The sequence below is a fragment of the Chlorocebus sabaeus genome, chromosome 19 (genome assembly GCF_047675955.1).
Source record: "Chlorocebus sabaeus isolate Y175 chromosome 19, mChlSab1.0.hap1, whole genome shotgun sequence".
Taxonomy (NCBI): domain Eukaryota; kingdom Metazoa; phylum Chordata; class Mammalia; order Primates; family Cercopithecidae; genus Chlorocebus; species Chlorocebus sabaeus.
In genome coordinates, this window is record NC_132922.1 from 32,440,998 (window position 1) to 32,512,051 (window position 71,054).

The 71,054-nt window shown below is 48.3% G+C and overlaps 1 protein-coding gene, 1 long non-coding RNA gene and 1 pseudogene across 2 annotated transcripts; all 3 read left to right on the forward strand.

Annotated features, from left to right (window-relative positions):
- Positions 1-16,023: 16,023 nt before the first annotated feature.
- LOC119627091 (uncharacterized) lies at positions 16,024-20,431 on the forward strand. The gene is made up of 3 exons (XR_012089583.1): positions 16,024-16,048; positions 16,351-16,392; positions 19,647-20,431. It is a non-coding gene; the product is annotated as an uncharacterized lncRNA (long non-coding RNA).
- A 6,267-nt stretch (positions 20,432-26,698) lies between these two features.
- Positions 26,699-34,189, forward strand: LOC140709189 (argininosuccinate lyase-like; annotated as a pseudogene).
- Positions 34,190-51,246: 17,057 nt separating this feature from the next.
- On the forward strand, positions 51,247-59,167 carry LOC119618241 (immunoglobulin lambda-like polypeptide 1). The gene is made up of 3 exons (XM_073007135.1): positions 51,247-51,532; positions 57,199-57,317; positions 58,712-59,167. The coding sequence occupies exons 1-3, from the start codon at positions 51,327-51,329 to the stop codon at positions 59,029-59,031; spliced, it is 645 nt and encodes a 214-aa protein (XP_072863236.1). The 5' UTR covers positions 51,247-51,326; the 3' UTR covers positions 59,032-59,167.
- Positions 59,168-71,054: the final 11,887 nt, after the last annotated feature.

Here is a 71,054-nt window from a genome sequence, read left to right on the forward strand (position 1 = left end):
TCCTCATTTCAGTAGATAATATGTATTTGAACCTGAAAGCTTATCCTCATGGCAGAAAGTGTTCAGAGTCATGTCTCTCAGCTTCACTGGTGTAGGTAGAGCAGGCTGTGTGAGATTGGCCTGTTTGAATGAAGCCTGATTTTTAGGGAATCTCCTCAGGGAGAGTCACACAGGAGCTGCTGGAGCGCCTGATCACAGGGGTCCAAAAGGGTGTGTAGAAGTGGTTCCAGAAGAAGACTTACAAAGAGGAAATCATGACTATTTTTAATTGCAGCACTTTAACATTGAAGTTTTAAATGATCTCTATGAAAAAGAATGTGTGATTAATAGAATAGAGTAATTTGGGTAAAATTGAGTCCATTTCACCATAACATTGGCTTTTAATCAAGTAATAAATCCTTTAAAACAGATGCTAAATGTAGTACCAGCATAATTGGATCCTAGTGTACTGAAGTGGTCTTGAATACGTTAAGAAAATGCTGTTTGTTTTGAAGAGTTTGAAAACATTTGAGCGGGAGAAAGGCACTCTTCCACTGACCCTCAGTATGCATTTTAGATCCATTTGGGGTTGTCTGTTTTGTGTTGCTGCCTGATGCCTCTAGTACGAGGCCGACGCCCTCATGTCTCGTGTCTTTCCTGCTCCCCTTCTCTGCCATCCCTCTCCCACTCAGGGGAATAGCCCAGCATCAAGTCAGTTCATGCTTGTCAACCACCTCCATACACCACATCCAGCAAAGCTCCCTGAGTGACTCAGTCACCAACCACCAGTGCACTGATCTTTCCTCTGTGTCCTTCCAGTTTGTCCTGAGGATGGCCTGTTTTTAAGAGGCTCACCACAACGCAAAGATGAAGAAGAAGAGAAAGAAGATGCTAATGATAATAATGATGTCCAGGTAAGACTCCCCTTTTTTGTCTTTTACAGCAATGTTGCTTTCCTGATTGCTTGACTTCTCAGTTAATTTTGATATGAAAATCTGGCAATGCACATTCTGTACACTGTACACTATTCTCTTTGTGGGGCTGGAATTCAGTAGGCGTGTCTTCCCAACTGATACATGGTCTGCTAGGGTGCTTTTCAATGACAGCATCCAGTATGCCTGGAATGCTGAGGCATTTTCCACAATACCACTTTTCCTCCTTGGATTAAGCATTGTGCATTTGAATATAAAATTAAAGGTAAATTCTGTGAATTAAGGTATTGTTTTTCTATAAGTATCCTCTGTGCTAGGCTTTGGGGACTTTGACCTATGGTTCAATCACTGTACCACCTTCTGGTTTTTTATCGTTGTCCAGAGAATAACAGATCTGTGTGAAGCGCACAGCAGAATCTGATTCTCACGATGTTTTCTTTTATATAATTGCAGGGTACAGCTTGGAATGAAAACGGTATGTACCATGAAATAACTCACTTCCTGAGGGAAAAACTTGCTAGCTTCGGTGTATGGAAACCTGATTCCGGGTTCCTGCTGGGAAAGAGGCTTGGGGTTCTCCTGAAAGTGATTTTTCCAGTATAGAACTCTGGCCCGAGAAGCTGTAGGGAGGTTTGTCAACCCAGAAGAAAGATGAGGGGATCATGTATGAAGCAGCGTGAGGTGGGAGAAAAGCCCATCATTCAGTTTCAGCTAAAGTAGGAGGAGCGGGTGAGTCACTCTCTCTAATGACTTATCCTGGTGTTTTTCTTTCTAAAGACTTGACGCTGGAGAATATAAGTGACGAGGAGACTCATCCAGGTAGGGAACTACGTGCCAGGAAAAACCCAATGGGAAAAGGTTCCCAGGAGCCTCCAGGTTATCCTTGCTGCTTGTGAGGAGGGGCTGAAGGAGGGGGTATGAAATCAGAAAGAAAATGGAAATATGTGTGAGGTCTGGCTTGTTGTTTCCAGAGTTTCTTGGCATCATGGTAAGAACTGTCTCCATGGGCTTTGGGGTTGCCGCGTTCATGAGAGATTCTCTTTGCAGTCCACCTGCTCTTTTCTGCCTGTGGAACATCAGAACCTTTGGTTTGGATTAGTCAGCACTCCTAGGGATTGTGCACAAGGGGTGTTGGCCTGAGCACTGGGTGTCATCTGTGATGAAGGGACTCTGGGGGACACAGCTGTCTCACAGGCATTTCCTGGAACCTAGAGAAACAGTTCTTCTGCTGTGTGCCAAGGGGAAATCAAGAGTCACCCTCTGAACTTTCAGGGCTTGTTAGTGCATGTTCATGTTTTCTATCCTCACTGTGTGCTCCTGGTTTAAAGGGATCTCCTGGGGTGGATGGCGGAGTGAATATTCACGCTGGGCTCACTGGTAAAACTCCAGTCTCCTTTGAAGGGAGGAGGAATGTTTGACCTTGAGCATATTTCCAGCCTCCAGTTCCAACCCAGTCACAGATTCTGAGATGAGGTTTCTCTCTCCCCAGTTCTCTAATTTTTGGAGAAGCCAATAGTTCCTTCCCACAAAAGATAGTATCACACTATTTCCTATCTTCAAAACTTTGGCTTTGGTTTTGTTCTCTAAGTTGATATTCATCACTTAAGTTCTAGACTTTTTCTTTTTTTATTTTTTTTTCCTGAGACAAAGTCTCGCTGTCTCGCCCAGGCTGGAGTGCAGTGGTGTGATCTCAGCTCACTGCAAGCTCTGCCTCCCGGGTTCGCGCCATTCTTCTGCCTCAGCCTCCCGAGTAGCTGGGACTACAGGCGCCCACCACCACGCTTGGCTAATTTTTTTTGTATTTTTGATAGAGACAGGGTTTCACCATGTTGGCCAGGCTGGTCGTGAACTCTTGACATCAGGTCATCCGCCCACCTCCGCCTCCCAAAGTGCTGGAATTACAGGTGTGAGCCAGAGTGCTCAGCCAAAAAAATAATTTTTACGTAAGGTAGTTAACCAAAAATCACCCCCGTACTCATGAACATTTTTTCCTGAATTCATTCATTTCTACTGGTATACATTTCCTCATTTCAGTAGATAATATGTATTTGAACCTGAAAGCTTATCCTCATGGCAGAAAGTGTTCAGAGTCATGTCTCTCAGCTTCACTGGTGTAGGTAGAGCAGGCTGTGTGAGATTGGCCTGTTTGAATGAAGCCTGATTTTTAGGGAATCTCCTCAGGGAGAGTCACACAGGAGCTGCTGGAGCGCCTGATCACAGGGGTCCAAAAGGGTGTGTAGAAGTGGTTCCAGAAGAAGACTTACAAAGAGGAAATCATGACTATTTTTAATTGCAGCACTTTAACATTGAAGTTTTAAATGATCTCTATGAAAAAGAATGTGTGATTAATAGAATAGAGTAATTTGGGTAAAATTGAGTCCATTTCACCATAACATTGGCTTTTAATCAAGTAATAAATCCTTTAAAACAGTGCTAAATGTAGTACCAGCATAATTGGATCCTAGTGTACTGAAGTGGTCTTGAATACGTTAAGAAAATGCTGTTTGTTTTGAAGAGTTTTGAAAACATTTGAGCGGGAGAAAGGCACTCTTCCACTGACCCTCAGTATGCATTTTAGATCCATTTGGGGTTGTCTGTTTTGTGTTGCTGCCTGATGCCTCTAGTACGAGGCCGACGCCCTCATGTCTCGTGTCTTTCCTGCTCCCCTTCTCTGCCATCCCTCTCCCACTCAGGGGAATAGCCCAGCATCAAGTCAGTTCATGCTTGTCAACCACCTCCATACACCACATCCAGCAAAGCTCCCTGAGTGACTCAGTCACCAACCACCAGTGCACTGATCTTTCCTCTGTGTCCTTCCAGTTTGTCCTGAGGATGGCCTGTTTTTAAGAGGCTCACCACAACGCAAAGATGAAGAAGAAGAGAAAGAAGATGCTAATGATAATAATGATGTCCAGGTAAGACTCCCCTTTTTTGTCTTTTACAGCAATGTTGCTTTCCTGATTGCTTGACTTCTCAGTTAATTTTGATATGAAAATCTGGCAATGCACATTCTGTACACTGTACACTATTCTCTTTGTGGGGCTGGAATTCAGTAGGCGTGTCTTCCCAACTGATACATGGTCTGCTAGGGTGCTTTTCAATGACAGCATCCAGTATGCCTAGAATGCTGAGGCATTTTCCACAATACCACTTTTCCTCCTTGGATTAAGCATTGTGCATTTGAATATAAAATTAAAGGTAAATTCTGTGAATTAAGGTATTATTTTTCTATAGCTATCCTCTGTGCTAGGCTTTGGGGACTTTGACCTATGGTTCAATCACTGTACCACCTACTGGTTTTTTATCGTTGTCCAGAGAATAACAGATCTGTGTGAAGCGCACAGCAGAATCTGATTCTCACGATGTTTTCTTTTATATAATTTCAGGGAACAGCTTTGAATGAAAACGGTATGTACCATGAAATAACTCACTTCCTGAGGGAAAAACTTGCTAGCTTCGGTGTATGGAAACCTGATTCTGGGTTCCTGCTGGGAAAGAGGCTTGGGGTTCTCCTGAAAGTGATTTTTCCAGTATAGAACTCTGGCCCGAGAAGCTGTAGGGAGGTTTGTCAACCCAGAAGAAAGATGAGGGGATCATGTATGAAGCAGCGTGAGGTGGGAGAAAAGCCCATCATTCAGTTTCAGCTAAAGTAGGAGGAGCGGGTGAGTCACTCTCTCTAATGACTTATCCTGGTGTTTTTCTTTCTAAAGACTTGACGCTGGAGAATATAAGTGACGAGGAGACTCATCCAGGTAGGGAACTACGTGCCAGGAAAAACCCAATGGGAAAAGGTTCCCAGGAGCCTCCAGGTTATCCTTGCTGCTTGTGAGGAGGGGCTGAAGGAGGGGGTATGAAATCAGAAAGAAAATGGAAATATGTGTGAGGTCTGGCTTGTTGTTTCCAGAGTTTCTTGGCATCATGGTAAGAACTGTCTCCATGGGCTTTGGGGTTGCCGCGTTCATGAGAGATTCTCTTTGCAGTCCACCTGCTCTTTTCTGCCTGTGGAACATCAGAACCTTTGGTTTGGATTAGTCAGCACTCCTAGGGATTGTGCACAAGGGGTGTTGGCCTGAGCACTGGGTGTCATCTGTGATGAAGGGACTCTGGGGGACACAGCTCTCTCACAGGCATTTCCTGGAACCTAGAGAAACAGTTCTTCTGCTGTGTGCCAAGGGGAAATCAAGAGTCACCCTCTGAACTTTCAGGGCTTGTTAGTGCATGTTCATGTTTTCTATCCTCACTGTGTGCTCCTGGTTTAAAGGGATCTCCTGGGGTGGATGGCGGAGTGAATATTCACGCTGGGCTCACTGGTAAAACTCCAGTCTCCTTTGAAGGGAGGAGGAATGTTTGACCTTGAGCATATTTCCAGCCTCCAGTTCCAACCCAGTCACAGATTCTGAGATGAGGTTTCTCTCTCCCCAGTTCTCTAATTTTTGGAGAAGCCAATAGTTCCTTCCCACAAAAGATAGTATCACACTATTTCCTATCTTCAAAACTTTGGCTTTGGTTTTGTTCTCTAAGTTGATATTCATCACTTAAGTTCTAGACTTTTTCTTTTTTTATTTTTTTTCCTGAGACAAAGTCTCGCTGTCTCGCCCAGGCTGGAGTGCAGTGGTGTGATCTCAGCTCACTGCAAGCTCTGCCTCCCGGGTTCGCGCCATTCTTCTGCCTCAGCCTCCCGAGTAGCTGGGACTACAGGCGCCCACCACCACGCTTGGCTAATTTTTTTTGTATTTTTGATAGAGACAGGGTTTCACCATGTTGGCCAGGCTGGTCGTGAACTCTTGACATCAGGTCATCCGCCCACCTCCGCCTCCCAAAGTGCTGGAATTACAGGTGTGAGCCAGAGTGCTCAGCCAAAAAAATAATTTTTACGTAAGGTAGTTAACCAAAAATCACCCCCGTACTCATGAACATTTTTTCCTGAATTCATTCATTTCTACTGGTATACATTTCCTCATTTCAGTAGATAATATGTATTTGAACCTGAAAGCTTATCCTCATGGCAGAAAGTGTTCAGAGTCATGTCTCTCAGCTTCACTGGTGTAGGTAGAGCAGGCTGTGTGAGATTGGCCTGTTTGAATGAAGCCTGATTTTTAGGGAATCTCCTCAGGGAGAGTCACACAGGAGCTGCTGGAGCGCCTGATCACAGGGGTCCAAAAGGGTGTGTAGAAGTGGTTCCAGAAGAAGACTTACAAAGAGGAAATCATGACTATTTTTAATTGCAGCACTTTAACATTGAAGTTTTAAATGATCTCTATGAAAAAGAATGTGTGATTAATAGAATAGAGTAATTTGGGTAAAATTGAGTCCATTTCACCATAACATTGGCTTTTAATCAAGTAATAAATCCTTTAAAACAGATGCTAAATGTAGTACCAGCATAATTGGATCCTAGTGTACTGAAGTGGTCTTGAATACGTTAAGAAAATGCTGTTTGTTTTGAAGAGTTTGAAAACATTTGAGCGGGAGAAAGGCACTCTTCCACTGACCCTCAGTATGCATTTTAGATCCATTTGGGGTTGTCTGTTTTGTGTTGCTGCCTGATGCCTCTAGTACGAGGCCGACGCCCTCATGTCTCGTGTCTTTCCTGCTCCCCTTCTCTGCCATCCCTCTCCCACTCAGGGGAATAGCCCAGCATCAAGTCAGTTCATGCTTGTCAACCACCTCCATACACCACATCCAGCAAAGCTCCCTGAGTGACTCAGTCACCAACCACCAGTGCACTGATCTTTCCTCTGTGTCCTTCCAGTTTGTCCTGAGGATGGCCTGTTTTTAAGAGGCTCACCACAACGCAAAGATGAAGAAGAAGAGAAAGAAGATGCTAATGATAATAATGATGTCCAGGTAAGACTCCCCTTTTTTGTCTTTTACAGCAATGTTGCTTTCCTGATTGCTTGACTTCTCAGTTAATTTTGATATGAAAATCTGGCAATGCACATTCTGTACACTGTACACTATTCTCTTTGTGGGGCTGGAATTCAGTAGGCGTGTCTTCCCAACTGATACATGGTCTGCTAGGGTGCTTTTCAATGACAGCATCCAGTATGCCTGGAATGCTGAGGCATTTTCCACAATACCACTTTTCCTCCTTGGATTAAGCATTGTGCATTTGAATATAAAATTAAAGGTAAATTCTGTGAATTAAGGTATTATTTTTCTATAGCTATCCTCTGTGCTAGGCTTTGGGGACTTTGACCTATGGTTCAATCACTGTACCACCTACTGGTTTTTTATCGTTGTCCAGAGAATAACAGATCTGTGTGAAGCGCACAGCAGAATCTGATTCTCACGATGTTTTCTTTTATATAATTTCAGGGAACAGCTTTGAATGAAAACGGTATGTACCATGAAATAACTCACTTCCTGAGGGAAAAACTTGCTAGCTTCGGTGTATGGAAACCTGATTCTGGGTTCCTGCTGGGAAAGAGGCTTGGGGTTCTCCTGAAAGTGATTTTTCCAGTATAGAACTCTGGCCCGAGAAGCTGTAGGGAGGTTTGTCAACCCAGAAGAAAGATGAGGGGATCATGTATGAAGCAGCGTGAGGTGGGAGAAAAGCCCATCATTCAGTTTCAGCTAAAGTAGGAGGAGCGGGTGAGTCACTCTCTCTAATGACTTATCCTGGTGTTTTTCTTTCTAAAGACTTGACGCTGGAGAATATAAGTGACGAGGAGACTCATCCAGGTAGGGAACTACGTGCCAGGAAAAACCCAATGGGAAAAGGTTCCCAGGAGCCTCCAGGTTATCCTTGCTGCTTGTGAGGAGGGGCTGAAGGAGGGGGTATGAAATCAGAAAGAAAATGGAAATATGTGTGAGGTCTGGCTTGTTGTTTCCAGAGTTTCTTGGCATCATGGTAAGAACTGTCTCCATGGGCTTTGGGGTTGCCGCGTTCATGAGAGATTCTCTTTGCAGTCCACCTGCTCTTTTCTGCCTGTGGAACATCAGAACCTTTGGTTTGGATTAGTCAGCACTCCTAGGGATTGTGCACAAGGGGTGTTGGCCTGAGCACTGGGTGTCATCTGTGATGAAGGGACTCTGGGGGACACAGCTCTCTCACAGGCATTTCCTGGAACCTAGAGAAACAGTTCTTCTGCTGTGTGCCAAGGGGAAATCAAGAGTCACCCTCTGAACTTTCAGGGCTTGTTAGTGCATGTTCATGTTTTCTATCCTCACTGTGTGCTCCTGGTTTAAAGGGATCTCCTGGGGTGGATGGCGGAGTGAATATTCACGCTGGGCTCACTGGTAAAACTCCAGTCTCCTTTGAAGGGAGGAGGAATGTTTGACCTTGAGCATATTTCCAGCCTCCAGTTCCAACCCAGTCACAGATTCTGAGATGAGGTTTCTCTCTCCCCAGTTCTCTAATTTTTGGAGAAGCCAATAGTTCCTTCCCACAAAAGATAGTATCACACTATTTCCTATCTTCAAAACTTTGGCTTTGGTTTTGTTCTCTAAGTTGATATTCATCACTTAAGTTCTAGACTTTTTCTTTTTTTATTTTTTTTCCTGAGACAAAGTCTCGCTGTCTCGCCCAGGCTGGAGTGCAGTGGTGTGATCTCAGCTCACTGCAAGCTCTGCCTCCCGGGTTCGCGCCATTCTTCTGCCTCAGCCTCCCGAGTAGCTGGGACTACAGGCGCCCACCACCACGCTTGGCTAATTTTTTTTGTATTTTTGATAGAGACAGGGTTTCACCATGTTGGCCAGGCTGGTCGTGAACTCTTGACATCAGGTCATCCGCCCACCTCCGCCTCCCAAAGTGCTGGAATTACAGGTGTGAGCCAGAGTGCTCAGCCAAAAAAATAATTTTTACGTAAGGTAGTTAACCAAAAATCACCCCCGTACTCATGAACATTTTTTCCTGAATTCATTCATTTCTACTGGTATACATTTCCTCATTTCAGTAGATAATATGTATTTGAACCTGAAAGCTTATCCTCATGGCAGAAAGTGTTCAGAGTCATGTCTCTCAGCTTCACTGGTGTAGGTAGAGCAGGCTGTGTGAGATTGGCCTGTTTGAATGAAGCCTGATTTTTAGGGAATCTCCTCAGGGAGAGTCACACAGGAGCTGCTGGAGCGCCTGATCACAGGGGTCCAAAAGGGTGTGTAGAAGTGGTTCCAGAAGAAGACTTACAAAGAGGAAATCATGACTATTTTTAATTGCAGCACTTTAACATTGAAGTTTTAAATGATCTCTATGAAAAAGAATGTGTGATTAATAGAATAGAGTAATTTGGGTAAAATTGAGTCCATTTCACCATAACATTGGCTTTTAATCAAGTAATAAATCCTTTAAAACAGATGCTAAATGTAGTACCAGCATAATTGGATCCTAGTGTACTGAAGTGGTCTTGAATACGTTAAGAAAATGCTGTTTGTTTTGAAGAGTTTGAAAACATTTGAGCGGGAGAAAGGCACTCTTCCACTGACCCTCAGTATGCATTTTAGATCCATTTGGGGTTGTCTGTTTTGTGTTGCTGCCTGATGCCTCTAGTACGAGGCCGACGCCCTCATGTCTCGTGTCTTTCCTGCTCCCCTTCTCTGCCATCCCTCTCCCACTCAGGGGAATAGCCCAGCATCAAGTCAGTTCATGCTTGTCAACCACCTCCATACACCACATCCAGCAAAGCTCCCTGAGTGACTCAGTCACCAACCACCAGTGCACTGATCTTTCCTCTGTGTCCTTCCAGTTTGTCCTGAGGATGGCCTGTTTTTAAGAGGCTCACCACAATGCCAAGATGAAGAAGAAGAGAAAGAAGATGCTAATGATAATAATGATGTCCAGGTAAGACTCCCCTTTTTTGTCTTTTACAGCAATGTTGCTTTCCTGATTGCTTGACTTCTCAGTTAATTTTGATATGAAAATCTGGCAATGCACATTCTGTACACTGTACACTATTCTCTTTGTGGGGCTGGAATTCAGTAGGCGTGTCTTCCCAACTGATACATGGTCTGCTAGGGTGCTTTTCAATGACAGCATCCAGTATGCCTGGAATGCTGAGGCATTTTCCACAATACCACTTTTCCTCCTTGGATTAAGCATTGTGCATTTGAATATAAAATTAAAGGTAAATTCTGTGAATTAAGGTATTGTTTTTCTATAAGTATCCTCTGTGCTAGGCTTTGGGGACTTTGACCTATGGTTCAATCACTGTACCACCTTCTGGTTTTTTATCGTTGTCCAGAGAATAACAGATCTGTGTGAAGCGCACAGCAGAATCTGATTCTCACGATGTTTTCTTTTATATAATTGCAGGGTACAGCTTGGAATGAAAACGGTATGTACCATGAAATAACTCACTTCCTGAGGGAAAAACTTGCTAGCTTCGGTGTATGGAAACCTGATTCCGGGTTCCTGCTGGGAAAGAGGCTTGGGGTTCTCCTGAAAGTGATTTTTCCAGTATAGAACTCTGGCCCGAGAAGCTGTAGGGAGGTTTGTCAACCCAGAAGAAAGATGAGGGGATCATGTATGAAGCAGCGTGAGGTGGGAGAAAAGCCCATCATTCAGTTTCAGCTAAAGTAGGAGGAGCGGGTGAGTCACTCTCTCTAATGACTTATCCTGGTGTTTTTCTTTCTAAAGACTTGACGCTGGAGAATATAAGTGACGAGGAGACTCATCCAGGTAGGGAACTACGTGCCAGGAAAAACCCAATGGGAAAAGGTTCCCAGGAGCCTCCAGGTTATCCTTGCTGCTTGTGAGGAGGGGCTGAAGGAGGGGGTATGAAATCAGAAAGAAAATGGAAATATGTGTGAGGTCTGGCTTGTTGTTTCCAGAGTTTCTTGGCATCATGGTAAGAACTGTCTCCATGGGCTTTGGGGTTGCCGCGTTCATGAGAGATTCTCTTTGCAGTCCACCTGCTCTTTTCTGCCTGTGGAACATCAGAACCTTTGGTTTGGATTAGTCAGCACTCCTAGGGATTGTGCACAAGGGGTGTTGGCCTGAGCACTGGGTGTCATCTGTGATGAAGGGACTCTGGGGGACACAGCTGTCTCACAGGCATTTCCTGGAACCTAGAGAAACAGTTCTTCTGCTGTGTGCCAAGGGGAAATCAAGAGTCACCCTCTGAACTTTCAGGGCTTGTTAGTGCATGTTCATGTTTTCTATCCTCACTGTGTGCTCCTGGTTTAAAGGGATCTCCTGGGGTGGATGGCGGAGTGAATATTCACGCTGGGCTCACTGGTAAAACTCCAGTCTCCTTTGAAGGGAGGAGGAATGTTTGACCTTGAGCATATTTCCAGCCTCCAGTTCCAACCCAGTCACAGATTCTGAGATGAGGTTTCTCTCTCCCCAGTTCTCTAATTTTTGGAGAAGCCAATAGTTCCTTCCCACAAAAGATAGTATCACACTATTTCCTATCTTCAAAACTTTGGCTTTGGTTTTGTTCTCTAAGTTGATATTCATCACTTAAGTTCTAGACTTTTTCTTTTTTTATTTTTTTTTCCTGAGACAAAGTCTCGCTGTCTCGCCCAGGCTGGAGTGCAGTGGTGTGATCTCAGCTCACTGCAAGCTCTGCCTCCCGGGTTCGCGCCATTCTTCTGCCTCAGCCTCCCGAGTAGCTGGGACTACAGGCGCCCACCACCACGCTTGGCTAATTTTTTTTGTATTTTTGATAGAGACAGGGTTTCACCATGTTGGCCAGGCTGGTCGTGAACTCTTGACATCAGGTCATCCGCCCACCTCCGCCTCCCAAAGTGCTGGAATTACAGGTGTGAGCCAGAGTGCTCAGCCAAAAAAATAATTTTTACGTAAGGTAGTTAACCAAAAATCACCCCCGTACTCATGAACATTTTTTCCTGAATTCATTCATTTCTACTGGTATACATTTCCTCATTTCAGTAGATAATATGTATTTGAACCTGAAAGCTTATCCTCATGGCAGAAAGTGTTCAGAGTCATGTCTCTCAGCTTCACTGGTGTAGGTAGAGCAGGCTGTGTGAGATTGGCCTGTTTGAATGAAGCCTGATTTTTAGGGAATCTCCTCAGGGAGAGTCACACAGGAGCTGCTGGAGCGCCTGATCACAGGGGTCCAAAAGGGTGTGTAGAAGTGGTTCCAGAAGAAGACTTACAAAGAGGAAATCATGACTATTTTTAATTGCAGCACTTTAACATTGAAGTTTTAAATGATCTCTATGAAAAAGAATGTGTGATTAATAGAATAGAGTAATTTGGGTAAAATTGAGTCCATTTCACCATAACATTGGCTTTTAATCAAGTAATAAATCCTTTAAAACAGATGCTAAATGTAGTACCAGCATAATTGGATCCTAGTGTACTGAAGTGGTCTTGAATACGTTAAGAAAATGCTGTTTGTTTTGAAGAGTTTGAAAACATTTGAGCGGGAGAAAGGCACTCTTCCACTGACCCTCAGTATGCATTTTAGATCCATTTGGGGTTGTCTGTTTTGTGTTGCTGCCTGATGCCTCTAGTACGAGGCCGACGCCCTCATGTCTCGTGTCTTTCCTGCTCCCCTTCTCTGCCATCCCTCTCCCACTCAGGGGAATAGCCCAGCATCAAGTCAGTTCATGCTTGTCAACCACCTCCATACACCACATCCAGCAAAGCTCCCTGAGTGACTCAGTCACCAACCACCAGTGCACTGATCTTTCCTCTGTGTCCTTCCAGTTTGTCCTGAGGATGGCCTGTTTTTAAGAGGCTCACCACAACGCAAAGATGAAGAAGAAGAGAAAGAAGATGCTAATGATAATAATGATGTCCAGGTAAGACTCCCCTTTTTTGTCTTTTACAGCAATGTTGCTTTCCTGATTGCTTGACTTCTCAGTTAATTTTGATATGAAAATCTGGCAATGCACATTCTGTACACTGTACACTATTCTCTTTGTGGGGCTGGAATTCAGTAGGCGTGTCTTCCCAACTGATACATGGTCTGCTAGGGTGCTTTTCAATGACAGCATCCAGTATGCCTAGAATGCTGAGGCATTTTCCACAATACCACTTTTCCTCCTTGGATTAAGCATTGTGCATTTGAATATAAAATTAAAGGTAAATTCTGTGAATTAAGGTATTATTTTTCTATAGCTATCCTCTGTGCTAGGCTTTGGGGACTTTGACCTATGGTTCAATCACTGTACCACCTACTGGTTTTTTATCGTTGTCCAGAGAATAACAGATCTGTGTGAAGCGCACAGCAGAATCTGATTCTCACGATGTTTTCTTTTATATAATTTCAGGGAACAGCTTTGAATGAAAACGGTATGTACCATGAAATAACTCACTTCCTGAGGGAAAAACTTGCTAGCTTCGGTGTATGGAAACCTGATTCTGGGTTCCTGCTGGGAAAGAGGCTTGGGGTTCTCCTGAAAGTGATTTTTCCAGTATAGAACTCTGGCCCGAGAAGCTGTAGGGAGGTTTGTCAACCCAGAAGAAAGATGAGGGGATCATGTATGAAGCAGCGTGAGGTGGGAGAAAAGCCCATCATTCAGTTTCAGCTAAAGTAGGAGGAGCGGGTGAGTCACTCTCTCTAATGACTTATCCTGGTGTTTTTCTTTCTAAAGACTTGACGCTGGAGAATATAAGTGACGAGGAGACTCATCCAGGTAGGGAACTACGTGCCAGGAAAAACCCAATGGGAAAAGGTTCCCAGGAGCCTCCAGGTTATCCTTGCTGCTTGTGAGGAGGGGCTGAAGGAGGGGGTATGAAATCAGAAAGAAAATGGAAATATGTGTGAGGTCTGGCTTGTTGTTTCCAGAGTTTCTTGGCATCATGGTAAGAACTGTCTCCATGGGCTTTGGGGTTGCCGCGTTCATGAGAGATTCTCTTTGCAGTCCACCTGCTCTTTTCTGCCTGTGGAACATCAGAACCTTTGGTTTGGATTAGTCAGCACTCCTAGGGATTGTGCACAAGGGGTGTTGGCCTGAGCACTGGGTGTCATCTGTGATGAAGGGACTCTGGGGGACACAGCTCTCTCACAGGCATTTCCTGGAACCTAGAGAAACAGTTCTTCTGCTGTGTGCCAAGGGGAAATCAAGAGTCACCCTCTGAACTTTCAGGGCTTGTTAGTGCATGTTCATGTTTTCTATCCTCACTGTGTGCTCCTGGTTTAAAGGGATCTCCTGGGGTGGATGGCGGAGTGAATATTCACGCTGGGCTCACTGGTAAAACTCCAGTCTCCTTTGAAGGGAGGAGGAATGTTTGACCTTGAGCATATTTCCAGCCTCCAGTTCCAACCCAGTCACAGATTCTGAGATGAGGTTTCTCTCTCCCCAGTTCTCTAATTTTTGGAGAAGCCAATAGTTCCTTCCCACAAAAGATAGTATCACACTATTTCCTATCTTCAAAACTTTGGCTTTGGTTTTGTTCTCTAAGTTGATATTCATCACTTAAGTTCTAGACTTTTTCTTTTTTTATTTTTTTTCCTGAGACAAAGTCTCGCTGTCTCGCCCAGGCTGGAGTGCAGTGGTGTGATCTCAGCTCACTGCAAGCTCTGCCTCCCGGGTTCGCGCCATTCTTCTGCCTCAGCCTCCCGAGTAGCTGGGACTACAGGCGCCCACCACCACGCTTGGCTAATTTTTTTTGTATTTTTGATAGAGACAGGGTTTCACCATGTTGGCCAGGCTGGTCGTGAACTCTTGACATCAGGTCATCCGCCCACCTCCGCCTCCCAAAGTGCTGGAATTACAGGTGTGAGCCAGAGTGCTCAGCCAAAAAAATAATTTTTACGTAAGGTAGTTAACCAAAAATCACCCCCGTACTCATGAACATTTTTTCCTGAATTCATTCATTTCTACTGGTATACATTTCCTCATTTCAGTAGATAATATGTATTTGAACCTGAAAGCTTATCCTCATGGCAGAAAGTGTTCAGAGTCATGTCTCTCAGCTTCACTGGTGTAGGTAGAGCAGGCTGTGTGAGATTGGCCTGTTTGAATGAAGCCTGATTTTTAGGGAATCTCCTCAGGGAGAGTCACACAGGAGCTGCTGGAGCGCCTGATCACAGGGGTCCAAAAGGGTGTGTAGAAGTGGTTCCAGAAGAAGACTTACAAAGAGGAAATCATGACTATTTTTAATTGCAGCACTTTAACATTGAAGTTTTAAATGATCTCTATGAAAAAGAATGTGTGATTAATAGAATAGAGTAATTTGGGTAAAATTGAGTCCATTTCACCATAACATTGGCTTTTAATCAAGTAATAAATCCTTTAAAACAGATGCTAAATGTAGTACCAGCATAATTGGATCCTAGTGTACTGAAGTGGTCTTGAATACGTTAAGAAAATGCTGTTTGTTTTGAAGAGTTTGAAAACATTTGAGCGGGAGAAAGGCACTCTTCCACTGACCCTCAGTATGCATTTTAGATCCATTTGGGGTTGTCTGTTTTGTGTTGCTGCCTGATGCCTCTAGTACGAGGCCGACGCCCTCATGTCTCGTGTCTTTCCTGCTCCCCTTCTCTGCCATCCCTCTCCCACTCAGGGGAATAGCCCAGCATCAAGTCAGTTCATGCTTGTCAACCACCTCCATACACCACATCCAGCAAAGCTCCCTGAGTGACTCAGTCACCAACCACCAGTGCACTGATCTTTCCTCTGTGTCCTTCCAGTTTGTCCTGAGGATGGCCTGTTTTTAAGAGGCTCACCACAACGCAAAGATGAAGAAGAAGAGAAAGAAGATGCTAATGATAATAATGATGTCCAGGTAAGACTCCCCTTTTTTGTCTTTTACAGCAATGTTGCTTTCCTGATTGCTTGACTTCTCAGTTAATTTTGATATGAAAATCTGGCAATGCACATTCTGTACACTGTACACTATTCTCTTTGTGGGGCTGGAATTCAGTAGGCGTGTCTTCCCAACTGATACATGGTCTGCTAGGGTGCTTTTCAATGACAGCATCCAGTATGCCTGGAATGCTGAGGCATTTTCCACAATACCACTTTTCCTCCTTGGATTAAGCATTGTGCATTTGAATATAAAATTAAAGGTAAATTCTGTGAATTAAGGTATTGTTTTTCTATAAGTATCCTCTGTGCTAGGCTTTGGGGACTTTGACCTATGGTTCAATCACTGTACCACCTTCTGGTTTTTTATCGTTGTCCAGAGAATAACAGATCTGTGTGAAGCGCACAGCAGAATCTGATTCTCACGATGTTTTCTTTTATATAATTGCAGGGTACAGCTTGGAATGAAAACGGTATGTACCATGAAATAACTCACTTCCTGAGGGAAAAACTTGCTAGCTTCGGTGTATGGAAACCTGATTCCGGGTTCCTGCTGGGAAAGAGGCTTGGGGTTCTCCTGAAAGTGATTTTTCCAGTATAGAACTCTGGCCCGAGAAGCTGTAGGGAGGTTTGTCAACCCAGAAGAAAGATGAGGGGATCATGTATGAAGCAGCGTGAGGTGGGAGAAAAGCCCATCATTCAGTTTCAGCTAAAGTAGGAGGAGCGGGTGAGTCACTCTCTCTAATGACTTATCCTGGTGTTTTTCTTTCTAAAGACTTGACGCTGGAGAATATAAGTGACGAGGAGACTCATCCAGGTAGGGAACTACGTGCCAGGAAAAACCCAATGGGAAAAGGTTCCCAGGAGCCTCCAGGTTATCCTTGCTGCTTGTGAGGAGGGGCTGAAGGAGGGGGTATGAAATCAGAAAGAAAATGGAAATATGTGTGAGGTCTGGCTTGTTGTTTCCAGAGTTTCTTGGCATCATGGTAAGAACTGTCTCCATGGGCTTTGGGGTTGCCGCGTTCATGAGAGATTCTCTTTGCAGTCCACCTGCTCTTTTCTGCCTGTGGAACATCAGAACCTTTGGTTTGGATTAGTCAGCACTCCTAGGGATTGTGCACAAGGGGTGTTGGCCTGAGCACTGGGTGTCATCTGTGATGAAGGGACTCTGGGGGACACAGCTGTCTCACAGGCATTTCCTGGAACCTAGAGAAACAGTTCTTCTGCTGTGTGCCAAGGGGAAATCAAGAGTCACCCTCTGAACTTTCAGGGCTTGTTAGTGCATGTTCATGTTTCTATCCTCACTGTGTGCTCCTGGTTTAAAGGGATCTCCTGGGGTGGATGGCGGAGTGAATATTCACGCTGGGCTCACTGGTAAAACTCCAGTCTCCTTTGAAGGGAGGAGGAATGTTTGACCTTGAGCATATTTCCAGCCTCCAGTTCCAACCCAGTCACAGATTCTGAGATGAGGTTTCTCTCTCCCCAGTTCTCTAATTTTTGGAGAAGCCAATAGTTCCTTCCCACAAAAGATAGTATCACACTATTTCCTATCTTCAAAACTTTGGCTTTGGTTTTGTTCTCTAAGTTGATATTCATCACTTAAGTTCTAGACTTTTTCTTTTTTTATTTTTTTTTCCTGAGACAAAGTCTCGCTGTCTCGCCCAGGCTGGAGTGCAGTGGTGTGATCTCAGCTCACTGCAAGCTCTGCCTCCCGGGTTCGCGCCATTCTTCTGCCCCAGCCTCTTCAGTAGCTGGGACTACAGGCGCCCACCACCACCCTTGGCTAATTTTTTTGTATTTTTGATAGAGACAGGGTTTCACCATGTTGGTCAGGCTGGTCACGCACTCCTGACCTCAGGCAATTTGCACACCTCAGCCTCCCAAAGTGCTCAGATTATAAGCATGAGCCACTGTACCTGGCCAGAGTTACTTTTAATATAATTGTGTCTATCTCAAGTAATGGTGCTTTGAGTATTTTTGTCAATGGTTTTGGAATAGCACCAGCACGCACTTCTGTGGAGTAGACTGTTAGAAGGGGGCATATCTATCTTTCATTATCATAAATAATGTCAAACTTTTTCCAAAATGATGACACCAATTCATGCTACTCTAACAGTATATATGAGTAGCCATTTCTCCAAATCTTCATGGACTCTTAGTTTATCTCTTTCTAAAAATTCCATCGCTGGTTAGTCTTTCATTTGTATAAAATATTACTGAAAATCTTTACCAAAAAGAAATGTTGTTTGACTCTAATGATGCAGCGCACTAGGTTTGTTTACACCGCCTCACCACAGACACGTAAGTAACGCACTGCGCCGACATTCCAACAGTTACGACTTTACTAGACAAAGGGAAATTTTCAGCTTTGTTATAATCTTATGGGACAACTGTCATACATGTTGTCTGTCATTGACCAAAATGTCATTCTGCCACATATGACTGTAGTTAATAAGCAGGTGCTTAAGTTATAAGAATGAAAATAATAACATAAATTGAGTATATGGGCATTTCTGTATGTTGCCTCCTTCAAGTGTCACAATCAGTTTGAGACAGAATTAGTTTTGTTATAGTCCGGGCCGTGGAAGGTCTCCAGTGAGGGGATCGTGGAAGATGTGAAAAGCATCCTGGAGGGGGAGGTGGTCATGCAGCATAGCGGTCCTGTTTCCCTCACATGGAGACCACGTGGTGCCCTACAAGAGCAATCTGGTGGTGTGGTGGTGGGGAGGGGAGAGGGCCAGGGCCACAGACCTGTGCAGGGATTCAGAACCAGAGGGCTCCTCAGAACAGGCACAGGAGATGGTCTGTAAGGACCTGTCCCACTCCAGTGAGGGCATGAGGGGCAGAGAGGGAGGAAAGCAGCCCCACATAGGAGGACGCCCAGGGTGGGGAAGCAGGTCTCGGGAGAGCTAGGTTTCAGTCCAAGCGAGAAAGGGAAGAATGTTCCAGGGAGTGGTTGAGGCCCTGGGGCCTCCAGAGGGTTTGGAAAAAAGGTTTCAGCAGATGGGGTCAAAAAGGAGTATTCAGGGCCATGAAGGGGAGGTGACCTGAGCTTCTTGCAGCCCCTGATGCAAACAGGGATGAAGGACATAGTGAGATGAGTCCTGAGTCTGAGGCAGAGAGCGGTGAGGAGGCTGTGAGTTTGGAAAAGGGAGGGAAGGGCCTGGCTAGGAGAAGGCAGGGTTCTGGGCCCTCTACAGTCCTGCCAGGGTAGGTCAGAGCCCAGAGAAGCCCAGGGCTCCCTCCTGACACCTGCATAAAGAGGTGTACCCCTGGTCAGGGGGGTGCTATGTAGACTGCTGTGGGTGAAGGAGCAGCTTCTCCTGGGCATAGGACCCCAGGCACCTGCAGGATGCAGGGATCCAGGCTCCCTCAGATGCCTGCTGATGAGTTTCCTCTGAGGGGCTGTAAAGTGGCTTCCTGGGTACCCACAATATATGAGGCACTTGTTTTCAGTATGATGCACCTGGCACTGCCAAAATCATACCCACTTATGATAGGCACAATTACTATCCCCATTTTAGAACTAGGAAAACTGAGGCACTGAGCAGTTAATCAACTTGCCCCAGGCAAGATAAGCAGTCAGTGTAGAGCTGGGGTCTCAACACAGGTGGCTCCCTCCACACTGTGGGCTTATAGCCACTGGCTGTCCCACTGCCCTTGTCCAGCCTTGGCTGTCTGGGGTGGCAGTTTGTGCCTTTGGGCTATAGTTGAACTACCAGTTGCCTCTTCCAGGCTGGCTCCCATACCTCTCCCAGCAGCAGCTTCTTACATCCCAGAAGCTGATAATGGTGTGGTAAATGGGCCTTGGAGAATGGAGGCAAGGGTGTGGTGCTCAGGACTTCTAGGTCCCAACATAGGCTGTGTTGTAACAGAGGCCCTCCCCTTGTAACAGAGGCACCTCTGTCCCTGGCTGTTGAGTTCCCGCATCTCTGATTTCTCCTCAGCCTGGACTGCAGAGGCGGGAGCCCAGGAGATGCTGGTGTGGAGGCTGTTTAGTGGGATGATGTCATAGTGCACAAAGCTGGGAGCCTGCTCTCACTGAAAAGGGATTGTCTCTCCTTCATCCAGGGTGAAGCCCTCCCAGGAGCTGACCAGGGAGCTGACCCAAAGGGCAGGCCACCGCGTGCTGCAGGAACATCTGAGGGAGGCTCAAGCTCTGCCGTCAGGCGTTTTCCCAGGCTTGGCGTAAAGAAGTGATGGAGACTTTTGTGTGATTCCTAGGCTCCCCTCCTGGACAGCACCAGGAATGTGCCTTTGAGGTGGCTGGGCTTCAGGCCAGCCTGAGGGCGTGCTTGGGTGACTGGAGAATGCAGCTATTTGCTGGGAAGATCTTAAGGAGAAAACCAGAACCTTTCCCTCTCCCGAGCTCTCATCCTTGGGGGAGCCCTGTCATCCTCAGTCAAAAGACATAGTCATCCACAGTCAAAAGAACCTGCATCGGGTTTCACCTTTTGCCTTCTTTCCTGCCACCCAGAGTGGTGAGGGGGCAGACCTGGCTGAGCAGAGCCACACCCAGCCACACCCCATGGGTCAATCACTGGAGCTTCTGAAACCTGCTGCAGCTGGGTTCCTTCCTTCCCCCAGCCCAAGTTCCTGCCCCCAGCTTTGTCCCTGGAGGCCTCAATCCTGCTCTCTACATTCTGAGGGGAACTCTTGGCCCCGGCAGACAGTAAAACTCCAAGGCCACCTCCCACCCACCCCCAGCACTGGGTTTGGCCTTTACCACCCAGGACCTGGTGCTTCTAGGCCTGGCATTTCCCCTTTGGCAAGAGAGTGAGAAGAGATAAAACTGTGCTCCAGGAACAAAAAGTGCCATTCCGACTTGAAATAAAGAGTCTGAGCGCATTGATTCAGGTGCAGAGGTGGCTGATCAGATCTGACCCAATGAGGGGCTCAGGGCTTCCACTCAATGACATCGATGGCGATCTGGGTCGCCTGTCATAAGGTCTTGCCCTCGTAAGCCTTGTTGTAAGAGTCCTCCTCAGGGACACGGAAGGTGTGCACGTGGGCCTGCCTGCAGGACCTTGCAGTCCTCGGGGGCCTCTGGCAGCATGGTGAGGGCCTTGGTGGCCTTCAGGCACACCCTGCCCATGGGTGAGTACAGCAGCTCCAGGAGCAGGCTAATGGCTTGTGCATCCAGGGCCACGTACTTCCCAGCAGGCCACCAACACAGGGCATTGCTAACAGCCTGAGTGGGCCTCTTTTCACCCCCTCACAACCTAGCCCTCAAGGACTAGCCCTCAAGGTGGACAGGTGCCACCCTGTCCCCACCTTGTGGTCTTGCCACAGCAAGACGCTGAGGCAAGAGCTGGGCTTTCCCATCTCAGCGCTCTTTTGGGCCAGGTGATTTTCAACTTGGAGCCAAAGCTCTCCTACTGCGACCTTTGGGTCTGGAGCAGCAAACAGAGCAAAGCCTTGTCCTCAGGAGCTCCCCTTGGGGATGACAGAAAGTGATGGCAAGGGGATGACAGAAAGTGATGGCAAGGATGGCGGTCACAGTGGACACAGGAGGATGCGGGGAGGCTGGGGAGGCTGCAGTTTCAGAGAGAAAGCTCTCTCCTGGAAAGCCACTCTCCGGGTCCCATGGGAAAGGACCTCTGTGCAAACCTAAGACGACGGGGCAGGGGTGGCGCCTGGGAACATGCATTTCCACAGACCACCCGGGGTCTGGTTGAGGGGCCACACTTGGAGAAATACTCACCCAGGCCTCTAATGAGACTCTCAGAAGAAAGAGAAGCCAGGACTTAGGGAAGGCAAGAGGGCCCCCCCAGCAAGGGGACATGGCCATGGCCAAGGCAGGAACTCTGGGGGTCAGTGACCGGCCCGTCCTCACAATGAGGGGCCCAGTGTGGGAACACTCCCCCCAACCACAGCAAGCTCTGAGTCTTTGTGCTCCCCCAGTTTTGAGGCCAGGATGTAGACTGTGATCCTGTGTGGCCTGGGGTGAGAGACAAGACACTGCGCCTCCGTGTCCTCACCTGTGAATGCAGACATTGCCTCCCTGGAGGGTTTTCTAAATGTGAGGTTTGGAGACAATGCCTGGCACACAGGAGGCTCTCAGTGACCGCTGGGTGTCAGAATCATCATCAGTGCTTCTCCTGTTCTCACCTTCCTCATGGGGAGGAGGTGCCAGACCCTCTCCTGCATCCTCCTGCAGGCAGGGGCCAGCGGGTCCAGGATGAGCTCCCGGAGCTGCTCCTTCCTCTGCAGCTTCCACACCAGTGAGCAGATCAGACCCTTGCTGATGATACTGTGGGCCCCTGCAAGACAGGAAAGGGCACTGAGGGAGGACGGGCCACACCCCCTCCCATGCTGGTTGGCCTCAGGGCTCAGGAAGGATTTTGCAGAGCAACTGGGTGAGTTTGAAAAGAGAACTTTCAAGTTCCCTGTCACCCCTTGAAGCTGCCTGGCCAGGGGCCTGAGAAGCCAGCAGGAGGCTGTGGGTGAAGCCATGTCAGGGACTGAGAGGGCAGGTGCAGAGGACCCAGGAAGGGCCAGCTTTTGGTCGCTGGCATCTCAGGGAGCATCTGCCATAGGAGGGCACAGTGGCCTGAGAGGCAGCAGCCACCCCTGGGAGATCTGGCAGCTCACTCCGTGGGGTCCAGGCACACCAGGAGACCCTCCACTCTTCCCTACCACTGCCCCAGAGTAGGGGAGCCAAGAAAGCTCCCCCTTCCCATCCAAAATATTTCAAAGGGGTTGGGGACTCATGCCTGGTCAGACCAGCCCTTGAGAAGAGCTTGGGTTCGACTCTGAGATGGAAGACCTAGAGTGCAGGCCAGTGTCTCACACACCAAAAAGAGCTGTGCCCCAACTAAGGGCGACGGGAAGCCATAGGCTCTGGCCAAGGGGTCTTGAAGGGACCTGGGGCTCTGTGGGAAGGGGGTCTCCACATGGCACAGCTGGGGTGCAGGTACTGGGAGAAGTACAATGAGGCAAGCCTCGCCCATAGACAGGCCCCACCTGGCTCCTCCCAGCTGGAGCTGGAAGCCAGAGGGGTGAGGAGTTACACTGTCCCAGCCTGAGCAAAGGACAATTCCGAGCTCGGGGGCACAGGAGTGTGCTCAGCAGGACTGGGTGGACAGGCCCTTTGTTGGGAAGGTGAAGAGTACGGCCTTCCAGGAGCAGGTGCCTGAGGCTTCCAGACAGGCTTCTTTGGGAGGTGGCCAGAGGAGATGCCTGTTTTCCAGGGCAGGAATTGGAGAGAACGTCCAGGCTGGAGAGGTTGAGCCAGGCTGTCACAAGGCTTTGAAACTTCCCATATGAAAGCCTGGCTGTTGGAGAGCGTGGGTTTGGAACTTGAGGCTAGGGGATTCTGTTCAGTCTGGTGCCAGCCACAGCCTTTGGATGGGCAGAGCAATGATCGGGTGAGGGTGTAAAAGAAAAGTACCGAGGAAAGAGAAGAGGAAAACCAGCTTTAACAACAGTCTAGGCTGGGTGCGGTGGCTCACACCTGTAATTCCAGCACTTTGGGAGGCCGAGGTGGGTGGATCACCTGAATTCAGGAGTTTGAGACCAGCCTGGTCAACAGATGGTGAAATCCTGTCTCTACTAAAAATACAAAAATTAGCCGTGCGTGGTGATGGATGCCTGTAATCCCAGCTACTTGAAAGGCTGAGGCAGGAGAATCACCTCAGGCGAAGCGGGAGGCAGAGGTTGCAGTGAGCTGAGATAACACCACTGCACTCCAGCCTGGGCTACAGAGTGAGACTCCGTCTCTTAAAAAAAATAAATACAATCTGTACTGTGGAGGCCTTGGGTGGGTGTCCCGAGCTCTAAGCATGGACTGTTCCCTCTGTTGGGAGCTTCCTCCCTTCATCCCTCCTGGTTGACTCAACTCGGCATAAAGGTCATTTCTTCTAAGAGCCTGTCCCTGACTCTCCAATCCAGGATATGTTTATTGTCTGAGAGCGCCCAATTCCTGCCACCACTTGTCATTTCCATTCACAACATTTGTTTCATTGTTTCTTTTTTTCAGATTCGGGGTCTCGCTCTGTTGCCCAGGCTGGAGTGCAGTGGTGCAATCACAGCTCGTTGCCACCTCGACCTCCTGGGCATAAGCGATCCTCCCCACTCAGCCTCCCAAATAGCTGGGACCACAGACATGCACTGCCATGCCAGTCTAAGTTTTAAGTGTTTTTTCTTTTCCGAGTTGGAATCTTGCTCTGTCACCCAGCTTGGAGAGCAGTGGTGCGATGTCGGCTCACTGCAACCTCTATCTCCTGTGTTCCAGCAATTCTCCTGCCTCACCCTCCTGAGTCACCACCATGCCCAGCACTGCAGAGGTTCTGTGAGTGCTGACCTAGACTCTCTCGATAGTTTCTTAAGAATTCAGAACCGGGGCCAGGCACAGTGGCTCATGCCTGTAATCCCAGCACTTTGGGAGGCCAAGGCGGGTGGATCACTTGTTGAGGTCAAAAGTTCAAGACTAGCCTGACCAACATGGTGAAACCTTATCTCTAATAAAAATGGAAATTTAGGGCCGGGCATGGTGGCTCACGCCTGTAATCCAAGCACTTTTAGGAGGGTGAGGTGGGCAGATCATTTGGTCAGGATATTGAGACCATCCTGGGTAACACAGTGAAACTCCATCTCTATTAAAAATACAAAAAATTAGCCTGGCGTGGTGGCGGGTGCCTGTAGTCCCAGCTGCTCAGGAGGCTGAGGCAGGAGAATGGTGTGAACCCGGGACACGGAGCTTGCAGTGAGCCAAGATCACACTACTGCACTCCAGCCTGGGCAACAGAGCGAGACTCTGTCTCAAAAAAAAAAAAAAAAAAAAAAAAAAAAATTAGGTGGATGTGGTGATGGGCACCTGTAATCCAAGCTACTTGGGAGGCTGATGCAGGCGAACTGCTTGAACCTGGGAAGGGGAGGTAGCAGTGAGTCAAGATTGTGCCACTGCAGTCCAGCCTGGGCGACAAGAGTGAAACTCTGTCTCAAAGAAAAAAGAATTCAGAGCTAGTTACCTTTTCAAAGAGGATGAGCAAGGGTGCATATCCACGAGCCACTTCCCCCTACTTGACAAGTTTGCAGAAGTGGCATTCTGTAAGCACAAGAAATTTAAGGGTGCAAACAGAACAGCACAGTCCACTGTGGGTGGCTGTTCTCTGTGTGTCAACGGGAGTCCCAGGAGCTGTGACAAACGAGTGTGAGCTGGCTGGGGAGCCACTAGCTCAACACAGTGTTGCCACAATGCTTTAATATGTTTAAAAAAAAAAAAATGGGCCAGGCAAGGGGCTGGGAGCGGTGGCTCACGCCTGTAAGCTCAGCACTTTGGGAGGCTGAGGCAAACAGATCACCTGAGGTCAGGAATTCAGGAACAGACTGGCCAACATGGTGAAACCCCATCTCTACTAAAAATACAAAAATTAGTTGCGCATGGTGGTGGGAGTTTGTAATCCCAGCTACTCTGGAGGCTGAGGCAGGAGAATCGCTTAAACTCAGGAGGTGGAGGTTGCAGTGAACCAAGATTGCGCCATTGCACTCCAGCCTAGGCGACAAGAGCAAAACTCTGTCTCTAAAAGAAAGAGATAAAAAGAAATGGGCCAGGTGGACTGGGCGCAGTGGCTCACACCTGTAATCTCAACACTTTGGGAGGCTGACCGTGGGCCGATCACAAGGTCGGAAGTTTGAGACCAGCCTGGCCAACATGGTGAAACCCCATCTCTACTAAAAATACAAAAATTGGCTGGGTTTGGTGGCAGATGCCTGTAATCCCAGCTACTTTGGAGGCTGAGGCAGAATTGCTTGAACCCAGGAGGCAGAGGTTGCAATGAGCTGAAATTGTGCCACTGCACTTCAGCCTGAGTGACAGAGCGAGACTCTATAAAAATAAAATAAAATAAAATGAAGAAGAAGGAGGAGGAAAAAGAAAAAAAGAAGAAACAGCCAGTTGTGGTGGCTCACACCTGTAATCCCAGCAATTTGGGAGGCAGAGGAGGAGGAGCAGGAGGAGCAGGGGGAGGAGGAGGAGGAGAGGAAGAAGGAGGGGAAGAAGAAGGGGAAGGAGGAGGAGGAAGAGGGTGAGGAGGAGGGTAAGGAGGAGGGGGAGGAAAAAGAAATGGAGGAGGAGGAGAAAGAAACAGCAGGCTGGGGGCAGTGGCTCATGCCTGTGAGGAGGTGGAGGAGGAAAAAAGAAACGGAGGAGGAGGAGAAAGAAACAACCCAGGAGGCAGAGGTTGTACTGAGCTGAGATCATGCCACTGCACTCCAGCCTGGGAGACAGAGCGAAACTGTGTCTCAAAAAAAAAATAATAATAATAATAATAATAATATTAATAATAACAGCCAGGGTGCCACAGTGGCTCACGCCTGTAATCCCAGCAATTTGGGAGGCTGAGGCGGGAACATTGCTCGAAACCCAGGAGTCTGAGACCAGTCTGGGCAACATAGTGAGACCCTGTTTCTACAAAAAAATTAAAAATTAGCAGGAATGGTGGCACAAGCCCACCTACAAGCCCAGCTACTCAGAAGGCTGAGGCAAGAGGATGACTTGAGCCCAGGAGGTCGAGGCTGCAGTAAGCTGTGGTTGAACCACTGCACTCATGCCTGGGCAGTGGAGTAAGACTTTGTCTGAAAAATATAATAACAAAGTTTGAAATACAATAAGAATTACTGAAATGTGACACAAAGACACCAAGTGAGCACGTGCTGTTGGAAAAAATGGTGCCAATCCACTAGGTCAACACAGGGTTACCACAATCCTGTAATATATTGAAAAAAATGGGCCAGGCAAGGGGCCAGGTGGGGTGGCTTACGCCTGTAATCTCAGCACTTTGGGTGGCCAAGGCAGGTGGATCACCTGAGGTCAGGAGTTCAAGACCAGCCTGGCCAACATGGTGAAACCCTGTCTCTATAAAAGATACAAAAATCAGTTGGGTGTGGTGGCACGTGCCTGTAATTCCAGCTACTTGGGAGGCTGAGGCAGGAGAATCGGCTTGATCCCGGGAGGCGGACGTTGCAGTGAGCCAAGATCACGCCACCGCACTCCAGCCTGGGTGGCAGAGTGAGACTCAGTCTCAAAAAAAGAACAAAATGTGGATGATATATACCATCTCTCTGCCCTCGGCTCCTGGGAGTAAGGGGTCACCCAGTGACCTCCTAGAAGGCCAGGGACAATGGGGGGTGTCAGGGTGCTCTTCAGAGCCAAGGGAGCAGTAGGAATTGGGATCTTAGTCTACCTCCAAGCTGTGAGGGAGAGAGTTGCAGGGCACTTAGGCTTGGTGGAGACCGTCAGTGCCTCTTTGCCTGCCCCTGCAGCAGAAGTTCAGGACACCGGAGCCAAGAGCAGAGGCCCTGGTGGAACAGCGGTGAAGAGCATGGGTTCTGACTTCAGACTGCTGGGCTGCAGCCCTGGCTCTCCCACCCCAGGTAAGGGAAGGCTGCATGCCTCCCTGTGCCTCAGTTTCCCCTTCTGCATAGTGGAGTTGTATTGATGCCTACTCCAGAGGGTTGTGTCATCAATTAGGATGGCACCTGGCACCTTGGTCAGTGGCAGGAAAAGTTCCAGAAGCTCGGCTCTGGTCCTAGGGGTGCCTGAGGCCCTGCCACCATCTCCTTGGGGTGATGCCATGTGGTGGGAAAGACCCCAACTTCAAGCCCAGACTCAGTCACTCATGCCTGTAATACCAACACTTGCAGAGGCCGGGGTGGGAGGATCACCTGAGGTCAGGAATTCAAGACCAGCCTGGCCCACATGGTGAAACCCTGTCTACCAATGATCCAAAAATTACCCAGGTGTGGTGGTGCATGTGTGTAATCCCAGCTGCTCCGGAGGCTGAGACAGAAGAATCTCTTGAACCCAGGAGGCGGAGGTTGCAGAGAGCCGAGGTCACGCCACTGCACTCCAGCCTGGCTCTGTCTTGGTGTTCAGCCACGTTCCCATGCTCACTCCCAGGGTGACTCTGGGAAGGTCTGAGTCTCCTTGTCTTCCCAGTTAGAATGATCCGATGCCCCTGCTGCCATCAGACGTGGTAAGTTTCCCGAGGACTCTGCAAGAGGTACTGTTCTGGAGGGTGGAGGCGAGACTAATTGTTCCTGCTCTCCTGGCCAGAGTGGGCACAGCGGATCCTGTCATGGAGAAGTTCCACGCATCCATCACCTACGACCGGCACCTGTGGGAGGTGGATGTTCAAGGCAGCAGAGGCTACAGCAGGGGCCTGGAGAAGGCAGGGCTCCTCACCAAGGCCGAGATGGACCAGATACCCCATGGCCTAGACAAGGTACTTGCCATGGCCCATGCCCCACCGGAGTCCCCCTCCCTGTGGCCCCAGGCTCCCACCAAATCCCTGAGCAATTAGCACAGTGTTGCCTGTCTGTGGTTTCACATTGAACTAATCATATACTCAAGTGCTGTTTAACTGTGTGCCTTGATGGCCGCCTCGCTCCTTTAATGACGCTGTGGCCCACATGGCTCATGAGTAAAGGTGTGCTGGGCCCGAGATGCCCCCTCCCAAGGTGCGCTTCCAGGACTCAGCTCCTGGACAGGGACAGTCAGTCATCAGGGATAGGGTGGGACCGGGGCAGGGGCTCTCGGCCACTGATGCCTGCTCACCTGACCCCTGGCATTGCTGCTACCTGCTCTAGGTGGCTGAGGAGTGGGACCAGGGCACCTTCAAACTCAGCCCCAATGATGCTGACATCTACACAGCCAACAAGCACCGCCTGAAGGTACGACCACTGCAGCCCTGTAGGGAGACCCCCTGAAACTATTGCTATGGAATAAAAGATGAAATGCTCCTGATTATTGTAAATAGAAAATTGCATACAGGATTGTGTAAAGACAATGCCAGGTTGGACCGCCAGAATGAGCCAACAGCATGTGATGTGCTTCCCCCTGCAGAGAGCCTATGAATGGATGTGCAGTCAGAGAGATTTCACATCACCAAGATTCCTATCCCAGAAAAGCAGATGTTCATAGCTCTGGGAATGGAATGCGACCCTTGTTGAGAGCCTATAAATGGACGCATGGGGTGCACCTGTCCATATGGATAAGATCGGACTATAAATGCCCTCATCTTGCCACGGCTCTTCTAGGCCTCTTTAGGGTTAAGGCATACTCCCTTCTGAGAATTTCTGGTCTAATGGGTTGTCTAGCTTCACGTCCTGTTTCTATGGATTGTTTGTAACCAATTTTTGCTGCAACTGTTACTGCTGATTAATATCTTGCTAATCATAGGTTATGGAAAGACTGTGTTTCTGTTTTAAGGCTCTGTTAGAAATTACTGATGCACACACTACATTGTAAATCTTATCTATATACTGTACTTCTACATACAGATGTTATGTTAAAGAATTACTTCATCCCCATGTCACCATCTCACCTCCTAATCAAATGACCCTAAATCCCTCACTAACCTACTTCTGCCCTCACTAAACTTAATAATAAATGCTGGTATATCCAGTGCATTGGCGGCACTATGGGACCAGAAGTGGTGACCCCCCTGGACCCAGCTTTCACTATCTTGTGTGTGTCTATTATTTCTCGACCTGTCGATCCACCTGGGAACAAAGAGAGAGCCCCGTTGCATTGCAGGCTGCTGGCCAGATCCCGCAATACAGCCCCACCACTTTCCTGGCCTCCCCTCACCACCTTGCCTGGGGCCATGTTGAGCATTAGCGCCATCATTCTGTTTGCTTCGCCATTGGCAGACAGCAGGTGAGACCCCAGGACATGGGCCAGGCGCAGTGGCTCATGCCTATAATCCTAGCACTTTGGGAGGCTGAGGTGGGAGGATCGCTTGAGGCCAGGAGTTTGAGACCTGACTGGGCAATAATAACGTGGTCCCGTAAGTACAAAAAAAAAAAAAAAGAACAAAAGGCCTCAACAAAGATGGCGAGAGATTTGGGCAGGACCTGGGGCCCTGGGGTAGGGAGGGAGGTTGGCAGGGTTGATGGGGAACCCTACCTTGCCTGGGCTGACCCCTTGGGATATAGACCGTGACCCTTGGCCTCCCTTCACCTCCAGGAGCTCATTGGTGAAACCGCAGGGAAGCCGCACACGGGACGGAGCTGGAACAACCAGGTACCTCTAGCCCTCCGCCCCCCGTGCTCTGTGCTGTCCCAACCTTGGGGAGCCCAGGGGGCAGTCAGCTCAGCAGTGGTCCTGGCTCCCCAGGGAAGCAACACGTCGGCCTCCCTGAGCACCACCTCCTCCTTGCACAGGTGGTCACGGACCTCAGGTTGTAGATGTGCAGACCTGCTTCACACTCTCAGGCCTCCTCTGGAAGCTCATCAGGACTGTGGTGGATCAGGCAGAGGTGTGAGTCCCCGAGGGATGCCCAGGGGGCAGAGAGAGGTGTGATGGCAACCTGAAGAGCAGACCTAGGTGGCAGGGGTGAACAGGGTAGGGGTGCCAGGCCCTGGGGGACAGGGGCATCCCAGAATTCCAGGGTCGAGGCAGAGCAGCTAAGAGTGGGGCATTTCCTGCAGACCCCAATACTCCCATGGCAGTCTAGCTCAGCCGACAGGGAAAGCTCACCCTTCACGGGGCTGGGTGCGGGGGTTCATGCCTGTAATCCCAGTACTTTAGGAGGCAGAAGTGGGTGGGTCACGTGAGGTCAGGAGTTTGAGACCAGCCTGACCAACATGGTGAAACTCTATCTCTACTAAAATATAAAAATTAGGCAGGTGTGGCAGTGGGCGCCTGTAATCCCAGCTACTCGGGAGGCTGAGGCAGGACCAACTGCTTGAACCCAGGAGGCGGAGGTTGCAGTGAGCCGAGATCGCGCCACTGAACTCCAGCCTGGGCGACAGAGCGAGACTCTCGTCTCAAAAATAAACAGAAAGAAAACTCACCCTTTGTGGATTTAAGGGCAGGAAGCTAAGGCACTAGCTTGGCTGTGCCTGAAGCAGCCAGTCACCCCCCCACCCTGCCTGTGCCCCACGTCTCCCAGCCCATGCTCCACTCCCCCACCCAGCCCATCTGGCAAAAGACAGAGCCAAAGGCTGCCTCCTGCTGGCCTCATCCCAGGCTTTCACCTGGTGTCTTTGGGACTGGATTTGTTGCTTGCAGACCTGGAGGAGGAGCTGCTGAGGAGTCTCCCTGGGTTATCAGAGACCCCTCCTCTTCCTCAACTCCCCATGACCCCTGTTTCACAGACCTGGGGGAAACAAGGGCACACGAATTTCACCCTGGAGGTGGAGTGGGGCTGCTAGGAGGAACAGGGAGTGTCTGCTACTGAGTTCAGGGTTTCTTTAATTTTTTTTTTTTTTTTTTTTTTTTTTTTTGAGACAGGGTCTTGCTCTGTCACCTAGCCTGGAGTCCAGTGGCATGATCTCGGCTAACTGCAAACTCTGCTTTCCAGGTTCAAGCAATTCCATCCAGTGCCTCAGCCTCCCAAGTAGCTGGGATTACAGGTATGTGCCACAACATGCAGCTAATTTTTGTATTTTTTTCAGTAGAGATGGGTTTTGCCATGTTGGCCAGGCTGGTCTCCAACTCCTGAGCTCAGGTGATCCACCTGCCTCGGCCTGCCAAAGTGCTAGGATTACAGGCATAAGCCACTGCACCCGGCCTAGTTTTAAAATTTTTAACTTTTTAAATTGTCTTTAGAGATGAGGTCTTTCTCTGTCACCTAGGCTGGAGTGTAGTGGCTCGATAACAGCTCACTGCAGGCTCAAACTCCTGGACTCAAGTGATCCTCCCACCTCAGCTTTCTGAGTAGCTAGAACCACAGGTGTGCACCACACCCAACAAATTTTTTAAATTTTTTGTAGAAACAGGGTCTCACTATGTGACCCAGGCTGGTCTCAAACTCCCGGCCTCAAGCGATCCTTCCCTCTTGGCCTCCCAAAGTGCTGGGATTATAGACTTGAGCCACCGTACCTGACCTTGAGTACAGAATTTCTCTATGGGGTGATGAAAATGTTCTAAAATTGGTTTTGGTGATGGCTGTACACAAAAATGTAAACTTTAAATGGGTGAATTAATTGTGAATGATATCTCAGTAAAGCTAGTTTATTTAAAACAACAACAGACCAGGCACAGTGGCTCATGCCTGTAAACCCAGCACTTTGGGAGACCAAGGCGGGTGGGTGACCTGAAGTCAGGAGTTTGAGACCAGTCTGGCCAACATTGTGAAACCCCGTCTCTACTGCAAATACAGAAAGTTAGCTGGATGTGGTGGCAGGTGCCTGTAATCCCAGCTACTTGGGAGGCTGAGGCAGGAGAATCGTTTGAACCCAGGAGGTGGTTACAGTGAGCCAAGATCACACCATTGCACTCCAGCCTTGGCAACAGGAGTGAAACTCCATCTCAAAAACAACAACAACAAAAAACAGGCCAGGTGTGGTGGCTCAAATTTGTAATCCCAGCTCTTTGAGGGGCCAAGGCAGGAGGATTGCTTGAACCCAGGAGTTTCAGACCACCCTGGGCAACATAGCAAGACCCCATTTTTACAAAAAATTAAAAATTAGCTGGACATGGTGGCATGTTCCTGTGGTCCCAGCTACTCAGGAGGCTTAGGCAGGAGGATCTCTTGAGCCCAGGAGATTGAGGCAGCAGTGAGCTATGATCGAGAATGAGACCTTGTCTCTAAAAACAAAAAACAGTAAGAGAACAGGACCATCACTCACAGCACCTCTGCCTCTGCCCTCTCTACTTGAATGAGGAGCAGGGCGTCTCAGCTGCTAGGAGCAGCCCTTAAATGAGCCCCAGCTATTTCTGGGGTCCTCAGAAGAAACCTCCCATGGCCAAGTCATACCCAACGCGGGCCTCCTCCCCTGTTCCGGCCCCGCTCGGAGATGCTGAGTGACAGAGGCTCAGGCTTCGGGTGTTCCGGGCAAAGCCTCACCCCTGAGGCCCCACAGCTCAGACCCAGTCCTTGGTTCACACGGCCCCACATCCGGCCTCTTTCCCTTAAGACCGATTTCTCCTGGGAGATCACTGGATCCCTCATTCAGGTGGACTGCTGCAGGACGACACTTTTTCCAGGGGCGACCCAGGCCTGCAGGGTCCCAGTGTCACAGGTAGACCTTGCCTGAGCCTCCACCTGACTCCCTGCTCCTCCTCTCCCACAGGGAACGTGACATCATCTTCCCCGGGTACATACACTTGCAGAGGGCCCAGCGCATCCACTGGAGACACTGGATTCTGAGGTGAGCCGGGTGAGGTGCAAGAGCCCTGCCACAGGGGAGGACCCCGACTGCCTTGACCCTCCTGCTCCTGGCTTCCCACAGCCACGCCGTGGTGCTGACCTGAGACTCTGAGCGGCTGCTGGAGGTGCGGAAGCGGATCGATGTCCTGTCCCTGGGGAGATGGGTTAGGCTGCAGTGTCCCGAGGGCCTGGTGGGAGTGGCTGCTGCATAGCTTTAGGCATTGGGAAGGGCTGAGTGGGACAGAAAGCCATGTCACCTGCGAAACAGGGGACCCTGCATGGAGCCCCAGCTCTCGCTAAGATGGGGACGACCAAGCCAGTGAATGTGTCTGAGCAGGGCCAGAGCTCTCCAGCAAGGCTCCTGGTGGGCCCAGCCTGCTGCCCTCAGCCTGACATATGGGGACATGTCAAGAGACAAGTGTTCTACACCCAGGGCGACTCAGTGCTTGGGGACAAGTGTTAGTGTACACCTGGGGACAAGTGTTCTGCACCTAGGGCGACTCGGTGCTTGGGGACAAGTGTTAGGGTACACCTGGGGACAAGTGTTCTGCACCCAAGGCGACTGGACCAGGAAAAAGGCTGAGCTACAGGTGGTTGCTCTGGCAACCAGGTCTTGGTTGTCTCTCTCTCCCTCTCTCTCTCTCTCTGTGTATATGTGTGTGTGTGTGTGTATATGTGTGTGTGTGTATATGTGTGTGTGTGTGTGTGTGTATATGTGTGTGTGTGTATATATACACATATGTGTGTGTGTGTGTGTGTGTGTGTCAGGGCTGCCTGCCAGACCCTGGTCACTATGAATCCCTGTCCCTGCAGTGGGTCCATTGTGGGCAATCCCCTGGGTGTGGACTGAGAGCTGCTCCGAGTGGGTGACATGCCCTGCCCCTCCTCCCCAGGGAGAGTCACCCTTAGCACCATCCAGGACCCGCAAACACACCTGAAACCAGAGGGCAGGGGCCTGTGGCTCCCGGTGAAACCTTTATTCATTGCCTATGGGCCCTGAGGTCATGTAGGCCAGGGGTCACCCATGGCAGGGGTGCCTGGTACTGAGAGATTCAGGGTTCCTGCCTCCCTCCTGGGACTGTGCAAAAGATCCCTCCCCCCAGCTCCCACCCCACCCTGATCCTCTTCCCTGATCCTCTTTCCAGGGGGAGGGTCTGGGCAACCTGGTTAGGGGAGAGGAGGCCACTCCGTGTCCTCCAGCCCAGCCCCACTTCCTCCCACCCCCCAGAACTCAAGTTTGGGGCCATCACTCTCAATAGCATGGATGCCACCAGTGAGCCGGACTTGCTGGGTGAGTCTTGGGGAGCCAGTCCCCTGCCCTGTGTCTCACTTCTGTCCCCCAACCTGGCTTCTTCCTGTCTCCTCCCACCCCTGTACGGTTAGGCTAGTTGTGATGATGGTTGTACATCTCCTGCCATGTGCCTCCCAGGAAGACAAGGAAGCTGTGTTTGAAGTGCCAGACACCAAGAGTGCCATGCTCCAGGTGGCCACTGGCATCATCTCTACGCTGCAGGCAAGACACCACCCACCTACCTCTCCTCCCCTAGGTCCCTGGTGCTTCAGCCTGGCGGACAGAGTGAGACCCTGTCTCACAAAAATAAAAAAAAGGGAGGGAGAACTAATCAAAGTACACTATCAAAAGAGTAAAAATACAACCCTCAGATTGGAAGTAAATATTTGCAATGCACATATAAGGATTAATAACCAGAATACATTAAGAATTCCTGTGACTAAAAAACAACGAAATATCAATTCAAAAATCACCGGGTGCAGTGGCTCACACCTGTAATCCCAGCACTTTAAGAGGCTGAGGCAAGTGGATCACCTGAGGTCAGGAGTTTGAGACCAGCTTGGCCAACATGGTGAAACCCCATCTCTACCCAAAATAGAAGAAATTAGCCAGGCATGGTGGCAGGTGCCTGTAATCCCAGCTACTCTGGAGGCTGAGGCAAGAGAATTGCTTGAACCCAGGAGGTGGAGGTTGCAGTGAGCCAAGATTGTGCTATTGCACTCCAACCTGGGCAATAAGAACAAAACTCCATCTCAAAAAAAAGAAAAAAAAAGCAAGGGTAGGGGCACATGTTCTCAGGATCTCCTGAGGGCTGTGTCATGGGTCTTAGTCACTAAAAAATTAAATTAAAAATTTAAAAAAATAGGCAAGGGACTTGAGTAGACATTTCTCCAAAGAAGATATACATATTGGTTGAAATGTACATGAAAAGATACTGAATATCATCAATCATTTGGGAGCTGCAAATCAAAACCACAGTGACATGCCCCTTCACTCCCATTTGGATGACTGATGTTAAAAACAAACAAAAAAAGAAAATGAAAAATAACAAGGCTTGGCAAGGGTGTGGAGAAATGGGAACCACATTGTGCATTGCTGGTAGGAATATAAAATGGTGCAGCTACTGTGGAAAACAGTTTGGCAGTTCCTCAAAAAGCTAAACACACAATTACTAAAAATTCAGTCATTCCACCCCTAGATACATACTCAGGAGATCGGAAAGCAGGGACTCAGATACTTGCATGCCTGTGTCCGCAGCAGCATTATCTGTAATAGCCAAACGTTGGAAACAAGCTGAATGTGCGTCCACAGATGAATGGATAAACAAAATGCAGGATCCATACAATGGACTCTTATTCAGCTGTAAAAAGGCATAAGGTTGGCCGGGCGCGGTGGCTCACACCTGTAATCCCAACACTTTGGGAGGCTGAGGCAGGTGTATCACTTGAGGCCAGGAGTTCAAGACCAGCCTGGCCAGTATGGTGAATTTCCATCTCTACTAAAAATACAAAAATTAGCTGGGCGTAGTGGCGCATGCCTTTAAACCCAGGTACTAGGAAGGCTGAGGCAGGAGAATCACTTGATCCCAGGAGACAGGTTGCAGTGAGCCGAGATCACACCACTGCACTCCAGCCTGGGTGACAAAGTGAGACTCAGTCTCAAAAAAAAAAAAAAGTACATGATGAGACTGGCAGTCTTGCCATACCAGGTCACAAAGAAGCTCTCGAAGATGTCTATGGCTATGTCAAAAGGACTCAAGAGCTGCCTTTGAAGAGGCCCCCAGTAGCCCGAGGACAATTTGAGCTGCACTAGGAACAATACTTGCATGGATTGAATCCATTAGTCATTTTAATAATGAGACTTCAAATGAACAAACAAAACTAACCAATCACCTTTGGAGGATGATTAGAAGCCAATTTATGGCCAGGCACCGTGGCTCACGCCTGTAATCCTAGTACTTTAGGAGGCCAAGGCGGGCAGATTGCTGGAGTCCAGGAGTTGGAGACCAGCCTGGGCAACATGGTGAAACCCTGTCTCTACTAAAAATGCAAAAAATTAGCCAGCGTGGTGGCGCATGCCTGTAGTCCCAGCTACTTGGGAGGCTGAAGTGGGAGGATCAACTGGGTCAGGGAAGTCAAGGCTGCAGTGAGCTGTGATTACAACACTGTACTCCAGCCTGGGCAACAAGAGTAAGACCCTGTCTCAAAAAAAGAGAAGCCAATTCCTTACCTTGAAAATAGGCAGGCCGGGCGCGGTGGCTCAAGCCTGTAATCCCAGCACTTTGGGAGGCCGAGACGGGCGGATCAAGAGGTCAGGAGATCGAGACCATCCTGGCTAACACGGTGAAACCACGTCTCTACTAAAAAAAATACAAAAAACTAGCCGGGCAAGGTGGCGGGCGCCTGTAGTCCCAGCTACTCGGGAGGCTGAGGCAGGAGAATGGCGTGAACCCAGGAGGCAGAGCTTGCAGTGAGCCGAGATCCGGCCATTGCACTCCAGCCTGGGCAACAGAGCAAGACTCCGTCTCAAAAAAAAAAAAAAAAAGAAAATAGGCAAAAAATGGGAAAGAATCTAAACATTGATCTTGCCTGCCCTATACGAACTTTATCTTGCAGCGTAAGTCACAAAGACGCATTACGTCCCTCCTGAGGAAAGATCACAGTACCACCTATAGTGTAGCCAAAGGGATCAAATGTGGATCTGACCGAGCTTACAGATCCAGCTGCTCACTTGCTGGAAAAACAGAAGATGGAGAACAAGTTGAACTGCAATGAAAGTAAACCATCAGCAAAATCCAGGACTGCAGAATTCTACAGGTCAAACTTTTGGGCTCTTCGTCATGAAACTGTAAGAATAAAAAGGAATGAGGCTGAAGCAGAAGGATCGCTTGAGGTCGGGGGTTCAAGACCAGTCTGGGCAACATAGCAAGATCCTGTCTCTACAAAAAATAGTAAAATAAAATAAAGTAAAAAGAAAGGAATTGAGGGTGATCCTCTAGATAAAGAGCCTTTTTTTTTTTTTTTTTTTTTTTTTTGAGCTGGAGTCTTGCTTTGTCTCCTAGGCTGCAGGGCAATTGCAGGGCAATGGCCCAGTCTCGGCTCACTGCACCCTCCACCTCCTAGGTTCAAGCAATTGTCCCGTCTCAGCCTCCTGAGTAGCTGGGATTACAGGCACCTGCCTAGCTAATTTTTGTATTTTTGTAGAGACGAGGTTTCACCATGTTGGCCAGGCTGGTCTTGAACTCCTGGCCTCAGGTAATTGGCCCGCCTCGGCCTCCCGAAGTTCTAGGATTACAGGCGTAAGCCACTGTGCCTGGCCAAAGAGTCTTAAAAGACATGTTAAAGTCAACAGAAGTGCAAGAGAAAACTATCATGGTAAGGGATAGGAATAAAACTAAAGAAGCCAAAGAAGTGGTTTCTGCGAAGTCAGAATTGTGGGTACTTGAAGCAGGAGGAAGGTCATTGTATTTGAGACAGGACAAAAGGGAAGTTTCTCTAATGGCTGGAAAAGAGTTCTTTTCTTTTTCTTTTTTGGAGATACAGTCATGTTCTGTTGCCCAGGCTGGAATGCAGTGGCGCCATCATAGCTCACTGCAGCCTCAAACTCCTGGGCTCAAGTGATCCTCCCACCTCAGCCTCCCAAGTAGCTGGAACTACAGCTGCATGCCACCATACCCAGCTAATTGTTGGCATTTTTTTTTGTAGAGGCAGTGTCCTGCTGTGTTGCTCAGGCTGGCCTCGAACTCCTGGCCTCAAGCAATCCTCCCACCTCAGCCTCCCAAAGTGCTGGGATTCTAGGTATAGGCCACCACAGCCAGTCTACTTCTTGACCTTCAGTGGTAGTTACAATTATAAGCTCTCCTTATAATTCATAAAGCTATGAATTATAATCAACACATTTTATTTATAATTCTCTCCTTAGACCAGGTGCAGGGGCTCATGCCTGTAATCCTAACACTGACACGAGTTCAGGAGTTCAAGGCTGCAGATGAGCTATGATTGTGCCACTGCACTACAGCTGGAGGTGACAGAGTGAGACCATATCTCTAAAAAATAATAATAATAACAATGATAATAGTAATAATAATAATTATCTCCTTGTAGTTCATGGTTTTTTTTGTTTGTTTCATTTTTTGGTTTTTTGAGATGTACTTGCTCTGTTGCCCAGGCTGGAGTGCAGTGACCGTATCTCAGCTCACTGCAACCTCCACCTCCCAGGTTCAAGTGATTCTCCTGCCTCGGCCTCCTGAGTAGCTGGGATTACAGGTGCCTGCAACCAAGCCCAGCTAATTTCTGTATTTGTAGTAGAGACGGAGTTTTGCCATGTTGGCCAGGCTGGTCTTGAACTCCTGACATCAGGTGATGTGCGCACCTCAGCCTCCCAAAGTGCTGGGATTACAGGTGTGAGCCACCACGGCCTGGCCAGTTCTCATGTTTTTTGTGTGTGTGTTCTCTTTTTTTTTTTTTTTTTTTTTTTTTCCGTATCTGTGTCTTATCATAAAATTTAAAAATTAAGTTTATTTCAAAACCAATTCCTCTAATTTTTTTTTTCCCAGGAAATCCTGCAAGGGCATAAAACTGAAGTAAATGGATTGGATGGAACTGGAGTCAAGAGTGACTCCTGGATTTACATAACAAGGGTAAGGCGAGAATCACAGAAACATCACAAGGCCATGTATAGCTTATAACGAATAACTAACAATCTCCTGCAATGTATTGCAAGGTTACAGGACTTTGTAAGATGATGAGGAATGGCTTTCCAGAGAAGGCAGGATAGGAGCCAAACCTTTTTGTTGTTGTTGAGACGGAGCCTCGATCTGTCACCCAGGCTGGAGTGCAGTGGCACAATCTCGGCTCACTGCAACCTCTGCCTCCTGGGTTCAAGGGATTCTCCTGCCTCAGCCTCCTGCGTAGCTGAGACTGCAGGCACATGCCACCATAGCCAGCTGGTTTTTTTATTTTTGTAGAGATGAAGTTTGACCATGTCTCCCAGGCTGTTCTGGAACTTCTGGGTTCAAGTCATCCTTCCACCTTGGTCTCCCGAAGTGCTGGGATCACGGGCGTGAGCCACCTCACCCAGCCTCAACCATTTTTAAGTGTACAGTCCAGTGATATTAAAGATATTTAAAATGTTGTAAGCCATCACTACCATCGATCTCCATAACTCTTTTCATCTCATAAAACAAAAAATATGTACCTATTCAACAATAACTTCCAATCCGCTCTCCACCCCTCCCCTGGAGACCACCATTTTGCTTTCTGTCTCTGTGATTTTGACTTTGCTAAGTACCTTGTATAAGTGGAATCATACGGTATTTTTTGTGTGTAACTGGCTTATTACATCTAGCGTAATATCCCTAAGGGTCATCCGTATTGCAGTATCTGAACTTTTTTTGCTTTTTAAGGCTGAATAATATTCCATTGTATGTATATGCCATATTTGGCTTATCCATTTATTCATTGATGAACACGGATTGTTTGCTTATTGTGTGTGTGTGGGGGCGGGGGGTTTGGAGACAGATTCTCACTCTGTTGTCCAGGCTGGAGTGCAGTGGTGCAATCTCCTGCACCTTACTGCAACCTCCACCTCCTGGGTTCAAGCGATTCTCCTGCCTCAGCTTCCCGAGTAGCTGGGATTACAGGCATGCACCACCACGCTGGGCTAATTTTTGTTGTTGTTGTTGTTGTTGTTTTGGTAGAGACAGTTTCACCATGTTGGCCAGGCTGGTCTCGAATTCCTGACCTCAAGTGATCCATCTGCCTCGGCCTCCCAGAGCGCTGGGATGACTGGTGTGAGTCACTGCGCCCAGTCTGTTTCCCTGTTTTTCCTAGCATGAATAATGCCGCTGTGAACATGGTGTATAAATATCTTTTCAAGACCCTGCTTTCCGTTATTTTGTGTACACAGTCTTCCCTCAGTATCCACAGGGGGTTGGTTCTAGGACACACTGAGGATACCATAATCCACAGATACTCAAGTCCTTGATTTAAAATGAGGTAGTTTTTGCATATAATCTGTGCACATCCTCTTGTATACTTTAAATCATCTCTAGATTCCTTATAATACCCAGTACAATGTAAATGCTGTGTAAATAGTTGTTATACTGTATTGTTTAGGGAATAATGATAGAAAAGAAAGTGTGCACATGTTCAGAACAGACACAGACATCACAGGGCTAACTACAATTTCCACGTGCAGTTGGTGGAAGTAACATGCAGAACCCATGGATACAGGCCGGGCACAGTGGCTCACGCCTGTAATCCCAGCACTTTGGGAGGCTGAGGTGGACGGATCACCTGAGGTCAGGACAGCCTGTCCAACGTGGTGAAACCCCATCTCTACTAAAAATACAAATTAGCCTGGCGTGGTGGTGCACTTCTGTAATCCCAGCTACACGGTAGGCTGAGGCACAAGAATTTCTAGAACCCAGGAGGCAGAGGTTGCAGTGAGCCAAGATTGAGATCCTGCAACGGCACTCCAGCCTGGGCAAAAAACAAGAACAACAACAACAAAACCCTTGGACACAGAGGGCCAGCTATATACAAAGATATGGAACTGCTACATCGTATAATAATTCTGTTTTCAATTTTTTGAGGAATTGCCACACTGTTCATAGTAACTGCACCATTTTAAATTGCCAGCAACAGTGCACAAGGGTTCCAGTTTCTCCATATCGTCTCCAGCACTTGTTATTTCTGGGATCTTAGTTTGTTTTTAATAGGAACCAAAGGACACTTTTTTACATGTGTAAAATTCACAGTTGACAGGTTTGTTTTTCTTCCCCCAGCATGCTAAATCTATCACCCCACTCCCTTCTCGACTCCGTAGTTTCTGCTGAGAAATCAATTAACAATCTCATTGAGGAATCCTTGTACATGACAAAAACCCTTATTTTTTTTTTTTTTTAGACAGAGTTTCACTCTGTTGCCCACGCTGGAGTGCAGTGGTGCAATCTCAGCTCACTGCTATCTCTGTCTGCCGGGTTCAAGCAATTCTCCTGCCTCAGCCTCCCGAGTAGCTGGGATTACAGGCACTTGCCACAACTTGATCTGGCTAATTTTTTGTATTTTTAGTAGAGATGGGGTTTTGCCATGTTGACTAGGCTGATCTTGAACTCCTGTTCTCAGGTGAGCCACCTCCCTTGGCCTCCCAAAGTGCTGGGATTACAGGCGTGATCCCCCACACCCGGGCAACCTTTTTTTTTTTTTTTTTTTTTGGCTGCTGCTTTCAAGACTTTTTGTCACTTGTCAGTTTGATTATAATGTGTCTTACTGTGGATCTTTTTTTGGTTAATTCTATTAGAGTTCATTGAGCTGCTTTGATTTGTAGTTTCATGTCTTTCTCCAATTTGGGATAGTTTTTGGCCATTTTTGCAAATAATCTCTGTCCGTTTCTCTTTCTCTTCTCCTTTGCTGAATTGCATAATGTGTATCTTGGTCCTCTTGATGGTGTCCCATAGTCCCTTAGGATGCCTTCACCTTTGTCTGCTCTTTTTTTTTTTTTTGAGACGGAGTCTTGCTCTGTTGCCCAGGCTAAGTACCCTCTGCCTACCGGGTTCAAGCGATTCTCCTGCCTCAGCCTCCAGAGTAGCTGGGATTATAGGCATGCGCCACCACGCCTGGCTAATTGTTTTTGTTTTTGTTTTTGTTTTTGAGATGGAGTCTTGCTGTGTCACCAAGCTAGAGTGCAGTGGTGCAATCTCGGCTCACTGCAACCTCCGCCTCCTGGGTTCAAGCAGTTCTCCTGCCTCATTCTCCCGGGTAGCTGGGACTACAGGCGTGTGCCACCATGTCCAGCTAATTTTTATATTTTTAGTAGAGATGGGGTTTTACCATGTTTGCCAGGATGGTCTCGATCTCTTGACCTTGTGATCCACTTGCCTCGGCCTCCCAAAGTACCGGGATTACAGACGTGAGCCACCGCGCCTGGCCTAATTTTTGTATTAGGCTGGTCTTGAACTCCTGGGTTCAAGAGATCTGCCCACCTCGGCCTCCCAAAGTGCTGGGATTATAGGCCTGAGCCACCTTGCCTGGCTAGTAACCTATTTTGATATCTAAGTTACAGAATATCAAAGGTGTGTGTCTGGTGTGGTGCAGTGTGTATGTGTGTGTGTGTGTGTGTGTGTATGTGTGTGTGTGTGTGTGTGTGTGTGAATCAGCTGGGAGAATAATAAACATCACCTGAAGATGGATGGAGTGATCTGTAGACCTGAGTCCTTCTGTGGGTGGGTTAGCCTGTTTGGGTTATATGAATGTAGTTGCATCATGTTCGGCAGAAGCATGGTGTTGCTATTGGCTTTATTTGGAGGTTAATCTGGTTAGAGGAAGTGTGCAGAAAATGCCACAGTGACAAAGGTGGGCTGGAGTGGTTTTGCCCTGTGTCTACCTGGCTAAACCAGGACTAAGTTTCCCACAGTCCCCTTCTCCATATGATTTGGGGTCAGAATTGGCTAAAAAAAATTTGTGAGATACCCGAATGGCAGAAAGGAAGCAACAGCCATCACTCATTACAGCCTGCTTGGTTGGAGGCCATAAGACAGATGCAGAGGTGCTGGGCCTGCCCAGGACCAGGGTGAGGGGAGCAGGCACCTGTGTGAGTACAGGGTCAGCACCTGAGACTCAGCAACCTCTTAAATGGTGGCCCTAGGCATCTGCTGGGCACACAGTAGGGTCCCTGCCTGGAAACTCTCTGTTCTCAGGAGGAGGGCAGCTCAGGTGCGACCTGCAAGAAGGAAGAAATTCTGAATAGACTTCTCTACTGTGGGCTGAACCCTCCCACTGAGCGCCTTCCCAACTTGTTACAGAAAACCAGAGCTGGGGCCAGGTGCGGTGGCTAATGCCTGTAATCCCAGCACTTTGGGAAGTCAAGGCAGGTGGATCACCTGAGGCCAGGAGTTCGAGACCAGCCTGGCCAACATGGCAAAACTGCGTCTCTACTAAAAATACAAAAAAATTAGCCAGGTGTGGCCATGGGTACTTGTAATCTCAGCTACTTGGGAAACTGAGGCGTGAGAATTGCCTGAACCTGGGAGGCGGAGGTTGCAGTGAGCTGAGATTGTGCCACTGCACTCCAGCCTGGGCAACAGAGCAGGACTCTGTCTCAAAAAAAAGAACATAAAAAAGAAAACCACAACTGGACAGTAGCAAAACGGTCAAAACAGATTTTATCAGGAACTACTGCAGTGGGGAAGAGGCCTGGGTATGAGACGGGGCTCCATGCAAATACAGCATGGGCAAGTGGGGAAGAGGCCTCGGTAGGAGACGGGTTCCATGCAAATATAGCATAGGCAAGTGGGGATTTATAGCCCTGGAGTAGGGTTGGGGGAGTGAGTGGAAAACGGCTGAGAGGAAGCATCTCAGGGCTAAGGGGGGGTTCTGGCTAAACCGACCTCCCAGGATTCCTCAGAAGGCAGGCCAGGGTGATCAGACATCACCTGGGAGATTGGAAATTTGATCAGATAGGGAAGGTGATCAGATGTTGAGGGTAGGTGACTATGGCTAAACCCACTTAGCAGGAATCTTGCTAAAACTGTGCAGTGCAGACGCAATTAAGGTGGGCACTGAAGCTCAAGGTCAAAGCCAGATGAGAAGGCTTAGATGAGCCTAACTCCAGTTTATTCAAGGAGAGAGTCTTTGTCACACTTCATGCACGGTGGGGAGACCCCTGGATTTCTGTGAGCCCTGACATCAGAGGCCGTGGGCCTGGTTCCCGCTGTACCTTCCAGGGTTCTGCCGAATGTGTCCCGTTGCTGGATTGCTAGTTGGTTCTCAGATTGTCCGTGGTCTGGATGGTGGGGAGGGGAGAGTGGTGGTCAGCTGCCTGTCCTAGGCCTGAGGACTTCACCACTCCCTCCCTGTGCCCCAAGGAAGGCAGTCAGACCCGGGCCCTGGTCCTGGTCATCAGGGATGGGTCCCTCTGCCTGGAAGATGGAGAAGTCCTCTCTGTGTCCCCTCGGATTTTGGTCTGATAAGGCTTCCCATGAGTAAATCCAGCCACATGGGGGGAAAGGGCAGGGAGAAACCCACAGAAATGGAAGCAGGGCTCTGGGATCGGGTGACCCTAGGTGCCCCACGTCAAGATTCCCAGGTATGCCAGGCAGTAACTCCCTCCTTGTCTGAGGCCATTTGAATTGGGTTTCTGGGACCCACAGCATGGCTCTCTGACATGGTCTATAACAGACATTGCACATGTCTGTGCAAGCATGTGTGGAGGGGCACCCAGCAATGATATCCCAGTCCCAGATATTGCACAGAAAAGGCCTAGAAATTCCATCATAGAGATACGACTGAACTGCTGGAAATGCAAGGAGAACAGACATGACTCTTGCACAGTAAGGGCACCTGTAAGTCTTTTGGAGAAGAGCTCCTATGTATAGGAATGGTGGGGTAGGATAGAGAATGGCCGCGAAAGTAAACAGATGGAAAAAGATAACCATGAAATTCCTACTCAAAAGAAAACTGGTGTGGTTCCATAGATATCAGACAAAAGCAACTTTAAGGTAAAAGGTATCATCTGGAATAAATAGGGCTATTTTTTGGTAATAAAAGTTCTATTTTGGCTGGACGTGGTGGCTCATGTCTGTAATCCCAGCACTTTGGGAGGCCGAGGCGAGTGAATCACCCGAGGTCAGGAGTTCAAGAACAGCCTGGCCAACATGGTGAAACCCTGTCTCTACTAAAAATACAATAATTAGCCAGGCATGGTGGTGTGCGCCTGTAATCCCAGCTACTCTGGAGGCTGAGGCAGGAGAATTGCTTGAACCTGGGAGGAGGAGGTTGCAGTGAGCCGAGATTGTGCCATTGCACTCCAGGCTGGGCAACAAGAGTTAAAAAAAAAAAAAAAAAACCCATCAGGGAGGTAATGGTGTTTTTTGGTTTTCTTTTGAAACTCACTCTGTTGCCCAGGCTGGAGTGCAGTGGTGTGATCACAGTTCATTGCAGCCTAGACCTCCTGGGTTCAGATGATCCTCACACCTCAGCCTCCCAAGTAGCTGGGACTACAGGTGCAAGCCACCATGCCCAGCTAGTTTTTAATTTTTTTGTACAGATGGCGTTTCACCATGTTCTCCAGGCTGGTTTCAAACTCCTGGGCTCAAGTGATCCTTCTGCCTTGGTCTCCCAAAGTGATAGGATGACAGATGTAAGCCACCAGCCAGACCAGCAGTTTTAAATTTGTATACATCTAATAATGTAGTCAAAAAAATATGAAACCAAAAACTGCTGAGCTACAGGGACAAATAAATTGACAGTCCCTGAGGGAGATGATTTCTTCTCAGCAGACGAAACAAACCCTAAAAAGCAAAAATAAATAGAAGGTTGAAAGACAATAATGGGTACCTAATGGACTTGTATATAGAGCACGGCATTCAAGGGCTGCAGAGCACATGTTCTCTTTAAACACATACAGTTAAACTAGAAATCAATAACAAAGATATGGCCGGGCACACAGTGACTCATCCCTGCAATCCCAGAACTTTAGGAGGCCAAAGCGAGAGGATCATTTGAAGCCAGAAGTTTGAGTCCAGCCTGGGCAACATAGTGAGACCCTGTCTTTATAAAAATAAAAAAGAGGCTGGGTGCAGTGGCTCACGCCTGTAATCCCAGCACTTTGGGAGGCCAAGGCGGGCGGATCACGAGGTCAGGAGATCGAGACCATTCTGGCTAACACGGTGAAACCCCGTCTCTACTAAAAAAAAAACTTCACAAAATTAGCCGGGCGCGGTGGTGGGCACCTGTAGTCCCAGCTACTTGGGAGGCTGAAGCAGGAGAATGGCGTGAACCCAGGAGGCGGAGCTTGCAGTGAGCCGAGATTGTGCCACCGCACTCCAGCCCCGGGACAGAGCGAGACTCCGTCTCAAAAAAAAAATAATAATAATAAAGTAAAATAAAAATAAAAAAGAAAGTAGCTAGATGTGGTGGCATGTGCCTGTAGTCCTAGCTACTCGGGAGGCTGAGGCAGGAGGATCACTTGAGCCTAGGAGTTAGAGACTGCAGTGAGCCATGATCACACTACTATACGCCAGCCTGGGTGACAGTGAGACTGTCTCAAAAATAAATAAATAAATAAAAATAAAACCCCACAAAATATCCCCAAAGCCAAATATGTAACTAGAACATCCTCATATATTTGGAAATTAAGAAATATGCTGCTAGGCAGATATGGTGGCTCACGCCTGTAATCCCAGCACTTCAGGAGGCCAAGTTGGGAGGATCACTTGAGTTCAGGAGCTTGAGACCAGCCTGAGGAACATAGAAAAACCCTCTCTCTTAACAAAACATTTACACAATTTAGCCAGGTGTGGGGGCATGTGCCTCTAGTTCCAGCTACCTGGGAGGCTGAAGCGGGAAAATCGCTTGAGCCTAAGAGTTGGAGGCTGCAGTCAACTCTGATTGCACCACTGCACTCCAGCTTGGCTGACAGAGCAAGACCCTGTCTCTAAAACAGAAAGAAGGAGGGAAGGAAGGAGAGAAAGAAGGGAAAGGAAGGAGAGAGAGAAAGAGGGAAAAAAAGAAAGAAAGAAAAAGAGAAAAGAAAGAAACTGCTAAATAAGTCAACAGTTGGAGAACTCAAAAATTAGGTGACATTTTAAACTGAACAATGATGAGACCACTGCATAAAAATTCATAGGATACGGATAAATCAGCACGTAGAGGGAAATTGGTAACTTAAATTCCAGCCCTTTGGGAGGCTTAGGTGTGAGGGATTCCTTGAGCCCTGGAGGGTGAGGCTGCAGTGTGCTACGATTGTACCATTACATTCCAGCCTGGGCAACAGAGTGAGACCCTGTCTCAAAAAAAGACTGTTGTTCAATTTTCACAGATTTGCGAAATGTAAAATTTAAATGTTAATCCCACCCACAAAATAATGCCACAGAAACATCAGAATAATGTTTGACCAAATATCTGGCACTGTGGCCCTGCCAAGTTAACACATAAAATTAAACATCAGCCTGGCCACAAATAATGGTAGCTACATCATCAGCCTCGTGTCCAAGGAAACCTCAAGACTTCTGGGCTTTGAAGAATATTTTCAAGCTGCCAAAATAGCAGAGACCACTTCCAGTGACCCTGAGAACCTGAGAGTTTCTAGAACCTTCACTTCTGGGTCCTGGGGAAAGTGGTCCTGTATTTCCTCTGGAGACAGCCTGGGAGAGAGGGATCCTTGGTGTTGCAGGTGGAGTCTCTGAGGCCTGAGGCATAGACAGTGGGCAGGGGACTGACCAGCAGGAGGCCAGAATGGGGGACACCCATGAACATGGGAGCAGGGCAGAGGTGACCGGATGGGGCACTCACCTGTGCTCTGAGGGAGGAGAGCCAGGCGGGACCCAGAGGGCTCTGCGGAGGCACCAGGGACCCTAAAAAGAGAGGGCACTAAGCAGGACAGCAGGACCCAGCCTCCTCTGCCCAGGCCTGGACACATCTCCGTCCAGGAAGGGGTGAGGTGAGCCTGGGTGGTCAGAGCCGCAGCTGCACCTGCGGAGAGGCCTGGCCCAGCCCAGTCCCATAGGGTCCGCAGGATCCAGCCAGACCCAGATTTCCCACCACAGAAAGATGTGGTCTGAGGCTGCTTCTGTTTAGAGGCCATGGCAGGTGCAGGGTCAGGCAGGGCCTGAAAGGGAGCGGCTGGGGACACTATATTTAAAAACGGTTCCTTCCTCTCCCAAGACCTGGGGCTGTCCTTGGGGGAACCACAGTTTCTGAGTCCCAGGCAATGATGAGTGTCACACTCAAGGGGGGTGCTAGGGAGGGAGCAGCTTCAGCCCAGACCCCCAGAGCAGATGCTGCTCCAGTTCTGAAGGTGAGAGGAGCCAGGGTCAGGGGCAGCAGTGGACCAAGCCTCCCAACAGGGGAGAAGCTGCACTGGATTGGGGCCTCCCAGGGGCTTCCCCTGTACCTGCATCGATGTTTCTTAGGGTGTGCACATCCCATTACTGCTCAGCACTTTGCCCGTCTCCCCGAGGATCGGGAGCTATGTGGGATGCAGCCTTTGGCGCTGAGGGGACTCTCAGTGTTTGTGGGACACTGGAATCTGAGCATCAGTCTATGGAGCCTGAGCTCCATGGCTCTTGTGATGTCCATGAGATAACGTGAAGTCTTTTGTTCGTCTGTCTGTCTGTCTCTTGTAGCATCTCACAACCATGGCTGGCAGATGCCAAGGGGATGTGTGAGATGGCCCAGCTCCAGGACAGGCATGTGGCACCCATGAAACTCAACTGGAGGGAAGTTGGGGAGAGTCTCACAGCGCTGGACAAGCCATCGGATGGCACCGCCCTAGGGACACACCCAGTGGTGGGGACGGGGATATGGAGGACCTAAGGCAAAGGGTGGCTTAAAACGTGACAGCGAATCAGCCACTGGGGAAATGCAAGAGGGGATTTGACACCTGGGCCAGGTGTTCCAGGACAGCAGTTTCCAAAAGATTTTCCATCCAAACTTCCAGCAAGAAGTAGATCTTCCACTGTTACCCAGAGCGTATCTGCGCATTCAGGTAACTGAAGCAACACTCCGGGAACCGTCACCATCCCTCCCGTGGAACAGCTCGCTCTCTAGCTGGAGTCAGCTCTAGGCGGCCTCACTTTAACAAAATGTTAGCTGCAGCCATTGGAATGAATTTCACACCCTCTATGAGTTGCAGTGCAAAATTCGAAGAGTGGCAGTTGAAGCTCAGTATCATCAAGGATTCATTTATTTTATGATGGTTAACATTTTCCAAGCCACACTAACCAGGCCAGTTAGTAATAATAATAATGATAAATGGGCGGTCGCGATGGCCCACGCCTGTAATCCTTGCTATCTGGGAGGCTGAGGTGGGCTGATCACCTGAGATCAGGAGTTCGGGACCAGCCTGGTCAACATGGTGAAACCCCGTCGCTATTAGAAACACGAAAATGTAGCATGATGGCAGGCACCTGTAGACCAGCTACCTGGGAGGCTGAAGCAGGAGAATTGCTCAAACCCAGGAGGCACACAGTGAACTGAGATAGCGCCATTGCACTCCAGCCTGGGCAACAGAGTGAAATTCCATCTCGGAAAAAAAAAAAAAAAATGAAAATACTAATAAGCCCCTGAAGGTATTATACATGCGGCACTTTCCAGTTTAAAAAGCACTTTCAAAGGACAAGTAGAGTATGGTCCCACCCATAGGAGGTACCCAGGGTAGCCAAATAGAGAGATGAGAACTAGCATGGTGGGTGCCAGGGGCTGGAGGAGGGAGGAATGGGAAGTTAGTGTTGAATGGGGACAGAACTTGAGTTTCGCAAGATGTGAAAGATCTAGATGTGCCATTGCACTCCAGCCTGGGCGACAGAGTGAGACTTCATCTCAAAAAAAACAGAAAAAAAACAGTTGCAGTGGCTTATGCCTGTAAACCCAGCACTTTGGGAGGCAGGCGTATCATGAGGTTAGGAGTGCGAGACCAGCCTGACCAACATGCTGAAACCCCGTCTCTATTAAAAATACAAAAAATTAGCTGGCATGGTGGTGGGTACCTGTAATCTTAGCTACTGAGGAGGCTGAGACAGGATAATCACTTGAACCTGGGAGGAAGAGATTGCCATGAGCTGAGATTGCCCCACTGCACTCCAGCCTGGGCAACAGAGCAAGACTCTCAAAAAAAAAAAAAATCTAGAGATGGATGGTGGTGATGGTTGCACGACATTGTGAATGTAGTTAATGCCACTGAACTGTGCACTTAAAAATGGTCAAGATGGGTCAGGCGCAGTGGCTCACACCTGTGATCCCAGCACTTTGGGAGGCCCAGGCGGGCGGATCATGAGGTCAGGAGATCGAGACCAGCCTGGCCAACATGGTGAAACCCCATCTCTACTAAAAATACAAAAATTAGTTGGGCGTGGTGGTGCATGCCTGTAATCCCAGCTACTCAGGAGGCTGAGGCAGGAGAATTGCTTGAACCAGGGAGTCAGAGGTTTCAGTGAGCTGAGATCGTGCCACACTGCACTCCAGCCTGGTGACAGAGCAAGACTCTCAAAAAAAACAAAAAAGGTCAAGATGATAAATTTTAGGTCATGTGTATGTTACTACTTTTTTACAAATGAAGAAAACAACACTTTGACATGCATTATCTCCCAACACCAACCTCAACCCGGTCCTGAAGAGCGAGCAGAGCCGACAGCATTTCCAGCCCCACCTCTGGAGGAGAGTGCTCAGTCCCTCCTCACTGCCACTGCTCCCCCCACCACCAAAGCACAGGGTCCCGAGATGTTGGGAGAGGGTCGGGGATGCCGGGCTGGGAAAGGAGCCGGGGGCCTGTCAGAAGCCATGACATGACGCGCTCACTGCTCGGGAGGAAGCTACTGGCCTCTGAGTGAAATCTGTAAGAATGAGCTCTGGAGATGTACCGTACAACATGGAGATTACAGTTAATAAATGTATTGTATACTGGAAAATTGCTAAGATTAGATCTTCCGTGTTCTCACTACAAAAGCATAAGCATGTGAGGAGATGGACGTGTGAGTCAGCCTGATTTAATCATTTTACAGTGTGGCAAAGCATCACACTGTAGGTGGTAAATATATACAGTTTTGTCAATTATACCTTCAGGAAGCTGGGGTGGGGTGTGTGTGTGTGTGTGTGTCTGTGTGTCTCTGTGTCTGTGTGTCTGTGTGATGTGAGGTCTGTGAGGCGCTGAATGTGGTACATTAAACAGCATTTTCGTTCTTACCTCATGATTCCTGGACTTGAACCGTTGAGTGACTTCTAGCTAACCCCAAACCTGTTTCCCCCTCTCTAACCACACCTCCCTCCAGGGCTGGTTGGAGGAGCCTCAGCCCAGCCCCCTGAGCTCAAGCCCTGGGGGATTCCTGCTGGGCGGCTCTCTGGACCCCAGTGAGATGCTCCACAGACCCAGGGCACCCTCGGGGAAGGAGGGAAGTCAGGCGCATCACCTCCTGGGACCAGCCCCGAGGGGACTCAAACCCATCCAGGGTGCAGGTTCCTCCAAAGGAAAGCCCCAGGGGAGGGTCTTGGGGGGCCATGGTGCAGCCCACCTCCCTGTGTGACCTCAGCCCTTGCCGACCCTCTGCCTGTGGTGGGAGGTCCCCGAACAAAGCACCCAGGGCCCCAGGGGCAAGGCCAAGCCCACAGGTGTGGGAGGCAGTTGAGCCCTGGCTCCTGACCACAGCAGGGCAGTTGGCAGATGTGCCTCTGGGACAGAACCCCAGGGGTAACGGCCATGGATGCTGGAAGGGGCCTGGCTGGGGGCAGGGACCAGAGGATGAGGATGGGGCCACATGAACTGGGGTGCCCTGGGACAGCTGCTGCCAGCGAGAGACCGGGGCACCACTCTCCAGGGAGCCCACGCTGCAAGTCAGGCCACAAGGGCCTCCGACCCTGAGGGCCGATGAGGCCAGGGACAGGCCAGGGGGGCCGTGAGGACCCTGGTGAGCCAGGCCCCAACCTCAGGCAACGCTGGCCCCTGCTGCTGCTGGGTCTGGCGCTGGTAACCCATGGCCTGGTGCACCCAACGGCTGCACCACAGAGCAGAGCCCTGGGCCCTGGAGCCCCTGGAGGAAGCAGCAGGTCCAGCCTGAGGAGCCGGTGGGGCAGGTAAGGGGTGAGAGATTCCCGGGGATGTGGGGGTCTGGCGGCAGAGGCGGGAAAGGATGATTGAGGGGAGACAAGCCAGAGGGGGGAGGAGGAAGGTTAATCCCTGGAGGGGAGCCAGAGGCACACTGACTTTAACTGAAGTGTTAGTATTTTTCCATCATGGATTTGTTTAAATTAATTTTTATTGCTTAATGTCATATTAAAATACTATTTATCTTGAATCCTGAGATTTCTGCCCCCACCCCTTACATTTGGCACGAAGGCCAATGTCTCCCTTACCTCCCCCTAGTACTTGGGGTAGGGCAGGACTAGAGGCAGGGGCAGGATGTCCACAGGGGTGGTGGCCACTATCCCTGAAAGGTGCCCAGGCCTCCCCCTCTTCCCCCTCCTCCTCCTCCTCTTCTCCCTCCTCCTCTCACCTCCTCCCCCTTTCCCCTGGCCTATGTCGCCTGTCCACTCCCACCCTCACTGGGCAGGGGCCACTCCCTGGAGCTCCAGCTGATGTGTGAGGGGCCTTTCCTGGAGTCCCTGGGTCACTAGACCTTAGCCAGCATCGCCTCCTGAAACCAGCCCCTAGGAGACCCAAGCTTATCCACGGTGTAGGTGCCTCCAAAGAAGAAGCCCAGGAGAGGGTCTAGGGAGGCCACAACTCCCTGTGTGACCTCAGCCCTTGCCACCACTCTGCGTGTGGTGGGAGGTCCCTGGACAAAGCACCAAGCATCTGGGTCCATTTATGACTACTTGGGACACAACAGCCTGGTCATCACTGGTGCACGTTGTACCCACAGGCGATCACGTTGTACCCACAGGCGATCATGTTGTACCCACAGGTGATCACTTTATGCCCACAGGCGATCACGCTGTACCCACAGGCGATCACGTTATACCCACAGGCGATCATCATTTCAGGGACAGAACCTTCCTCTTGTTGGCCCCATAGGCAGGTCCCGCTGTGATCCCCTTTGTGCAGATGGGGATAGAGCCCAGAGAGGTGAGGCAACCCGTCCAAGTCACTCAGCTCATGGGCACAGATTCTAAGGCCCAAGCTGGATGGCCTCTAGCTCTTCCCTGTCCCATCCTCTAAGCTGACGGAGCTGACACGTGCACCTCTGGGGCCTGAGTTTCCCCCTTTTCATCATCTTCTTCAAACAAAGTTTCACGGAGTTTCATCTTGTTGCCCAGTCTGGAGTGCAATGGCGCGATCTCAGCTCACTGCAAACTCTACCTCCCAGGTTCAAGAGATTCTCCTGCCTCAGCCTCTGGAGTAGCTGGGATTACAGGTGCGCACCACCACACCCAGCTAATTTTTTGTATTTTTTTAGTAGACATGGGGTTTCACCATGTTGGCCAGGCTGGTTTCGAACTCCTGACCTCAGGCGATCTGCCTGCCTCGGCCTCCCAAAGTGCTGGGATTACAGGCGTGAGCCACCGCGCTGGGCCTGAGTTTCCCCTTTTGCAATCTGAGGGGCCCTGATCAGTGAGGGCCTTCAACCTCCCACCCACCCAGAGGATGCTGGGGTGGCCGTGGTGAGAGCTCCAGCAGCGGCAGCCAACCTGACCTACGCCAGGAGCCCGGCCATGGAGGCGGGATCAGCATAGTGGCGGGCCAGGACCAGGTCTCAGTGTCCTGCACGGACTTCTGGGCAAGGAGTCCCCATCAGGGTCAGGCTCTGTGCTGGGGCTGAGGTCCCAGAGGATCTAGATTTGCCCCAATTCAAGTCTACAAGGAGCGGGGGCTGGGTGAGGAGACAGCCACAGGCAGGGTGATGCCTGCAGAACAGAGACTGGGATGGGGAAGGCCCCAGGGGTCTCCACAAGGGACAGGTGACAGGTGGAGGGAGACACAGATAATAACATTGGTATTATGTTGGGGGGATATTAATAAAGTTTTTACATTATAATCTTTAGAAATCTTAGAAATACTATGGGCCAAGTGCTGTGTCTCATGCCTGTAATCCCAGCACTTTGGGACGCCAAGGCAGGCAGATCCTGAGGTCAGGAGATCGAGACCATCCTGGCCAGCATGGCAAAACTCCGTCTCTACTAAAAATACAAAAATTAGCTGGATATGAGCCTACAGTCCCAGCTACTCGGGAGGCTGAGGCAGGAGAATCGCTTGAATCCGGGAGGTGGAGGTTGCAGTGAGCTGAGATTGCACCCCTGCACTCCAGCCTGGGTGACAGAATGAGATTCCCTCTCAAAAAAAAAAAAAAAAAAAAAAAAAAAAGGTATTTTGCTGGGGGGATATGAATATGAGTTTTTATAATCTTTAGAAATCTTACAGAAATACTATGGGCCAGGTGCAGTGGCTCATGCCTGTAATCCCACAACTTTGGGAGGCTGAGGCAGGATTGTTTGAGCCCAGGAGTTTGAGATCATCCTGAACAACACAGCAACACCCCATTTCTACAAAAAATATAAAAACTAGCCAGTCATGGTGGTACTTGCTTGTGGTCCCAGCTACTTAGGAGGCTGAGGTGAGAGGATTGCTTAAGCCTGGGAGGTTGAGGATGCAGTAAGCTGAGATCCCACCACTGCACTCCAGCCTGTGACAGAGGGAGACCCTGTCTTTAAAAAAAAAAAAAAGAAAAGAAAAAGAAAAAAGAAAAAAACTGATTATTACTGTAGAACTCTGGTAAATATCTCCTATCAAGTAAATATCTCTTCTATTCATAGCTTATGAAAAGATATTTTCACTGTTTTTAAGAAATAGATTGTGTATCACTTTTTATATTTAGTTGTAAATTTATTTGTTTTATTTTTTTTTTAGAGATGGGGTCTCACTATGTTGCCCAGGCTGGCCTCCAACTCCTGGGCTCAAGCAATATCCCTGCCTCAGTGTCCCAAGTAGCTGGGACTACAGGCATGCACTACCAAACTGGGATAATTTTTTGTAGAAATGAGGTTTCACCATGTTGCCTGGGCAGGTCTGGAACCCCTGGGCTCAAGCCATCCACCCACCTCAGCCTCCCAAAGTGCTGGGATTACAGACGTGAGCCACTGTGTCTGGCTCTACTACTTTTAATAGGTCTTAATAGGCTTAAAATATTAATTATTTTAAAATTAATTTTGGAAGTCTTCTACAACATGGATGAAACTTGAAGACATTATACGTAGTGAAATAAACCAGACACAAAAAGACAATTGTCATTTGAATTCACTTTTATGAGGTCCCTAGAATAGGCGAATTCACTTGGACAGAAAGTAGATTTGAGGTTATCAGGGCGAGGGGGAAGGAAGAATGGGGGACTGTAGTTACTGGGTTTAGAGTTTCTGTTTGGGAAGATGAATGGGTTCTGGAGATGGACGGTGGTGAAGTTGCCCAACAGTGTGAATGTACTTAGTGCCACAGAGCTGTACGTTTAAATATGGTTAAAGTGAAAATATGAATGCTATGTATGTTTTACTGCAATTATTTAAAAAAAAAAAAAAAAAAAAAAAGGAGCCAGGTGTGGTGGCTCATGCCTGTAATCCCAGCACTTTGAGAGCCTGAGATGGGCTCACTGCAACCTGTGCCTCCTGGGTTCAAGCAATTCTCCTGCCTCAGCCTCCTAAGTAGCTGGGACTATAGGCGCACAGTCACGCCCGGCTAATTTTTGTTGTTGTTGTTGTTTGGTATTTTAGTAGAGATGGGGTTTCACCATGTTGCCCAGGCTGGTCTGGAACTCCTGAGCTCAGGCCATCTGCCCGCCTCCGCCTCCCAAAGTTCTAGGATTACAGGCGTGAGCCACTGTGCCTGGCCCAATATTACACTTCTTAAATGCACTACTCCATTGTTTAATTATCTTAAATGTTACATTCTCATAATTTTAAAAAAGTAAAGATTTTTGGAGGGCAGGTGTGGTGGCTCACACCTGTAATTCCAGCACTTTGGGAGGCCAAGGTGGGTGGATCACTTGAGATCAGGAGTTCGAGACCAACCTGGCCAACATGGTGACACCCTGTCTCTATAAAACAGAAAAGTTAGCTGGGTGTAGCCGGGCACGGTGGCTCACTCCTGTAATCCCAGCATTTTGGGAGGCCGAGGCGGGCAGTTCATGAGGTCAGGAGATCGAGACCATCCTGGCTAATATGGTGAAACCCTGTCTCTACTAAAAATACACAAAAAATTAGCCAGGCATGGCACAGTCCCCCTGTAGTCTCAGCTGCTGGGGAGGCTGAGGCAGGAGAATGGTGTGAACCTGGGATGCAGAGCGTGTAGTGAGCCGATATCGTGCCATTGCACTGCAGCCTGGGTGACAGAGCAAGACTCTGTCTCAAAAAAAAAAAAAAAAAAAAAAAAAAAAGAAAAGTTAGCTGGGTGTGGTGGTGCATGCCTGTCGTCCCAGCTACTTGGGAGGCTGAGGCATGAGAATCGTTTGAACCCAGGAACTCAGGAGGTGGAGGTTGAAGCGAGATGAGATCACACCACTGCACTCCAGCCTGGGCAACACAGCGAGACTCTGTCTCAAAAAAAAAAGAATGTCTAGATGCAGATGCAAAAGCCATTTCAGTGTGGGAGGCGAGGTGACTGAGTCCAGGGACTACAGGTTTCTGGCTGAGGGGTTGAGACAGTCCATGGTCATTGTGATGAGATGAAGATGGAAAATGAGCTGGGCTGAGGGAAGGTGGTCATCTCCTCTGGAAGTGATTAATTTGAGAGTCCTGTTGGGTAACCTACTGGGCATGGTCAGTAGGCAACTGAGGTGGAGCTGAGAGGGTCTGGAGCTGGGATAGACTCCAGCCTCGCCATGTGGGCAATAGTGGGGGTCACAGAGTGTGAAGATGGCTAAGAAAGGGGTCTGAGTGGGGGTCTGGGGAGTCAGTAGCCAGGCATGGGACATGGAGAAACAGATGCCAGGAGAAGACGAAAGAGGAGTCTCAGACCCCAAGGGGAAAAGAGCCACTGGAAAGAGGGGCCAGTCCCATGTCACATCCAGCAGAGACACCAGGTACAGCAGAAGGACCTTGGACATGACCATGAGGAGTGCCTTGTTGGCCATGACCTGGGAGAGATGGGGGTGAGAGCATGGGGGACCACACCATGTCCCCAGCACACAACACAGTGCCTGGTAGACAGGATGGATCTATGGATGGACTGACAGGTAGATGGATGGATGAATGTGCAGATGATAGATGGATGCAAAGACAGATGAATAGATGGACAGATGCATAGATGGGTGGACGGATGGATGGACAGATGGAATGAGTGATCTGAGAGGTCAGAAAAGGCTTCATGAACAAAGTGAGACTGAGCTGCATCTCCATGGATAGATATAAAAGCAGAGGACTCTCCTTTTGAGTCAAGAATGACCCAGTGTCCTGGTCCAGGGAGGAAGTCAGCCTGGCTTGACTGGGGACATTTGTGGCGGACTTCAGAGGCCCTTAAAATGGAACCAAGTGAGGTTGGGCAGGTCCGAGCCAGCTCAGGACTCCTGAGCCACACCGCACAGCTGCCTGAGGGGATGCGTCACTCAGGGAGTTGCTGGGACCCACTGGGCCAGTGTTGCCATCAGCATCAACAGCTTCAGAGAGTGGGACACAGGCTGGGGTGACTCCAAGGCTGTGGGTGGCACCTGCCTCAGAGAAGGGACAGGCACAGAGACACTACTGGGATACTGGTCACCCCCCTGCCCTGTGCCTGGGTCACAGCCTACACACTGCAGCCCTGTGCCCCTCACACCCAGCAGGTTCCTGCTCCAGCATGGCTCCTGGACTGGCCCCAGGTGCTGGCCACGGGGGTTTCGATCCAAGCATAATTCACTGAGGCATGTGTTTGGCAGCGGGACCCAGCTCACCGTTTTAGGTACGTGGCTCTCACAACCTTTCCCGGCCTGTCCCACTCTCTCCTATCTCTGGAAAATCTGTTTTCTCTCTCTGGGGCTTCTTCCCCTCTGCCCTCCCAACCTTAAGCACTGACCCCTACCTTTCTCCATGGGTCCTGGAGAAAGTGCATTAATCTCAGGGTAATGGCAGGAAGGGCCCCCACAGTGGGAGCAGCCACCTTCAGGTTCCAACAGCGGGACACAGCCTGGTCCTGGGGCCTGTGCTGGGATTGGGCAGGGTCAGGGCTCCTCCCCTCTCCCAGGGCACATGTCTGAGTGAGAGACAAAGGCCAGTTCTGATGAGGGGCCCTGCAGTGGCCTTAGAGACAGTCCCCAGGACCCCAGGGTCCAGGCTGAGGACTGCATGCCCATCCAGCCTGGGAGGGCTACCTGGGGGCCTGGGGACACAGGGGTCACCTCGAGGGGAGACCAATGGAGGGCACAGAGAGGGCTCTGGGTCTCGGCTGCAGCTCTGTGGCCTGTGCTGGGTCGTGAGGACATGGGGACACAGAGGGATGGGTGAGACTGGGTGAGGTCCCGGAGTCCAGCCCTGCCAGGACAGTTACCAGAAAGGAGAGGGTCTCTTAGGGCAGAGATGTGTCTGTCCCTGGAGCCCTGTCGCCTCTGGGGCCCAGCGTCTCTCTGTTCACGGGTTGGCCTCCCGCCTTCATTTGAGGAGGGCACTTTAGACTCAGGAGGTGACTAGCAGGGAGGAAACGGGTGTGCAGAGAACTCCACGGCCACCAGGTGAAGTCCAGGGGCATCAGAGGCTGCTGGAGTGGGCATGGGGGCTGCGGTGACCTGAAGTCTGGGTGAGCAGCCCCAAGAACACAACCGATGTGAAGGGTCCTGTGGTCGGGCTGGTGGGGACAGGGGCGACGGCAGGGCCCCAGGGTTTGTCTGGGTGGAGCCCCTGCTTCACCAGGAGAACTGAGTGGGTCAGGCTGGGGCACAGCCTGGTGTCCCAGGGGACGGGAAGCTCCAGGCCATGCCAGGCTTGGGCCTCCCCACACCCTGCCAGGATGGTTTTGTGTTTTGTGGGTGAGACCCCTAGCTTCCAAACTCAGACTCCAGAAACCAAGAAGGAAGGAGTGCAGCCTGCCCTGGGTTCACATGGGGAAACTGAGGCTGCAGAGGATATGACTGGGCCAGGACGCCTGGGAAAGGTGACTTGGGAAGGCCCCTAGGAAGGTGCAGGGCTGTCTGCTCTCCAGAGGGCTCCAGTGGAAAGGAGGGAATGAAGAGGGAAGGAGAGGCCCTGGGTGGGCCAGACAACCACACCGTGAACCCTCCCAGAGACTTTAGACAGAGAGAGGCATTCCACAACACCCCACTCTTCCTCTGCCGTCTCTCACCCCCTCCTCTGTCCACACAGGTCAGCCCAAGGCCACCCCCTCAGTCACTCTGTTCCCGCCATCCTCTGAGGCGCTCCAAGCCAACAAGGCCACGCTGGTGTGTCTCATGAGTGACTTCTATCCGGGAATCTTGACGGTGACCTGGAAGGCAGATGGTACCCCCATCACCCAGGGCGTGGAGATGACCACGCCCTCCAAACAGAGCAACAACAAGTACGCGGCCAGCAGCTACCTGAGCCTGACGCCCGAGCAGTGGAGGTCCCGCAGAAGCTACAGCTGCCAGGTCACGCATGAAGGGAGCACTGTGGAGAAGACAGTGGCCCCTGCAGAATGTTCGTAGGTTCCCAACCCTCACCCCACCCACAGGGGCCTGGAGCTGCAGGATCCCAGAGGAGGGATCTCTCTGCATCCCAAGCCATCCAGCCCTTCTCCCTGTACCCAAAAACTCTCAATAAATATCCTTTGTCAACCAGAAATCCTGCTCCCTCTCTTCATTTCTTATCTCTCATATGATTTGATGCTTCTCCTGGGTTCTGTGTGGCGTTGGGGGAATCCTGGCACCAGTGGGAAAGTAGCCTGGAGGGGAGGATCACAGGCTCCCCAGGGTATCCCCTGGGGAAATAGGTCAGGATAGGAGGAGTCGGCTTACTGAACACTGGTCCCTCCATTCTCTCCCTCCTCCCCTTCCTTCTTGCAGCTCAGCCCCAGACACACTGTCTACTTTCTGGAGAGAGCTATTTCTGGCTGAGCCTCCAGATATGCCCTCTGTCCCTGTCCTGGTCTGGACCCTCTATCCATCCATGGCCTCTCTTTCCTCAGCCTGGAAATCCTACTTTGGCCTGGAGCCCCTCTGCTTCTGGCCCTGGCCCCTGGAATGCTCTCTTTCCTCTCTGCCCAACTCCCCAACCCTGAGAGCTGGACTGTCTAGGACACTCCAACACCATCAAATTCATGAGCTCTTATATTTTGGGCCCACCTTGATTTTTCACCTGACAGCAGGTTGAGAAGTGTGATAAAAATAGGAGGAAGCCAGGAAGGAAATATACATGAAAGGCCTGCAAGAGGATCAGAACACTTGCAAAAGATAAGCTTTGAGCTCCCCAGGAACCAGTGCAAGAAGGGTAATAGGTGCTCCATCATTTTCTTTTTTCTTTTTTTCTTTTTTGGGATAGAGTCTGGCTCTGTCGCACAGGCTGGAGTGCAATGGCGCAATCTTGGTTCACCATAACTTCCACCTCCCGGGTTCAACCCATTCTCCTGCCTCAGCCTCCCCAGAGTTGGACATGGGGCCTGGTGGGAGGTGTTTGATTAGTGGTGGATCCCTCATGGTTTGGTGCTGTCTTCCTGATAATGAGTGGGTTCTCGTGGGATCTGGTTGTTTAAAAGTGTGTGGCACCTCCCTATCAACTCTCTCTTGCTCCCGCTCTGGCCATGTGAGACATCTGTTCCCCCTTCACCTTCCGTCATGATTGGAAGCTTCCTGAGGTCTCCCCAGAAGCTGAGCAGATGCCAGCATGCTTCCTGTACAGCCTGCAGACCCATGAGCCAGTCAAACCTCTTTTCTTTATAAATTACCTGGTCTCAGGTGTTTATTTACAGAAATTCGAGAATGGATTGATACAGACATTAATCTTATCAGCAAGGGCAGAGCCTCTCACCTCCCCAAAGCCACCACCTCATAATACCATCACATTGGAGATGAGGTTCCAACCTGAATTTTGGTGGAATGCAAACATTCAGACCATAGTACCCTATCTCCAAATACAGACACATTCTGAAGACCTGGGGTTAGGACTTCAACGTATGAATCTGGAGGAGCACCATTCAGCCTGGAACATCTGCTTTGGTTTGGGCTGCCCTGCAAGCAGGCCTCAAAGAAAGGCTGTTGTACTTGGAGCTTGTTTGGGACGAGTACTCCCAGGGGCAAGAGTGAGGGATGGGGAGTGGGAGAGCAAAACAGGAGCAGCAAGAAAAAAGAAAACCAACACAAAGGCCAGGCACAGTGGTTCACACCTGTAATCCCAGCGATTTGGGAGGCCGAGGCGGGCGGATCACGAGGTCAAGAGATCAAGACCATTCTGGCCAACATGGTGAAACCCCATCTCAACTAAAAGCACAAAAATTAGCTGGGCATGGTGGCGCTCGCCTGTAGTCCCAGCTACTTGGGAGGCTGAGGCAGGAGAATTACTTGAACCCGAGAGGCGGAGGTTGCAGTGAGCCGAGATGGCGCCACCGCACTCCAGCCTGGGTGACAGAGCGAGACTCTGTCTGGGCTTTCTGGGATATGTGTCTCAGTTTTATTCACGAAAAGACACAGCCCTGTCCACTCTGTATATTTGAATTGTTTTATTACTTGGGCATGAGTTCTCTCTCTCTCTATATATATATTTATATACACACACATATAATTATATATATTTACATAATATATAATATATAATTATATATGTATTCTATGTTATATAGAATCTACATCTATACATCTACATTATCTGTTATATAGAATACATATTATATATCATATGTAATAATATACCTATGCATTATATAATATAAATATATAACATATAAGATAATATTATATATAACATATAATATATAACATATTTATATATAATAAAATATATTATCTATGTATGAATCTATATATGTATGTGTGTGTGATGCATGATTGTGTGTGTATATGTATAAACCACTTGAGGGTAAGTTACATATATCATAGCCCCTTACCCCTAAATACTTCAGTGCGTATTCTCTAAGATTAGGGATATTCTGTTATATAACCACAGAAGAGTTATCTTCAAAAGTTTACATTGCTACAGTATATTTAGCTAATATACCATGGTCCCTGTTCTAATTTTGCCAGTTCATCTAATAATACCTTTTTGAGCATTTTCCCCGTCTAGTACAGAATCCAGTCCAGAGTTAGGTACTCTACTTAGTTGTTAGGACTTTTTTTTTTTTTTTTTTTTTTTTTTGAGACGAAGTCTTGCTCTGTTGCTTAGGCTAGAGTCCAGTAGCACAATCTTGGCTCACTGCAACCTTCGCCTCCCAAGTTCAAGCAATTCTCCTGCCTCAGCCTCCCGAGTAGCTGGGATTACAGGCGCCCACCACGCATGGCTAATTTGTGTATTTTTTTGTAGAGACGGGGTTTCACCATGTTGGCCAGGCTTGTCTTGAACTCCTGACCTCAGGTGATCTGCCCACCTTGGACTCCCATAGTGCTGGGATTACAGGCGTAATTCATCACGCCCAGCCAGTTCTTATGTCTTGTTAGCCTCTTAATCTGCATCCTACATTTATGAGGAGTATAAAGAAACTAGTTTACCTTGGTGGAATATTCTTTTATTTATTTTTGTATACACACAACGTGATTTATTTTCCTATTCGCCTAGTACTAGCCAAATGTGTATGTATATTGTTATTAAAAACAACCCTGTGATTAACATCTTTGTATCAAGATCTACCTCTACTTTGAACAGTTTCCTTATTGCCAATAGTTATTTTAAAATAAATAGTTATTTTAAAGGGAAATTGACACATACACATAACACACTCGCACAAAACTGGCAAGTAGCAGATACGTGCTCTTCTAATTTCAGTTTCTTAGCTTTCATGTAGAATGAACAATTACAGTAATACAGGTTGAGGGAAAACAAAGGTATTATTGAAATACACCAGGGACAGCCAAAAACAGCATTAGAAAGCAAGTTCATGCTGCTCAACATTAGCAAGGCAAGGGAAATAGGGAAAAAAATACACAAAAGTGGCTATCACAGGCCGGGCGCGGTGGCTCACGCCTGTAATCTCAGCACTTTGGGAGGCTGAGGCGGGCGGATCACAAGGTCAGGAGATCGAGACCATCCTGGCTAACACGGTGAAACCCTGTCTCTACAAAAAACACAAAAAGTTATCCAGGCGTGGTGGTGGGTGCCTGTAGTCCCAGCTACTCAGGAGGCTGAGGCAGGAGAATGGTGTGAACCCGGGAGGCAGAGCTTGCAATGAGCTGAGATAGCACCACTGCACTCCAGCCTGGGCAACAAAGTGAGACTCCATCTCCAAAAAAAAAAAACAAAAAGAACACCGTGGCTATCACAGAAAAGCCAGCTTATTACTTTAGGTTTTGTGGGAGACTATAGGTCACATAAAAGCAGTCTTAACAATAATTTAACCACATGTGCAATCAACATTTACAAAACGAAATTATATGCAATGTATAATACAAATATTTTGCCTATAGTTTAATTTCCAAAGTCACATATCGAATGACTGAAATGTACATAAACATTCTTTTATGATGGACCAGAACATCTACATTATCATGACTTAGAAAAAGAAAACAGATGCAAAATAGTGTTACGAGACTTTCTTGCCTGAAATTACAAGACTAAGTGTGTGTGTGTATGTGTGTGTACATATATTTAAAGCCCTTTATTCTCATTTGATCCTTTTGGCTGAATTTTATTCATATATTATCTGCCCTTCTTATAGTCTCTCTCATGAAAGGCATTATTATCCAGTCATTGAAGTCAAACCTCTTTCATCAGCCCCCAATCTCTAGACATCAAGTGTTAACAAGACATCTTCCTAAATTTCTCTGGAATTAAGCCCTTCTCTGTTACAGTCTCCTTTCCAAGTCCATTTCTTCATAAATCTGGCATGTGAGATTTTAACTGCTTTGCCGCAGTTTTCTCTTCTTTAATCAGTGGTGACAGCTCCAGGTCTGTTTGCTTCTGTACTTTTTTTCTTTTTTTATACTTTAAGTTCTAGGGTACATGTGCACAACATGCAGGTTTGTTACATATGTATACATGTGCCATGTTGGTGTGCTGCACCCATTAACTTGTCATTTACATTAGGTATATCTCCAAATGCTATCCCTCCCCCCTCCCCACCCCACAAGAGGCCCCGGTGTGTGATGTCACCCTTCCTGTGTCCACGTGATCTCATTGTTCAATTCCCACCTACGAGTGAGAACATGTGGTGTTTGGTTTTCTGTTCTTGCGATAGTTTGCTGAAAATGATGGTTTCCAGCTTCATCCATGTCCCTACAAAGGACACGAACTCATCCTTTTTTATGGCTGCATAGTATTCCATAGTGTATATGTGCCACATTTTCTTAATCCAGTCTGTCATTGATGGACATTTGGCTTGGTTCCAGGTCTTTGCTATTGTGAATAGTGCCGCAATAAACATACGTGTGCATGCGTCTTTATAGCAGCATGATTTATAATCCTTTGTGTATTGCTTCTGTAGTTTTTGTATCACATTCATAGTCCTATTCACAGTAGCAAAAATGCAGCTCTTAGTCTCTTTCTGCTCAACAGCAACTGGTTTAAAGAGGGCATACAAAGTTTGATATTGAGACTTTATTGCTGACAGTTCCTTTAAGAGCGTAACTGGATTTCTCTCGCTTGCTGAATCAGGAGGATTAGTCTTGATTTCACCTTTCAGCCTGTACTGAACATAATCCAGATCAGACTCAGATTGGGAAGTTTATTAGTTCCAAGAATTTACAGAAATCTCTGTCCAAATATTAGCTAACAATTAAGCCAACCTAGGAGAACTTCATTGACCATACATAGCAAAGAGCACAGGCCTTACAAAATTAGTTCAGAATAGTCACTAAGCAAACAAACAACAACAAACCCCGGCCAGACACGATGGCTCACGTCTGTAATTCCTACACTTTAGGAAACCGAAGCGGGAGGATCGCTTGAGCTCAGGAGTTCAAGACCAGCCTGGGCAACAAAGTGAGACTTTGTCTCCACAAAAAATTTTTAAAAATTAGCCGGGTGTGGCGGAGTGAGTGTGCCTGTGGTCCCAGCTACATGGGACGCTGAGGCAGGAGAATCGCTTGAGCCTAGGTGGTCAAGGTTGCAGTGAGCTGTAATTGTGCCACTACATGCCAGCCTGAACAACAGAGTGAGACCCTGTCAAAAAAAAACAAAAACAAAAACCACGCCAGGCATGGTGGTTCATGCCTGTAATCCCAGTACTCTGGGAGGCTGAGGCAGGCAAATCACTTGAGGTCAGGAGTTCAAGACCATCCTGGCCAACATGGTGAAACCCCATCTCTTCTAAACCCAAAAATTAGCTGGCTGTGGTGGCAGGTGCCTGTAATCCAAGCTACTGAGGAGGCTGAGGCAGGATAACTGCTTGAATACGGGAGGCACAGGTTGCAGTGAGCCGAGATCGTGCCACTGCACTCCAGCCTGGGTGACACAGCAAGACTCCATAAAAAAAAAACCAAAACAAACAAACAAAAACTTTCTTATTTGAAAATATCAACAAAATTGACCAACTTTTAGCTAGACTACCAGTGGAAAAAATAAAAGAGAGAAGACTGAAATTATTATTCAAACCAGAATGAAAGAGAAAATGTTACTACTGACTTAGATAAAAAGAATTACAAAGAAATAATATTAACCATTGTATGCCAAAAAATTAGATAACCTACATGAAATGGACACACACTACTGAGTCTGACTCAAGAAATAAAAAAAGGGAATGGATCTATAACAGGAGATTAAGGCCGGGCGCAGTTGGCTTATGCCAACAAAAATTAGCTGGGCATGGTGGCACACGCCTGTAATTCCAGCTACTGGGGAGGCTGAGGCAGGAGAATTGCTTGAAGCCGGGAGGTGGAGGCTACAGTGAGCTGAGATCGTGTCACTACACTCCTGCGCGGTCGGCAGAGGGAGACTCCATTCCAAAAAGGAATGAATGAAATTATGTACTTTACAGAAACATGGATACAGATGGCGGCCAAAACCCTAAGCAAATTAACACAGAAACAAACCCAAATCACATATGTTCTCACTTATAAGCGGGAGCTAAGCATTGCGTACACACGAACATAAAGATGGAAACGATAGACACTGGAGACTAAGAAAGGCAGGAAACAGAGAGGGGGCAAGGACTGAAAAACTTCCCATTGGGTATTATGTTCACTATTGGGATGACAGGATCAATAGAAGCCTAAATCCTCAGCATCACACACTGTACCCTTGTAACAAATCTGCCTATGTACCCCTGAATCTAAAATTTTGAAAATAATAATAAATTTTAAAATTAAAAAGTTTCTCAGGCCAGGCACAGTGGCTCACACCTATAATCTTAGCACTTTGGGAGGCCGAGGAGGGCGGATCACCAGAGGTCAGGAGTTCAAGACCAGCCTGGCCAACGTGGCAGAAACCCCACCTCTACTGAAAATACAAAAATTAGTTAGGGGTGGTCATGGGTGCCTATAATCCCAGCTACTTGGGTGGCTGAGGCAGGAGAATCGCTTGAACTGGGGAGGCAGAAGTTGCAGCGAGCTGAGGTTGCACCATTGCACGCTAGCCTGCTGGGAGACAGAACGAGATTCCGTCTCAAAAAAATTTTTTTAAGTAAAAACTAAAAAGTTTCCTACAAAGAAAAGCTCAGGGCCAAATGCCTTACTGGTAAATTCTACCAAATGTTTAAACGACCAATCCTTCCCAGACTCTTCCAAATAACAGAAAAGGAGATAACAGGTTTTTTTTTTTTTTTTTTTTTTTTTTTTGAGACAGCGCCTCACTCTGTCGCCCAGGCTGGAGTGCAATGGCTCAATCTCGGCTCACTGTAACCTCTGCCTCCCAGAATCAAGGGATTTTCCTGCCTCAGCCACCCAAGTATCTGGGATTACAGGTGCGCACCACCATGCCCAGTTATCTTTTTTTTTTTCTTTCATATTTTTAATAGCGTCAGGGTTTCACCTTGATGGCCAAGCTGGTCTCGGAACACCTGACCTTGTGATCTGCCCACCTCAGTCTCCCAAAGTGCTGGGATTACAGGCGTGAGCCACTGTGCCTGGCCAGAACACCTGACCTTGTGATCCGCCCACCTCAGTCTCCCAAAGTGCTGGGATTACAGGCGTGAGCCACTGCACCCGGCTGACACTTTCAAACTCATTCATTGAGACCACTATTTCCCTGGTACCAAAACCAAAGACATCACAAGAAAAGAAAAATAATAACCAATATTTCTTATAAAGATAAAAAAAAAAATCCACAACCAAATACTAGCAAGCCAAGTCCAGCAACACATAAAAAGATTCTATACCATGACCAAGTGGGATTTATCCCTGCTTGGAGTATCACCCAAAAATCAACTGGTATAATGCACCAAATTAATAGAATAAAAAGCAAAAACCACATGATCTACTCAATAAACACAATCATTTTCTGACAAAATCCAACACCCTTTCATGATAAAAACAGTCCACAAACTAGGAAAAGTCCACAAAAAGGAACTTTCTTTACCTGCTAAAAGCATCTATGAAAAACCCACAGCTAACAACATATGAAATGGGGAAAGACAAAGGTTTCCCCCTAAGATCAGGAACTGCACAAGTATATCTACTCTTGTCGCTTATAATCTACGTTATATTGAAAGTTCCAGGCCGGGCACGGTGGCTCACGCCTATAATACCAGCACTTTGGGAGGCCAAAGTGGGTAGGTCACCTGAGGTCAGTGGTTAGTCAGTGGCCTAACATGGTGAAACCCTGTCTCTACTAAAAATACAAAAATTAGCCAGGCGTGGTGGTGCACGCCTATAACCCCGTCTTGGCCTCCCAGAGTGCTGGGATTATAGGCGTGAGCCACCGCACCCGGCCTGATCTTTTTTATTTATTTATTTATTTTGAGACGGAGTTTCGCTCTTGTTGCCCAGGCTGGAGAGAAGTGGCGTGATCTTGTCTCACTGCAACCTCCGCCTTCTGGGTTCAAGTGATTCTCCTGTCTCAGCCTCCTGAGTAGGTGGGATTACAGGCACCTGCCACTACGCCCAGCTAATTTTTTATATATATATATATTTTTTTTTTGTAGAGACAGGGTTTCATCATGTTGGCCAGGCTGGTCTCGAACTCCTGACCTCAGGTTACCCATCCACCTCAGCCTCCAAAAATGCTGGGATTACAGGTGTGAGCCACTGCACCTGGCAGATGTCATCTTGTATACAGAAAGTCTAAGAAAGTTTTCCCCACCCCCATACACACTAGAGACAGAGACAGAAAGAGAACACACATGCTAATAAACAAGTTCAGCAAGGTCAAGGACACGAGATCAATACACTAAGGTCAATTATATTTTATACACTAGTAATGAACTATCCAAAAATGAAATTAAGAAATTCCATTTGTAGTATCATCTAAAAGAACAAAACACATAGGAAATAATTCAAAAAAAGAGGTATGAGACTCATACTGAAAACTATGAAACCCTGTTGAAAGAAATTGAAAAACACCTGACCCGGCCCAGTGGCTCAGGTTTTTAATTCCAGCACCTTGGGAGGCCGAGGCGGGTGGATCGCTTTGAGATCAGGAGCTTGAGACCACCCTGGGCAACATGGTAAAACCCCATCCCTACAGAAAATACAAAAATTAGCCAGGTGGGGTGGTGCATGGCTGTAGTCCCAGCTACTCAGGAGGCTGAGGTAGGAGGATGGCTTGAACCCAGGAGGCAGAGGTTGCAGTGAGCCAAGATCGTGCCATTGCACTTCATCCTGGGTAACAGAGTGAGACCTCATCTCAACAACAACAACAACAACAAGAAATTAAAGAAGATCTAAATCAAGACATCTCATATTCATGGACTGGAAGACTAAACATGGTTATGACAGCAATAATCCCCAAACTCATCTACAGATTCAATGCAAACTCTATCAAAATCCCAGCTGCCTTTCCGGCAGAAATTGACAAGCTGATCCTAAAATTCCTATAGCAATGCAAAGAACCCAGATTAGACAAAACAATGTTGAAAGAGAAGAACAAAGTTGGAGAATACATACTTTCCAATCTTAAAACCTACCAAGCTACAGTAATCAAGACTGTGATGTGACCTCAGTTCACCAGTAAGAAGAAAGAAAAAAAAGGCCGTGGTAGTGGCATACAGGTAGACGTGCAGACCAGTGTAACAGAAGTGAGAGTCCAGATATAAATCAAAATATCTATGATTAATTTATTTTTGACAAGAGCAGAGACCCGGCACTTTGGGAGGCCAAGGCAGGAGGATCACTTGAGGCCAGGAATTCAAGACAAGCCCAGCCAACATGCCAAAACCCTGTCTCTACCAAAAATACCTAAATTAACTGGGCTTGGCAGCACGTGCCTGTAGTCCCAGCTCCTTGGGAGGCTGAGGCAGGAGAATTGCTTGAACCTGGGAGGCGAAGGTTGCAGTGAGCGGAGATGGTACTACAACAGCACTCCAACCTGGGTGACAGAGCAAGACTCCATCTCACAAAATCAACAACAACAACAAAAAACAACAAAAAATCTTTAAAAAAAAAATACATTAAAAATTTTTATGTTTTAAACAAATTACCTATTCTGAGTGACTATGCCATACAAATGGCCAAAAAACATATGAAAAGATGCTTACCATCACTAATCATCAATAATCAGACAAACAAACCACAATAAGATATCACCTCATACCCATTAGGATGGCTACCATCAGAAAAACAGTAAGTGGGCCAGGGATAGTGGCTCACACCTGTAATCCCAGCACTCCTCCACCTCCCCGCCCTGTGAGACGGTCTTGCTCTGTCGCCCAAGCTGGAGTGCAATGGCGTGAACTCGGCTCTCTGAAACCTCTACCTCCCAGATTCAAGCAATTCTCCTGCCTCAGCCTCCAAAGTAGCTGAGATTACAGGTGCACACCATAACACCCGACTAATTTTTGTATTTTTAGTAGAGACGGAGTTTCACCATGTCGGCCAGGATTGTCTCAATCTCCTGACCTCATGATACCCTCACTTTGGCCTCCCAAAGTGCTGGAATTACAGGCATGAGACGCCGTGTCTGGCCACAGTTTAAGACACACTTAAACTACTTTTCTGTACTTCTCCTCATCCCTCACTGGACTTCTACTTAAACACCTGCTCCTGGGCCCCGGAAACACCTTCCCAGTCGTGTCTCAGAGTCTGCAGTGTTCCGCCTCCAGTTCTCCGGGTCATCCTTCTAAGGCTGGCTCAGATGCCAGCTCTTATTTTTTCTCACCAGAAAGAACCTCTCCCTTCTGCCTGCCCCGACACAAGCTATCACTGCACTTTCACGCAAGGGCCTGAACTGGAGTCCTGGCTGTCAGGCTTCAGGCAAACTGCGACTCTCTGGAATCCAATCCTCATTGTTCCATAAGCCCAATGTCATGGGCCCCACCCCCAGAACATGTAGAGTAATACTTGGGTAAAAGTGATCCACAGCAGTGGCCAGGCACGGTGGCTCACACCTGTAATCTTGACATTCTGGGAGGCCAAGGCAAGTGGATTGCTTGAGCCCAGGAGTTCAAGACCAGCCTGGGTAATATAGTGAGACCCTCTCTCTCTAAAAAAAAAAAAAAAAAAAAAAAAAAAAATTGTTTTCATTATTCTGGCATAGTGGTGCACACCTGTAGTCCAGCTACTTGAGAGGCTGAGGCGGGAGGATTGCTTGAGCCCAGGAGGTTGAGGCTGCAGTGAGCATTGATCACCACTGCACTCCAGCCTGGTGACAGAGTGAGAGCCTGTCTCAAAACAAAAACAAAAACAGAAAAAGTAACCTGTGGTGTGTGGGGATGCCGCTGGATTCCCACTGCAATTTTTTCCTAAGAGATAAGATTTTAATGTTTTATTTTAATGAAGGTAATAATCATGTATGTTCATGGGGCAGAGTGTGATGTTCTGATCCGTGTATACATTGTGGAATGATAATATCAAGCTAATTAACATATCCATCACATCACAAATGTATCATTTTTCTGTAGTGAGAACATTTAAAATCTAATATTTGCCAGGTGTGGTGGCTTACACTTGTAATCCCAGCACTTTGGGAGGCTGAGGTGGGAGAACCACCTGAGGTCAGCAGTTTGAGACCAGCTGGCCAACATGGTGAAACTCCGTTTCTAATAAAAATACAAAAATTATCGAGGCGTGATGGCATGCACCTGTAGTCCCCAGCTACTCGGGAGGCTGAGGCAGAACTGCTTGAACCTGGGAGGTGGAAGTTGCAGTAAGCTGAGATCCACCACTTCACTCCAGCCTGGAAAACAGAACGAGAGTCCGTCTCAAAAAAAGAAAAAGGAAAAATGTCAGACAGTATCTACATTTCTGAAAAAGGAACAGATCAGCAGGCTGATGAATAAGATCTAAGAGTAAGAACAAGACCTACAGAAATAAGAAGATGCCAAATGATTCCTAAGACCTCTTTGTAATATTTTAAAAATTCAATAAAGTATGTCTCTGTGTGTTGACCAAAAGGTACACCATTTCAGTTAGATGGGAGGAGTGGGTTTTTGAGCTGTATCGCACAGCAAGATTATTATTCATTAGGAATGGTAGCTACTAATAATGTGTATCTGAAAATT

Coding starts and splice junctions, on each gene's coding strand:
- LOC119618241 (XM_073007135.1), top strand. CDS start 51,327: ATGAGGCCAGGGACAGGCCAGGGGGGCCGTGAGGACCCTGGTGAGCCA. Junction 51,533..57,198: donor CTGAGGAGCCGGTGGGGCAG/GTAAGGGGTGAG, acceptor CCTCACACCCAG/CAGGTTCCTGCTCCAGCATG. Junction 57,318..58,711: donor GACCCAGCTCACCGTTTTAG/GTACGTGGCTCT, acceptor CTGTCCACACAG/GTCAGCCCAAGGCCACCCCC.